Below are 72,089 nucleotides of genomic sequence, written 5' to 3' on the forward strand. Positions count from 1 at the left end.
CCTAGAGGCCCATCAATAACAGAATGTATAACTAAATCCTAAAATATTTCCACAATGGAATACTATGCAGTGATGAGAATGAATGACTTACAACCTCATACAACTGTTGGCTAAAATAAAAGATGCACAACTTGAGAGCTGTGAGTTTCAGTTGTATTTGGAAACCTTACTGAGGACTAGAGCCCATAAAAGAGCCTCTCAGAGAGCTCTGAGGAACTGGGAAGGAACCAGGATTTATGAATTTTTTGGCTGGGAAATACATGTAGTCAAGCATACATCTTGGTAAAAGATGACTGCTCGTCACAAGAAACAGACATCTCAAGTTAATGATTTTAGTGCTTATCTATGTATGGGAAGACGCAAGAATCTGGGGTCACTGAAATTCTTCCTTAGATATGCATGTTAACTGTCTAGGGACCCACATATCTACAACACAGAATGCTTTATCCTGTTTTTCATCCTGAACTCCTTTCAGGGTGGATAGCAGGTCAGTGACTGACTGCAGCGGTTAATGACCTGATCCTTGCTGGCAACATTCTTTGTTTTACACAACTATATGGGTGAATCTCACAAGCAGAATGATACGTTTTTTAAAGAAGACCCTAAGGAGCTACATTATACTATTCCGTTTATAAAAAGTACAAAAAGAGGTAAAACTAATCTCTGCGTTTAGAATTTGGGTTCATGGGTGCAGCGAGGCGGGCAGTGACTGGAAGGGAATGTGTGGGTAGCAGTGGTGGTTCGTGCGGGTCACTTGCTGTTTTGTGAGCTGGGTGTTGGTTGTACAATGGTGTCCACCGTGAAAATTTAGTGAGCTGTATACTTCTGGTATGTGCACTTTTTATATGTATTACACTTCAGTAGATAGTTTTTAAAAACGACACTAACGTACTGTATTTCTCCTATCAGATTGACAAGAATTCAAAAGTTTGACACCATACTTCATGGGAAGGCTCTAGGGAGCCAGGCACTCTCACACATAGCTGGAGGGGGCACAGAAGCTCTGCGCTGCCCACCTCCATATTTTGCCCTATCCATCTCTTCCATCTGACTGTTCCTGAGTGTATCCTTTGTAATAATAAGAAAGCAGTATCCAGTAATAGTACTTTCCTGAGCTCTGTGAGTCATTATAATAAATTATTGAACCTGTCGGGGAGCCATGGAAACCCCTGAATTTGTAGTCCCCGGAAAGAACTGTGAGTAGCCTGGGCAGCTCATTTATGGCTGGCATCTGAAGTGGAGGGAGTCTTGTGGGACTGAGCCCTTGACTGCCGGGACCTGAGCTAACTCCAGGAGCCTGTGTCAGCCTTGAATTGAATTGTCAGACACACAGATTGGAGTCAGAGATTCAGAGAATTGTTGGTGTTGGAAAAGACACCATGCATTTGGAATTGGGGAATGGGAGACCCTCAGTTACGTACACGTTTACCCTTTGATCTATAACAGTAACACTTCAAGGAATCTATTCAAAATATAAAATGTTGCCTTTAAAAGGCAGAATTATTTGTAATTAAAGAAGACTGAAAACATCAAAATGTTCCAGATGTCTGTCCATAGGGGATTGATTGAATAATTTGTGATTCAGTAGTACAAAAGAATGAATAAAATCTCTGTAAACCATTATGGAGTGGCCACCAAGATATATTGTTAAATGAAACGTGTAGGAGTATTTATTATATGTTATCTTTAGTGTGAGAAAGGGAAAGAATATGAATATATGGGTATTTGCTTATAGTTTTTAAATTATTAAAAAATGGAAGAACAAACCAAAAGCTAATAAAAGGGTGGTTTCCAATAAAGAAAAGGGAGAAATAGGTAAAGGCAACAGAAAAGAAAGCAAGATTTCTGGAAATATTATGGTTGTGCAATTTTGACTTAGAAACTAACTATATCTTTATTGAAAGATATGGTTTTTTCAACAAAATTGAAAAAAGTTAACTCAAAAAGAAATTAACCCATAAAATCTGAAGAAAAACTAAAAAAAACTTCAAGTTGGTGGTAGAAGACCTTTATTAGGTTTCTAGCACTGCATAACAGGTTACTACACACTTAGCAACTTAAAACGACTATTTATTATCTCACAGTTTAAGGAGACGTCCAGGTGGGCTCAGCTGGGTTCTCTGCTCATAGGGGCTCACAATGACAAGGTTAAGGTGTTGGTTAGGGGACTTCCCCGGTGGTCCAGTGGCAAAGAATCTGCCTTCCAATGCAGGGGCCGGGAGTTCAATCCCTGGTCGGGGAACTAAGATAAGCCCACGCGCCACAACCACTGAGCTCGCGTGCCTCAACGAGAGAGCCCGAGTGCCGCAAACTACAGAGTCCACGCACCCTGGAGCCTGCACGCCACAACTAGAGAGAAACCCCTGCGCTGCAACAAAAGAACCTGCACGCCTCAAAGAAGACCCCACGTGCTGCAACTAAGACATGACGCAGCCAAAAAAGTAGTAAAAGAAAATAAGTAAATAAAATATTTTTTAAAAATGTGTTGGCTAGGTTGGTCTCTTATTAGAGGCTCTAGGAAAGAATCTGCTTCCAAGCTCATTCAAGTTGTTAGCAGAATTCAGTTCCTTATGGTTTGGGTATTGGGGTCCCCACTTCCTTGCCAGCTGTCAACCAAGGGCCACTCTCTGTTCTTAGAGGCTGCCTGCATCCTTGTCATAAGGTTTCCTCCATCTTCAAAGTCAACCAAGGAATGTCAAGTCCTCCTCACACTCTGAATCTCTCTGGCTTCCCCTTAAGTCCCCAATCAGCTACACAGACCTCATTGCTTTTCAGGGCACATGTGATTAGGTCAGACTACCTGGATAATATCCCTATTTTGAAGTCAACTGTGCCATATAACATAATCACAGGCGTGATATCATATTCACAGGTTCAGGGATTATGGTGGGACACCTTTGTGACGCCATCTTCCTTCAAATTCTGCCACAACAAAGTAGAGAAAGAATTTAAAATGAGTTTAGAATATAGTATTTTGACTGTATTTCCCTAGTGGGATATGTTCTAAGGATAAAAAGAACCTTATAAAAATTTTAATCTAATTTAGTCATTTTATGTCAGTGGTAATTTGGTATTGTTTGAAATAATTATACCTGTAATGTAGGAAAAAGCAAATAAGTAATTATGCTTATGCTGTGGGACCTGAGATTTTTAGCGATGAAAAAAAAAAGAGATCAAGTAAAAAATTGAGAAGGTTAAGCAAAAGCCTTAAAAGAGTAAGTTGAATTGGAAATGTTAGCATGAATTCATGATTTTTTCCTCTTAAAAAGTCTATTTTCTAACTCTATCCACTCAAAAGGCAAAAAAGAAAAAACAACCCGGAAGTCATGAGCACTTTTGCAGCAACAAATACCCGTAGCAACCAGATGTGGTCTCAAAATACCATTTCTCATTAAGAAATACTAAGGCTCTTTGCAGAAATGGCATATTACTGTTCTGGACTAGAAAATGTATAAAATGGGTCTGGAACGTCTTCTTGAACAGAAAAAGAAAAGAGTTTTCAAAGACTGATAAAGTAGTTGCACAAATATACAAGAGTTGATCTAAAGGGACAATTTGAGCATCAGAAAGAATAATAATTGCAACGGAGTGGAACATATCCAATATATAACAGTCTTTGTGTTTGTAGTTTTTTTTTTAATCTGTTGGTCACCATTGGTGATTGCTAGGTAACCAACTCATTCCTCTGAAAAATTAATATATAAAGGGAATAAATCAAACACTCATTCCACCTTTCCTGTAAGAATTGCATTTCAATGTAACCTAAGGGTAGGTGAGGGAAAGTTCTTGATACAAAAATTCCAGCAAATAAATGCACAAGAAAGAATAGAATTTTATTTTATTTTATTTATTTATTTTTTGCGGTACGCGGGCATCTCAGTGTTGTGGCCTCTCCCGTTGCGGAGCACAGGTTCCGGACGCACAGGCTCAGCGGCCATGGCTCACGGGCCCAGCCGCTCCGCGGCATGTGGGATCTTCCCGGACCAAGGCACGAACCTGCGTCCCCTGCATCGGCAGGCAGAGTCTCAACCACTGCGCCACCAGGGAAGCCCAGAATTTTATTTTTAATTTATATTTATTTATATGTTTTTCATAGTCTGCATGTTTAATCACTTTAAAACCTCTAACATCTCGTGTCCATCAAATAAAACCAACAATGCCGGGCCTGTTTAAATTACAAGAAACAAAAATCACTGTATACCAACCCAGTATGTTACAAAACCAGCTGGGCTGGCCACAAGGGTAGGGAGGATGGGAGAGGAGGGGCACCCCTGGGCAGGTGGCTGGGTGCCAGGAGGGGCTAGGAGACAGAAAGAAAAGGGGGCTCCCAAATGGGAGGGGACTGATTATCCTAATGGGAGGGGTGCAAAAGGCATGTCAGAAGAGACGGACTCGGGGGCAGGACAGGTCAGTGCTTTCTCCACCAGGGCACAGTGTTGGAGGGGGTTCGGTGCCACCACCTGTCCATCCCTGGCACTTGGAGAACCAGTGACCCCTGAGCCCTTGGCATGACGAGCCCCATCTGAAATGGATGACAGCTTGCCCCTTCCACTGTAATCCTCCAGAAAGAATAGAATTTTAAAATCACCATTTTTCATCCTTTCACGAAATAATAGTTGTAGGCGACAATCATCAATGGATACTAAAATCATTAGGGGAAAGGTTGATGGACAAATGATTAATCTTCGTATCACGTAAAAAAAATGGGATGCAATATGCAATAAAAAGTGCAGAGCACCATCTAGAAAGTATTCTTGCATAAATGTTACAATGGGGGATGGATGCTGAGCAAGGGGAAAAGAAAAGACAAAAAATTGGCTATGCTAAACTTGAAGCAATAATTACTGACTTAACTGACTGTCAGTCGAGAAAAAAGGCCCAGTGGAATAGGAGGCAAAGTCAGGAACATTACCAACACTTTTCCACCTGCCTTATGATTTTTACCCTGAGTAGGTTTTCTCTCCACGGTTTATTGTCAGTTTGCTGCAGTGCTAATTTCGAGTTGCCTCTTAGCAATTGGCTTTGGCCAGCAATGGAATGTAAATCCAGAGTACATTGAAAGTATCCTGTCAGATTAAAACGTGAGTCTGAAGACGAGTACACGGCAGGGTGGAGAAAATCATTTTTTTTTTTCCAATGAAAATCTGAACCAGCTGAAAAGGCATAGATGTATTCTATTTTGCACACTTAATTTGTTCAGTTTTAGAGCTCAAGATCCATTAGTGTTGCTAGTTATGTTAAATGCATACCTTTCTGTTCTTATTGACACTGTCATATATATATGTGTATTTATATCTATTTATATATATCACCTCTACATATGGCCCTTTGAAGGAGAGATTATAGTGTACATGGCAGTTCACAGGTTGGGAGTCAAAAGACCTGAATTCTGCTCCTGACTTTGCCCCCAGCTTGCTGATAGTGGTGACTCCACAGTGAGATGGGGATTAAAAGGGTCAAGTCAGAAACTAGCAAGGGAAGAAGTTGAAGGGACCATGACGGCCAATGCCGACAGTCATAAAGACCTCTAAGAAGGCTAAAGAAACACCTGTGAGGCTGGTGCTGGAGGACCAGAGATCTTCCCTCTGGGCCAGTGGAGGGATAGTCAGAGACCAGGATGGCTCCAGAGGAAAATCTCCCCCAAGAGGAGAGGCAGGAGCTGGGAGAATCCTCCCAAGGTCATACCAAGAGTGATGACTAAGAGCGGAGAGTTGGGAGGCATTAAGTTTCCTGTTAACCTTCATATCATGGCCAATTTAACTATCTTTGGTCTGTTTCCGCAGATTGGGTACGAGAGGAACAAAGGCTGTGCCCAGTCAGCCATCTCAATCAAGACAGCTAAAAGTAGGTTTTAGTCAGCTTAAACGCGGAAACCACATGTGCTGTTTGGAGCATCTTTTCTTTATTTCTTTTTATTTTCCCTTGGTTTGTTTGGGGATAGTTTTTTGAAAATACCCGTGAGACTATTTCTATTAAGAAAGTTGGAAAAGAGAAAAGGCATGTTTCTCTTCCTTCAGGCCAGGAGAACAGAGGACCCCTAGTGGCCAATGTTGGAGCTGCAGTAGCCCCAGCCTAAGACCTGGTGGGCCTGGGAGGTGGTGGATCTGGTGCTGGTAAATGAGAGAGGGGCGTTGGGAGAGGCAGGGGGAGAGGGAAGGGACAGAAATGGAGAGGGAGAGAGGGAAGGAGGAAAGCAGGGAGAGAGGAAAAAGCTGCGAGGGAAAGGTTGGGAGGGAGGGAGGGAGAGTGTAAAGAATAGAAAAAGAGAAGAAAAAAGAATGAAGAAATGCCTGTACAGGCTTATAAAACATACGGTATATTCAGTAGCTATTTTTAGTAAATAAATAGTTTTAATAATATTCTCCAAAATGATGCAATAATTTGTTTCTCTACCCAGAAAAATTAGAACATTGAAATATTTTTGATTGATATAAAGAAAAATAATACAGAAAAGTAATATTGCAGAAGAATTGTTCTAATTACTGTTTGAATGATGGCCATATGTCATACATAAGCTATAGACTTAACTGAATTTAAAATATTCCATCACAAGTGGCAGTGTTCTACCATATAATTGTGCTGATGACAAAAGTTTTTTAAAAGATAAATATTACCAGTGAGGATGATCGATAATGAGATATAAATTTAAGGTTGAATTATTACTTTTTTTTAGTCCTGTCAGGGTACCTTTGTTACTTATGACTTATTTGGTGATAACATGTAAAGTCTAAATCTTAAGCCCTTTGTAAAAGGGAGTCCCTGTCGAATGACTTTCCTAATCCCCGCCCCTTATTCCTCCCTTGTGGCGGATCCTGCACTGAGGCGAACCTATTAATGTACAAGGAGACGCTACTAAATGAACGTTTCTGGAGGTGTGATTGTCCTTAGACTAGCATTTGAAACTAGGGCGCTGCTGGTAAAAGTGTACATCTGTGTAACAATTTGAAAAGCAATCTGGCAATATCTATTAAATTAAAATAACTATATGCCCTTTGACCCAGAAATCCAGGAATCTATCCCATAGAAATAAAAGCACCAGTACAGGAGACTATACATATGCAAGAAAGTTTATTACACCATTGTCTATTGTGGTAAAAAGGGTAATGCCCATCCAAAGAGGAAAGGCTGAATGAACTGTTGGGTAGCCCCTCCTATGGATTATATTATTCAACAAGAAAGCATTAAAAGTGATATCAGCTGATCTGGAAGGACTTTCACAATGCATACTGTTAAAAAAAGTAAAGCAATAAGTGAAAATAGATATTTCATAAGAGTATATAAGTGTATAAAACTATGTATTGTAGGAAGTGTATAAAATAATCAGTGGCCAATCCCCCAATGCTTGTATTATTAGGTGATTGTATGACTATGGAGAAGTGTATGGGAAATACACACCAGGCTGCAATTGTTTTTGTTTGTGGACAGGGGTGGACATAGGAAGAGGGCAAGGGTATTTAAAGAGAAACAATAGCAAAATTATAGAAATATATTTATGTTTGCATATATGAAAGAATAAAAAATATAAAATTGATATATGTACATATAACCTATAAAGTATATAGAATATATTAAAACAATGAGGCTGTAGCAGTATAAAGGCAATTGAAAAGGTAGGCTATAAAATTCTATTTATGATATTATGGTAAATATGTAAAAATTAAGTATGTAAATGCAAAGTTCTAGAAGGTGACAAAGATGAAATTTGATTTGATTTTTTATGAGACTGAGAAGGTTTCTTCTTGGATTTGTTACTGAATGCAGTGTCTGTAATTAGGTAGCTTTTCTTTTTTTTAAAGAGAAAGGAAAAACAAAAAACAAAAAACCTCTGTTCTGGATTCTAGAGGGGAAGGATTGCTTCCCTTATATGGTGCAGGGAAGAGAACCTGGGCTTTCCAGCCAGACATTCTTGAACTTGAGTTTTGATTCTATCACTTAGGAGCCCTGTGATCTTAAGATATTTGACTTCCCTAAGCTCTGGTTTCTTCAGCTATGAAATGGGGATAATAATTATATCTATCTCCTTTGTAAAGGGCTTGGTATAGTCCCTGACATGCAGCAAACTTTTAAAACAATGTTAGCTATTTGTGGTAGAGTAATTTATTGAGATATTAATTTGCATTTTCTGTTTACTACTGTGGAATTGTCCAAAAGAAAAAGCTATCTGTGCTGTGCTCTCAGTATTTTCCTTCCACTCTTTCAAAAGGGCAGCCAAGGTTTTGTGCTCCTACTTTCAAGGGAGATTTGCTGTGTTTGGCGGGAGAGGGAGAGGGGAGGGTAGGTGGGAGATAGGCATAAAGAGAGACACTAAGAGTTCTCCAAATTGAGAAGGATATGGAAAGTTGGGGGAACCTTGAGGGGGAGAGACCTCCTCCTCCGCTTCCATTCCCCACCCCCCTTCATCCCCGCCCCTCCTGAAGCCTGGGGAGAAAGCCGAGTCTTAGAGGGATGGAAACACCCAGGAGGCTGAGCACAGGCAGCAGAGCTTCTGGAAGCCTGCAGGCTGGGGCTCTGGGCATCTCAGGGTGAGCATGTGGGCCAAAACCAGAGAAGCTGCCTCAAGCATTTTCCCCTGCCTAAGGTCTAGATCCTTAGACCTTTGTATTATCCTAAGGATAGTGGTGAATGGTATTGGGGTGAGGAGTCCCTATTCTATTTGGCAAGGGTCTGAGTTGGATTTAATATGATTTAAAGAAAATACATAGGCTATATCAAATACCTATCATATTTTTATTCTTTTTCTTATTGGTTGTGTTACTGTATGATACTGGGCAAGCAGGTTATTTAACTCTTATTCTCAGCTTCCTCATCTGTACAACGGGCAATAATAATACATAACTCACAGAGTTGTTGCATGTGAAGATTGGATGGATGTGTGTCTCTTGACAGTGTCCAGAACAGCCCATCACTGGCCATTTTTATTGCCCCTTTTCTCATTCTTTTGAGCATTCCTAGCTCTTGGCCTCTGGACATGATGCTTCAGCATTTGGAGTAATTTTTCCTTCCTCTGCTGTTTGAATCGTACTTTGTCCTTCAAGTCCTAATGTAAGCATTTTTGTCTTCCCTGACCACTGGGCAGCCTTCTTTTCTCTGAACTCCCGAGGCATTTATCTTGCTCAGCCCTTCTTTCACACATCTGATATCTCCTAAGCACCCTCGGGGTGGCTGGTTTACTAAGGGGAAGTAGAGAAAGTCTGCCTTCACGGAGCTCACATAAGAAGATTATCTCCATGTCTTTTTTTTTTTTTATTATTATTCTCCAGAGTTTTCGAGGTTCCATTTACCACGAATAAAGAGTGCACATGGGGCTTCCCTGGTGGCGCAGTGGGGGCTTCCCTGGTGGCGCAGTGGGGGCTTCCCTGGTGGCGCAGAGGTTGAGAGTCCGCCTGCCGATGCAGGGGACACGGGTTCGTGCCCCGATCCGGGAAGATCCCACATGCCGCGGAGCGGCCAGGCCCGTGAGCCATGGCCGCTGAGCCTGTGTGTCCGGAGCCTGTGCTCCGCAACGGGAGAGGCCACAACACCGAGAGGCTCGCGTACCGAAAGAAAAAAAAATTAGCTTCAGTGACGGTCCTGCAGGTGGTAGCTGACTATAAACACAGATTCAATTTGCCCGTGTGCAGGTTGCCTATGTGACTTTAGGACATTTATTAAACCAGAAGTGGGAAATTTAGAGTTGGACTATTCAGATTATGGAAAACTTCTAGTACTCTGATCCTGCAATCCCCAGCCCCTCTTCCTCTCTCAGATGAGATAGTCCTGCCTTGCTTGAAAACTCTAGGATGACCCCATCTGAGGCAGGTAGTTTGCAAAAGGGTTCCAGTTCTCTCTGTGCCCCACACCTAGCACTTCTCATTCCCTCTAGATCCTTAACTATACTCATTCTCAGCATATCCAGAGAACAAGTTGCAAAGTCAAATCCGGAATTCATAAACAGCAAGAAAATTGCAATATTTTGCTAATTTATATTGGCAAAGTCCCAGGAAACAAGTGTAGGAATAAAAGCCGAGGATGCTGATCCAGCGAGGGAGGAATGTAATTTTAGAGTGAGCTGAACGCGTTGATATGTCCATTCAGGGCTGGTGTGAACAGCTGGGACTCGTTTGCTCAGTAGGCTGACTGAAACCTGAACTCAGCCATGACCGATGATGACAGAACTAGAGATAAAGATTCTCCTTGGTTTAATGTAGAAGTAAAGCAAAAACATAGGGTGATAAGAATGTGGGAGTGAATTTCTCACATGTTACCTGCTCATCCACCTCCTAATTATGTTCCCTGCGAGGATTAGAGGACATGTTCTTCACCAAGAAATGCAATGGTGAAAGGGGGACCACCGTCCTTGGAAAGTGCTTCGATGGCTTACTTCTGTAGTGCAGGGATAGAGGTGGGAGATGTTCCATTGGAATAGACTCCTTGATTTCCATAGAGATGTTGGAATGTCCAAGATGGCAAAAGCCTAATAGGAGCATTTAATTGACCAGAGGCAATGTGAATACGGTAAGTACAATAGGCAGCAAGGACAAAGTGATCATCAGAATGAACTGACCCACAGAGATCTTGGGCAGGGGCAATTGTTGATGGGTCCCTAGGTCAGAAATAGATGGGCAGATCATTAAGGTTCTACTTGATCGATATTACAAACACAACCCTGAGTATAGTTAAAAAACAAAACCAAAAAGAACCCCAACTTGGATGGTGTCACCGTGGGAGCCAGAGCCCTCTCCTAACTCTCAGATCTGAGTCAGTTCACAGATCCTGAACTCCTTGAAGGAAGGAGAAGCTGGGTAGCCTTGAGGATGGGCAATTTGGCCAAATTATTAGCAATTTCGAGATCAGTCTTTCTGCATGCCATTCTATAGTGCAGAAAGAAATCATTCTGAGATAGAAGAGACAGTTAAATCAATTTATAACTGATGCAGTATACAAATTTGAACAATACTGATTCTCTTTAATAATCATGATCATTCATTCAGAAGTGACCCCACATGCAGGTATTAGCATTCACTGCCAATGTGCATCATATGGACTGTCACATGAGGGGGAACAAAGGGAGTTCAGACAGATCTGAAACTTCCTTTCCACTGGCTCTTCTTCAGAAAATCCTGTTTTCTTCTCTCTTTTCATATGGCCATGTATTTTCTCTTGGTGGTCCCTGTTCCTCCTCTTCATTACAGAATACACAGACCAGTTGAATACCCTGATTATGGCTTTGTGATCTCCAGACCACAGACTGGATATTTCTCCCCTTACATTCAGTCAGTCCCCTACTCCTCTCCCATATATGTCCTCTCTAACCCCTCTACTACTTCCTTCAATTAGACCAATGGTCCACAAAGTCTTTTGATCACTTGCCATCAATATCTGTAAAAAACCGAGCATGTATCCCAATATTTGTTTATAAATAAAAGTCATGTGAATATGATTTATTATGTACATTATGAAACATACACAGAAATAGAATTCAAAAAAGATGAGATAAATATAAATATTTTTTTCCTCCATTCCAGTGCATTTGGTAGATACCCTGGTGTATGTGCGTGTATCTGGCTTTGAAGATACAAGTTTAGGCCATCAAGATTGCTCATCTAGGCAATGACCCCTAATCATCCATTGGAAGAAATCCCAAGTTCTTTAGCACAGCATTAAGTTCCCTCCTGATTTGGCCCACACCTACCTCATCCCCTACATCCTCCTACATACATAAAAGTTTATGTTCCAGTTGTTCTCAACGACTTCTTACTCCTTACTTATTCTGTGCTGCTCTATGCTTCCATGCCTATGCACCTGCTGTTTCTTGTCCATGAAGTGGACTGTCTCCTCCTGGAGAAACCGTTTATCTTCTCTTTAAAATCTTGCTCTGGCATCATCTTCTTTGTGAATCATTCCTAACCTACACAGAGAGAGTTAATTACTCTTGCCTCCTGTACCATGTCCATGTACACATACCATTTTATTGCCCAGATGTCACATGGTATTGTTTGTATTTACTTTGTTACTTATACTTGAGTGCAATTGATCTCATACTAGAAATTATAGACAATGTCTTATGTATCTAATATGCTTAGCATGTGGCACAGATGAACAAAGTTGCTTGAGGCTGGGTAATGTCATAGCATATTCATATTTTTCATTTTAATGCTTTTCTCCAAGTACTGTGCTTCAGACCTGAGAAATGTAAATATTCATTGACTAAATAAGCAGACAGGTGAATGGATGGATAGGTAGATATATAAGTAAATGGATGAATTAAAAAACAAGGGAAATGTGTAAAAGTTGTTTTAAAATAAGAACAAGAACAGTCATGAAGAAGAGGGAATATGCCTGTTCTATGATGCCCCAGAGGGCAAGACCAAGTTCAAATAATGTAAGTAACAAGGAAGCAGGTTTTTACCTCAACCTAAGCTCTAATCATTAAAGGTCACAGGCTATTTAGAGATAGTAAGCCTCTATCTTTTTTTTTTTTTTTTTTTTTTTTTTTTGGTGTGAGGGGCTGTCAGGACGCACAGGCTCAGTGGCCATGGCTCAGGGGCCCAGCCGCTCCGCGGCGTGTGGTATCTTCCCGGACGGGGGCACGAACCCGTGTCCCCTGCATCGGCAGGCGGACTCTCAACCACTGCGCCACCAAGGAAGCCTTGAAGGATGAAATTTTTGATAGGAGTCTTAGTCCATAGTAGCTAGATGTCCACTTGTCATGCAGCACTTGATGCTTAAACTCCTAAATTCTAAGTGACTTTAAAATTTTGTCCTCAACGGAAAAATGTAGGGCATTTCCTCTCTACACCAATTCGCCAACACGAGAGGTAATTCCCTACTTTGCAAAGTCGTCTAGCATCACGTTGTATTCGCCTTTTCCAACACTGACCTTCCTTGAAATGCCCCTAGACGACGTCATCCAGTGAGTTCAGGGGGCGGTGCGTCCCTGACCACACCCCCTGCTGCCAGAGCCTCGCCCCTCAGCAGTTTTTCCCCTCTTTTCAGGTGCGTCGTGACGTAAGACGTAGGTCACGCAACCTTGGCAACTGGTCCCGGAAGCAAAACCCGAGGGGCGGAGAAGAAGGCGGAAAGGAGGGCCTGCGTCCGGGTAGGCCGGCAGGGGGCGGGGTGGGGCCGGGCATGGTAACGGCTCGGAAGCCGAGGGGGCTGGGTCGGGGGGAGGCGGAGGCACCGGTGTCGGTAGCCGCTGCAGCTGCCGCCGCTGCTCCAGCCTGTTCCGTGTGGCCCACGCGGGCCCCGCTGCGGCCATGATGATCCACGGCTTCCAGAGTAGCCACCAGGACTTCTCCTTTGGGCCCTGGAAGCTGACGGCGTCCAAGACCCACATCATGAAGTCAGCGGATGTGGAGAAGTGAGGCTCCGGGGCTGGGATTCGGGCGCGAGCCGGGGAGCTGGGCCTGGGCGGGAGGCAGGGCGAGCTCGGCGGAGCCCCAGCCCTTCTCTGGGGGGCGGAGGCTCGCGTTCCTCCGGACGGGACCTTTGAATTGACAACACCAGGAAATATTCCTGTCTCCACCTCCTGTCTTTCGTTTCGGGCCGCCAGGCGCTGCCTTCGTGAAATTGTCACTCCGCCTGGATTTGAGCAGAGCATGATTGTTGCGGTGGACTTTCCCCTCCCGTAGGTCTCTACCTGCCGCAGCCTGCGCCACCTTTAGACTATTTCTTTCTGGGTGGCTATGACCTGTTTTCTTAGGGGTTGATAACGGGGATGATATATGTGCTTGGTTTTTAGCATGTCAGGTGCCGTGCCAGGCACGTGAGATACAGAAGATGAAAGACAGCCTCTGCCTCGAGGAATTTACAGTATTGTGAGAGAGAGAGACAATTATAATACAGCATGAATTGATATAGGTGTATATGCAGGGTTATTTGAGATTGTTTAAGGGAACAAGGCATCCGGGAAATTGGGATGCCTGAACTGAATCTTGATAAAGTCGGTGGGATGGGGTGGGGCTTGGGGGCCTGTGTAAAGTCGGAAGGCCAGGGAGAGTGACAGCTGTGATGCGTTTGTGATGCCTGAACTGAATCTTGACAAAGTCGGGGGGTGGGGCGGGGTCCGGGGGCACGTGGCAAGCCGGTGGGTCAGAGAGAGTGGGAGCCATGAAGGACTGTTTCTGTGTGATTGGAGTGTGAGGTATCAGAGGGGGAGTACTGTAGTGAGAAGCCAGAGGCAGGTAGGCCCCTGGGCAGTGGAGATACCACTGATAGAACTTTTATGCCAGGCTCAGGAGTTTTGAATTTTATCTGACTACTACGGGGTGCCATTTTATACAAAGGATCGACATTATCAGATGTACACTCTGAAAGATTTCTCTGGAGGTGATGCGGAGGATGGATTGGTGGGCTGCAGGACTGGGTAAGGAAACCGGTTAGAAGGGGTGAGAGGAGAGGTTTTTAGAAGATTAAGTGCCTGAATTTGATGGCCACTTGATAGGAGGAGGAAGGAAGAAGGAGGAATCTATACCCTTGGCAAGATTTCATTGCCATTGGACAAGGTGAGAAACCCAGGAGGAGGAGCAGATTGGGGGCAGGTGTTGGATAGAGGATGAGTTTAGTTTTGTTGAAATATGAGTTGTGTGTGGGTTATAAAGTGGAGGTGTCTTAGGTGTTTATTTTGGAGCTTAAAAAAGATGACTTGTCCATGGATTTAGGTTTGGGAATCATCAGCTTATAGTTGATACCTGGAGCTTGGGAGTGAATTAAGATCATCTAGAAGTTATCCAGAAGAAAAGGAAAAGGTCATGAGATGGAACCCTAGGGAGCACTGACATTTTAAGATTTAGGCAGAGGGAAGTGACCAGGGAAGAGAAGAGAGTCATGAAAGGATGTTTAGCTTCCTAATTGAAAAAAAAAAAAAAAAAGTAACATTCTTGCAGAGTCACTAAGAAAAATTGAGAAAATACAGAAAAGAAAGGGAAAAAATTCCCTTCATCCCACCACAGACTGAGTTACTCTCTGAGTTCCTCTCCATATAACTTTCTCTGTTACGTATTGCACCATATATATAATTGTGGTATATAAAGCAGTCAGCTTCAAATTGCGGTTACCCATATAATTTACTTACAGACTCCCTAAGAGGTGCTGGATGCATGGAGAGTTCTAAGGGAATCAAATTCCAGATCTTTAGTCTCCTTGTTTATTATTTCTAAAACAGCTCTGCCTGAGTATACTTAGTCCTTTTTCCTTCACAAAAGAAAGGTTTATCTGCTCTCAACCTAAATTTTTCCGTGATGCCTTGCCCTAGGGTATAGAAACCTCTTGGGTGCTATATAAACGAATTAGGGGAAATTTTGGATTAACGAAACTTCCTTTAATAAATTAAGGCATCTTAATCCCATAGAGGCTTCCTGTCTTCCTTGCCTTATAAATGGTCCTACCTATTTGTTAATGGTGAAGCTTGACATTAGAAATGGGGTTAAGATACTCTGTGTTTGGCCTGTGTTTAAGATACTCGGAATTTAGGACATTTGAAGAAGTGTAAGTTAGTGACAGTGATTCTTTTACATATATGACTGGAATATTTCATAGGACTACCAGATTTTTTCCAGATACGTTGGGAAAAATCCAGAGAATCACATCTTATGTTAGCTCATGTTTGGTATGCATTATCCAGTAAAGTCGTTAAAACTTTACTACTTGACTGGTTTATTTTACTTAGCATAATGTCCTCAAGTGTCATCCATGTTGTCACAAATTGCAGAATTTCCTTCTTTTTAAAGGCTGCATAGTATTCCACTGTATGTATAAAACACATTTTCTTTTCTTATTTTTTTGTTTCTTTTTTTTAAACCACATTTTCTCTATCCATTCATATGTCTATGGACATTTGCATGGGAGTGTTGATCTCTCTAGTGTTTAATAATTTCTATTTCCTAATAACAAAAGAATAAACTTCGCTTAAATTTATGATGAAAATTAATGTTATTAGATATCATACTAAAGATGGACAACTTAAAAGGTTAGATCACTGATATGTGCACATATACATAAACACAGAGATAAAATAAACATACAGTGTGCCAGTTATTTTCTTTACTATTGTATCATAAGCATTTTTCTCCATTATATTCTCCCTTTAAGTATTTTTAATGATTCCATAATATTTCATCAGATATACTATTGTTTACATAACCATTTATTTCTTTATAATTAGAGTATTTTCTATTAAAAATAAGATGATTATGAGTATTAATGTGTATAATTTTTTTTTCCTACATTGGGGATTATTTCTATATTACAGATTTCCCAAAGCTGATATTTTGGGTCAAAGAATATAAATTTGATTAAGTTCTTGGTACTTTTTTCTTAATTTTTGCCCCAGGGTGGAATGTAAATTGATACAGTTCTGAAAATCGGGTGAGCAAGTGCTTGTTTCCCTCAGTGGGTACTTTTGCTTTTTTTTAAAGCTTGCAACAAGTAGAGAATTTTACTGGCAAAGGTGTTTTCCTACAAGAAACAGGATCTTTAATTGCTGTCTTTTCTTCATAGCCAAAATTAATATAATTGTTGTGTAAGGACAAAAAGTTCACCAGAGATAGGAAGCTTATGGAAACATGGGACTGTGGTGCATTAAGTCCTCTCCTGGGCAGTCATGGTGGAATTAGAACCCATCTTTATTCTTGAAAGTGGTGGGGCTTTGATGATCCAGGAATGAAGTAGATGTTTATAATCAGAATCAATATTTTTTCCATTTAAGGCTTAAGTATTTTAATTTGTTTATGCAGGGTTTTTGCTTGTTTGTTTTTAATATATATACAAGACTTGATTGATGTGTCTGATTGGAAATAGACTTAAAGCAGTTGGAAAGAGAGTAATTGTGGTCTTGGGATATGCATAGATCCTTTGTTAGTTTTATGTCAGAATATATTCTTTGATATAGCATTATTTTACTTTACCTAACAAGTATAACTATGTAGCTGTTCAAAAATCCAGAAGTCTTAAAAAAGAAAAAAGAAAAAGCCTTCGGTTCTGCTAAAGTAGCTGTCATATAACACTTGCACTAAAATTCTGTGCTTTGTTCAGGATCCGTTAGAACTTCATTCAGAGCATATTTACACTTTTGACTCTATTGCATACTTTATAATTGTAACCATATTGGAAATGTAAGGAAGGAAAAGAGTTCCATATAGTCACTTTGCCCTAATAAGTGAATTGTTAGCATTTTTCATGTTCTCTTTTTATTCATTATGCAATTTTAAGGAGTATGATTGTTTGCTTTTCCATCCTTTGATAGATAAGAAACCAAATAAAAAGGGATGAGGGTGCTTCAGGGGCAGATACCTACATTCTAGAGTAGCTAGAGGTATACAGACTCAATTGAACTTGAGGACATTGTCTTACAAGATTGTTAAATATGATGATCTCTGGTCAGCAAGAAAAGGTAAAATAGCATTTTATATGTTTTGTTTAAAAACAAAGAGAAGTGTACAATACGTTTTGAAAATTTTCCAAAATCAGTATTAACAGAAAAAAATTGGTACATAAGATAACCAGAAAATCACTTCCATGGAACCTCTGTGTTAGTTGTGCTTTCAGGTTGCAAGGAACGGAGACTCCCGTCCACTCCCCACCCCCGTGTTGCCTCAAGTGATGAGAATTTAATAATACACAAGGAAATAACTAAACACAGGAATTAGCTCAGAAAATGAACAGCAGTTCTTGTGGCCCCAACTATAGATGTCTCTAATCTTCTTGTCACTCTTATTTCTCAGTCTCTACTTTGCTCTATCTGCTTCTCTTGCTATTACTTAAAAATTTCACTCTCCCCTCTTCTCTACCTCATGGTTCAGTGTCATGCCATGTCTCTTGGTCTGTGCTTCATTTAACTGTCATTCAGACTTATAAAAAGAGGGATCAGAGTAAGTTTAATTGGCCGTTACTCAATTCAGCATGAGTGTTTCGGGCAGAGTTCTCAGGCTAAAATTCAGGGGTTCCTGCCAGCCCATAGATAATTGCCTTTGGTTGAGAAGCCAAACTTTCATCCCTAAATTGACAGTCCTGGTTGTAACTCAGGGGTTGGGGTCATAAGACATGGTAACCTATACATTGACCTACTTTTTTCAGAAGTAACGAGTAGCCACTTAAAAGTCTTTATAACAGGGGTCACAGACTCAGCTTTTAAAGGACCAAGGAGACTGGTGAACCAGAGAGCCTATGCCCCACTTGAAGGGGGCAACCTCCACTCAGCTCCAGCCAGTTGGTGTCACGTGGAAATACAGATCCAATGTTGCCAAGTGTTTTTTTTTTTTTTTTTGGGAGAAACTAGAAGTCCAGATTTCTCAAAAATCTCTCAATTTTTATTGGCACCTCAATAATTTTGCCAGTTATTTCAAATATTAAAAAATATATTGTGTAGGCTAATCAAAACACATCTGTGGGTTAATAATTTGTGATCCTGGTCTTATAGTATGTCTAATATAACTTTCTTATGTAATGAGGCTAGCTAGATGAGGTCCAGGTCTTTAAAAGCAGTCTAATATAATGGAAATAGGCCTGGTGTTACCACTTAACTGGCTCTGTGATTTGAGTTAGCTGCTTAAACTCTCTGAGCCTTTCTTAGCTCACAGGGTAGTTTTTTTTTGTTTGTTTTGTTTTGTTTTTTTGCGGTACGCGGGCCTCTCACTGTTGTGGCCTCTCCCGTTGCGGAGCTACAGGCTCCGGACACGCAGACTCAACGGCCATGGCTCACGGGCGCAGCCGCTGCGTGGCATGTGGGATCCTCACGGACCGGGACACGAACCCGCGTCCCCTGCATCGGCAGGCGGACTCTCAACCACTGCGCCACCAGGGAAGCCCCACAGGGTAGTTTTGAGGCGCAAATTCAAGTGTCTCAGATGTGATCTCTGATCATCCTACCTAAAACAGTACCTCCCCCATCACCTTGCTTTAATTTTTGTATATCACTTGTTACTAGCTGACATTATATTGTGTATTTATTTGTATATTTATTATCTATCTAATTTAGCCCACTACCTAATACAGTGCCAAAAAGATATACACAGAGAGAATGGATGATGAAACCACTTACAGACTTTACAAATATATCATTTTATTAAATCATGTATTATTTAACTCATTTAGGAGTAGAAGGTATTCTGTGGGGATCAGAAGGAAGCAAAAGTACCAACAGTGATATAAAATAATCCTGCTGACTTTTGGTTATACATAGGTTAGCTGATGAATTGCATATGCCATCTCTCCCTGAAATGATGTTTGGAGACAACGTTTCAAGAATCCAGCATGGCTCTGGCTTTGGGATTGAGTTCAATGCTACAGATGCATTAAGATGTGTGAACAACTACCAAGGAATGCTTAAAGTAGCCTGCGCTGAAGAGTGGCAGGAAAGCAGGTGAGAGTCTGGGTAGTTATGGGTTAAACAAAACAGAAAAGAGTTGAAAAAATATTCAGTTGTGATATGTGTATTTTATTAGAATGGCTAGTACTATTATTAAATCTGATAGTTGAATCATTCTAGAGTTCATTTTTCTCATCCATAAAATGGAGATTAATTACCCTGCTCTTGAATACTTCTTGAATTAAATTGAATTACAATTGAGCTGGGCTATGTAGGGTTTACTTTTTTGAGCTTTCAGTGTTCTTTAGTGAAGAGGCATTACACTGTGTACTTTAATGTTCCTATTTTTGAAGAACAGTGTTTACTTATGATTTGCGTTGAAAATTTGAGGAGTACTGAAATTAAGAAAAATGTATTTTCTTTCATAATCAAATCAGCAGTTATTTACTTTGTGCCTATTATGTACTAGGTTCTTTGAAAAAAAGTATAAGCCTTTAAACCATGTCCTCAGGCAGTGTACAGATTAATTGGAGAGACTACATTATCAGTACATGACAAGTTAAATAACAATAAATGTGCAGAAAAACTAAGACAGATCTTGTGTTAGTGAATTATGACAAGTATATGTATTTAGTAGGATATTTTATATTATCTGTAGAATGTAATTTGGTGTGATAAATGAAGACAGATGATCTGTATTCTATATCACTGACTGACCCTTCTCATTTTGGTGTTTGAGGACGGAGGGTGAGCACTCTAAGGAGGTTATTAAGCCGTATGACTGGACCTATACAACAGATTATAAGGGAACGTTACTTGGAGAATCACTTAAGCTAAAGGTAAATCTTATTTTTTGCTTTTATGAGTCATTGATTGCCTTGGACAGTTTCAGTGTTAGAACTTTCTAGTAATGGGTTATTTTATGCTGCTACTTTACTTTCTATTGTGCGAGGCTTCAGAACCTAATGTAAAGGGATTTTGCTTGTTGATTATCAGCACAAAATAAAAGAAAGCCATAGTGGAACAATTTTTGCTAAAAATGTGGTTGGTAGCAATGGCAGACTGCCTTAATGTTATCATTATCGCTATCAAGAAGCATTAAAATGTGTCTGTTCTTGGTGTAATGTATTAGGTGATTTAGACAGAACCTGCTAACTAGTAGCTTACAGTTTTACAGATGAACAGATATGTGGGCAGATAGAAATTTGGGTCAGACAGCTTGGATTATTGTTTTGCCTACACTATGTGTGAACCTGGTGTGACTTCAGGCAAGTTATTTAATCTGACTGGTTTTGTTTTATCAGTAAATTGGATAAACAGAAATATCTACCTCACAGCAGATATAAGATAAATCTAAGGGAAAATTCCTAATGAATTCTAAATCTCTATATTAATGTTAAGTTGCATCTGTGTAAGCCCTGCTTAGGAAGAGATTCACTTCGTGGTAAATGACCCCAGGACGGTGGAATTGGTAGACCTCATATTGGGAGCTTAGCTACATAGAGCCATGGATACTGCAGGGAACAGACAAAAAAATCCTTCCATTACAGCCTAATGGGGGAGGAAGGTTTTTCTAGTCCATTAATACTTCATAGATTAATATTCTCTCTTTTCACTCCTGATTGAAAAACTTTGCAAAGTGTGTAGGCCTTTTGATATTTCATTTCAAGGAGTGAGGAAACGAGAGCTTGTTTTAACCCAATGCAATAATGATGATGACTTACTTTGTGGGCTGACTTACAAAAGCCTCTGGAAGCTATGAAGTAGCATTAGCTGTGATCAAGGAGCAAGATCCACGGCAGTAGAGACAGGGAGTGAGAGAGTAGTAGGAGGTGAAAGACATGTGCTCAGTACCCTTTATTGGCACGTCAGCCTGTCATGTAATTTGTTCTAAGGTGTTGCTGACAAATGTCAATGTGATCAAACACTCACTAGTGGTAAGGAGCTCAGGCTTTGGCAAACCTGAGTTCAAATCCCAGCACGATCACTTAACAGCTTGGAAAAGCAATTTAATCTTTGCTAAGCCTTAGTTCTCACTTAGGTAAACTAGGGATAATATCAGTTGTGAGGTAGTAAATAAGATAACATGTATTAAGTGTTTATGGCACTGTGTCTGTTAACACAATAAGGTGTTAATAAATGGCAGCTGCTATTATTATGATAATATCATATCTCAAATGTCAAGGCAACTAAGTTAATATTATTGAAATACCAAGAGTAAAAGTAGCTATATTGTCTAAATAGTATTTACCCTTGCTTTATGGTCTAAACAGAGTTGATGAATGTGTTCCTTTATTGCCTTAAAAAATAGAGTGACTATTTTCCAGGTAAAATTGTTAGGACTTTGTTGCTTAATTCTCAAAATAGTCTTGTAGGATAGGCATTTTTATCCTTATTTTGTAGACGAAGAAATGGGTTCAAGATCTTAAATTATGTGTCTCTTAGTAACATAACACCGATGTTAGAGCTTCTTGTTAAGCACATTTGTTATATGTGGAAGATCACTTTCATAGGAACATTTTTTACTTTTAACTTTGTTTTAATACCTAAGGATTTTTTGACCTGTAATATTATTTGAGATTTTAAATTATTTAATCCTTTAGCTCTTCCTTAAAACACTATTCAGAAGCCCTGGTATGTATAGGAGTGTTTGCCTGTGTGGGAGAAGGTATTTTATGTGTACAGTAAGAATATCAGAGAATGAGGCATTAGAATGAAGCCTTTCCTTTGCCCTTAAATTGTTGGTTTTTAGTTGCTGGGGCCTGTTGGGGGGTGTGTGTGTGTGTGTGTGTGTGTGTGTGTGTGTGTGTGTGTTTAATGATTTCTCACTCTTTAGGTTGTTAAACCTATTACTCTGAGTTGTAGCATGGTGTAAGAGGAGAGAGCCAGTCACAGAGTTGTACTGACCTGGCTGGATTCATATCCGGCCTTGTCATTTGTTGTCTGGGCTACCATAGGCACTTCTCTCAGATTGTGGTATGAGAATGTTATGAGAAGACAGGTCAAATGCCTAATATGTACCTGGCCTATAGTAACCTATCAACGTTTGGCTGTTTTCTTATTAAATAAATAAATTGAATATGCAGGAAATATAAGTAGAAGACTGCCTCTTCTATTGATACTGCTTTTTAGGAATAAAACATGCTTAGTGTTCATGCATTTTAAAAAGCTTTTTTTTTTAAAGCACATTGGAACATTTGCCCAACTTAGTGTGTGATTCAGTATCTTGAGCTTTCTTTTTTCCTTTTCTTTTCATTGTGGTAAAAAAATGTGTAACATAAAATCTACTATCGTAGTTATTTCTAAGTGTATTAAATACTGTTAAGTATATTTATGTTGTTGTGCAACTAATCTCCAGAACTTCTTCATCTTGAAAAACTGAAACTCTATACTTACTGAACAGCAACTCCCCATTTCTTCCTTCTCCCAGCACCTGGCAGTTACCTTTCTACTTTGTGTTTCTGTGAATTTGACTATTCTAGATGCCTCATATAAGTGGAATCATACATTATTTGTCTTTTTGTGACTGGCTTATATCACTTAGCATAATGTCCTCAGGGTTTATCCATGTTGTGGCATGTGTCAGACTTCCCATCCTTTTTAGGGCTGAGTAATATTCCATTGTATGTATATACCACATTTTGTTTTTCCATTCATTTGTCAGTGAGCATTTGGGTTGCTTCTACCTCTTGGCTATTGTGAATAGTGCTACCTCTTGGCTATTGTGAATAGTGCTGCTGTGAACATAGGTGTGCAAGTGGAATCATACATTATTTGTCTTTTTGTGACTGGCTTATATCACTTAGCATAATGTCCTCAGGGTTTATCCATGTTGTGGCATGTGTCAGACTTCCCATCCTTTTTAGGGCTGAGTAATATTCCATTGTATGTATATACCACATTTTGTTTTTCCATTCATTTGTCAGTGAGCATTTGGGTTGTTTCTACCTCTTGGCTATTGTGAATAGTGCTACTGTGAACATAGGTGTGCAAATATCTCTTCAAAATTCTGCTTTCATTTTTTTGGGGGGTATATACCCAGAAGTAGAATTGCTGGATCATATGGTAATTTTTTTTTAAATTTTTGGAGGAACCCCTGTACTGTTTTCCATAGCGGCTGTACCATTTTACATTCCCACCAGCAGTGTATGAGAGGTTTTGATTTGCATTTCCCTAATGGCTAGTGATGTTGAACATCACTATGCTTGTTGGCCATTTGTATATCATCTTTAATATCTTGAGCTTTTAAAAGTAACCTTAGGGCAGGAATGTGCTGACATAAACATTGGAGATGAATGGAGTTTATAAGACAAAAGGCAAAAAGAACTGCATATGAGTACTGTATGCTTGTTGATAGTTGTTTTCCTCAGAGGTATGGGTTAACAATTCTGATACTGTTTTAGTTTTGCAAGATGAAAAAGTTTTAGAGATCCATCTTACAACAATGTGAATATAATTTACACTACTGAACTGTACACTTAAATATGGTTAAGACGGTGGATTTCTTGTTATGCCTTTTTTCTTTTTTTGGCCAGCAATTAGAAAAAAAAGTTAAACATGATTGCCATGTAACCCAGCAATTCCACTCCTAAGTATACACTCAAGAGAATTGAAAACTATATATCCACATAAAAATCTGTACATGAATATGCATAGCTGCATTACTCATAATAGCTAAAATGTGAAAACCACCCAGATGTTCATCAGTGGATAAACAGAACTGGTATATCTAGACAGTGGAATATTATTTAGTCCTGAAAAAGGACAGGAAACACTGATACATGCTACAACCTTGGAAACAGTATGCTAAGTGAAAGAAGCCAGACACAAGGGTACATGTATATGATTCCAGAATGATTTGCTGAACAAACAAATCTATAGAAACAGAAATTAGAGTATTGGCTTCCCGGGGCTGGGGGACGTGAGGAATGGAGAGTGACTGCTAATGGGTATGGCAGTTTCTTTTTGGGGTGATGATATGTTCTGGATTAGATAATAGTGGTGACTGCACAATCTTGTGAATATACTAAAAACCACTGAATTGTACACTTTAAAAGGGTAAATTGTAGAGTATGGGAGTTATCTCCATTTTTTTAAAAAAGAAAAATCATTGTAAAACATAGCAGTTTCACTGTATGTTCCTAATGGGGTGTATACACACACACACACACACACACACACACACACACACACACTACTTTCAGCAGTTTTTAAAAAGGGAATTTAACATAGGGTTCTTAGCGTTTGCTGTTAATTAACTATATGATAAATTTAAGAATATTTATGTCAAGTAATTTCCTTATTATAAGCCTCCATCTGATGTGAGAGAGGTTCCACTTGAAAGATGTGACCAGGACTTATTTTTCTTGTAATGTATCAAGAATATTTGTAGTGCTCCGTATGTTTTTTAAGCTTTCTAAAGATTGTGGAATAACTTAGAAAAGTCCATAAAACATGAAGGTAGAGTTTAATGAATTGTAAAACGCAACCACCCAGGAAAAGAAATAGAACATTGTGAGCACCCCCAAGCAGGACCCTTCCCGATCATAGTTCTTTTAAAAAAATATTTCCTAGTATCTTTTGAAATTTTCAACCTTAGCCTTTATTTCCTTGAAACTAGTGTGCATTGTTGTTTTACAGTTTGGGCCTCATATTTTCAACATCTAGAGTCCCCAGTGTCTTATATTGTCTTGTTATTTCTATTGGTTCCGATTTATGGGGTCTAGACTCCTAATATGCTTTCTTATTTTTCTTTGAATCCTGTTTTTCCTCCACAGAGGATTTTTGTTTATTTCTGGTGGGCAGCTGACGGCATTCATAGTCAAGGGCATAGGTTTGCAAACGGTTTCTGTAAAGGACCAGATAGTAAGTATTGCAGGCTTTGAGGACCAGAGTTTATGTTGCAGTTACTCAGCTGTGCTGCTGTAGTCGAAAGCAGACATAGACAATATGCAAACGAATGGGTATAGCTGTTTCTCAGTAAAATTTTATTTATGGACATGGAAATTTGAATTTCATATAATTTTTATGTGACATGAAATATTAAGAAAAAATTTCCCCCAGTCATTTCAAAAATGTAAAAAGGATTCTCAGCTTGCAGTTCATACAAAAATAGGTGGCAGCCCACATTGGCCTGGAAGTCTTAGTTTGCTAACCTCTGGTATGGGGCCAGAGTTTGAGGTTTACTGGGTGTGTAATATAAGAAGCTCTGCAGCCAGCATAGCACTTTGAGATGTTATCCCAAAATTGGGAGCAGGGCAAGGAATTCTCCAAGGCCTCTGCCCTTAGTGAATACTGAGCAATTATGGCGCCAGCAGAGCTCAGCCTCTCCTCTGTCCAGTCATTGCTGATGCCTCAAGGCTAAAACCGGAAAACTGTAGGCTCAATTTCACTTTTCTGGGCTCCAGTCCTCTTCCAGATATCAGTCCAGTCATTCTTTAGTGCTTTGACCGTATAATGCTTTTAAGAAGTTTTTGTTTTTTCATCCAGCTTTTTAAATTGTCTTCAGCCAGAGGGTTTGTCCAGGTTACTTATTTTGACAATACCAGAAGCCAAAAATGTTCCATATGTCTTAAGTGTAGCTGTTTTACCTTTTCTTTTCAGATGCTTGAGTTCAGGGAGGAGATAAGTGGAGTTGAGGAAGAGAAAAGGCAGAGAAATACAAAGTTTTAAACATATTTGTCCTTATAAATGAAGAAGATAGTATATAAATATATTGAATTTCCCTAATCCATGTGTTATCTAATTATTTTTTGTCTTTCTCTTTCAAACATTTTATAAGAACAAGTAACTGGCAAAACTGATGGATTCATGTTCACCAATCACTTGCTGAAGGCATATATGAAATATTAGTGAAGTAGCCATTTACTAATGAGAAAATTCATGTAATGATTAATTTTTTGGAAGTCAGATGTATCTATAAGGAGGATTTTCAAATGTGTTCCTTTGAACTAAAACTAATTAAAAAGTAAGAAATTTAGAAGTTGTGTTTATTTAATAGTAACTAAAGTTTTATGCTCTTAGGGAATCCTAGAGGCACCAACATTGGTCTTAAATAGATCACAAATATGCAAGTGATGCAAGGGACTGATTATATATGCTGCCCTATCCCTATCCCTCACGTTCCTTCCCCACTCTGAATTTCACCTTCACGTGTGGTCTCATGTTGGAATAAAATTGCAGAGGGCTAAAATGTTATCTGTAGGTAAACATGGAAGAACTATGGACATTTTTTTCACCTCTTGGGAATCACATACAAACTGCTAGTTTCTTTCATAGCAACCTTTTCCGCCTCTGCATCACTTAATACTCCCTAAGATCATTTTCCCACAAAATCTATGTACTCTCTTGGACATCCGTATCATATTTTTCTAATTCTTGTCCAGTTTTCTGAAACTACTCTTCATTTCTTAATTCTATGCATGAGTCAAACAAATGACCTAGTCATAGCTACTAAGTAAAGTAAAATAATAGCTACCATTTACTGAATTCTTATGGTTTGACAAGCATTGTTGTGTTTATTTATGATACAACTATGTCAAAGAATTGAAAAGCTGAACATTTTGTAGTGAAATTGAATGTAGTAAAGCATGGTATCACAAATCATACTTTCGTGTTACTATTAGGAGACACTTGGATTTAGTGAGCTACTGACGTGACCTGCCTTGAGATTGTTGGTGCTTTTGTTGGGTTATGTATGTTTGTGTCCGGGGGCTACAAAATAATACTTTGAAAAAATAGCTGGTATCCTCTACAGCCCTTTGGAATGCTACGAGTTTCCCTTAGAATTTCTCTGAAAGTTCTTATTTACCTCAGAATTTAAAACACCTTTGTTTGTAGATTTGGGGATCTAAAATATATACCATCATTCTAATGGGAAAAAAATTTTTTAAGTTCCAAATAAATGTCGTAAAACTAGACTTTTATGGCACAAAACTGCTTTGAACTTCTATGATAGTAGTAGTTCATCACATTGACTTAATTTTCAGATGGTTAATTTTCTCATAGTCGCAATAGAGCACTTGATTTTAATGTGTTCTGTTTAATGATTTTCGTATGAAAGACGATGAATTTTGACTCTTTGTGTTGTGAAGCTATAATATCAGACATCTTTGGTTTTTCAGGGACAAGGCATATATCTCGTTTTTCGTGTCTACTGATAACACCCAAATTTAGAACCGGGTGCTCTGGCTATGCAGAAAATACTGGTAGGAAAGCTGTCTAAATTTTTTTTTATGTGCCCCTTCTTATATTTTTTCTTTTAGGTTGTACCTACAACAGATCATATAGATACAGAGAAATTGAAAGCCAGGGAACAGATTAAGTTTTTTGAAGAAGTTCTCCTGTTTGAGGATGAACTTCACGATCATGGAGTTTCAAGCCTGAGTGTGAAAATTGTGAGTATTGTGAATGTGTTTAAAATTAACTTCTTCCATTTTTACCATTGGTCAGAAATACAAGACTAACTTGAAATCATACCATCTTAACGTGATGTCATGCAAAGTTTCACTTGGGTCTAGAATACATCTTGTTAATATCCATCATAAAATTCACGAAATCTTACATATTTTATATATTGTATTCTGTATATTTTGTATATTGTTAAGACTTTAGCAAATCATTGTTTTGTAGACCTGTCTGGCTACTTTGCTGTTTGTTTATTATTTAATTTAAATGAAAACTGTGACTCAATTTTCACATTTCTGAATTAAAAATGATAATTGAAAGGATCTGCAGACAGCACAGTGGGTGTCATTTTATTTTATTTTTAAAATTATTTTATTTTATTTTTTTATCTTTGGCTGCATTGGGTCTTTGTTGCTGAACACAGGCTTTCTGTAGTTGCGTTGAGCAGGGGCTACTCTTCGTTGCGGTGCGTGGGCTTCTCATTGTGGTGGCTTCTCTTGTTGCAGAGAACGGGCTCTAGGTGTGCGGGCTTCAGTAGTTGTGGTGCACAGGCTTAGTTGCTCCGTGGCAGGTGGGATCTTGTTGGACCAGGGCTCGAACCCGTGTCCCCTGCATTGGCAGATGCATTTCCTAACCACTGCGCCACCTGGGAAGCCCCTGGATGTCATTTTAAAAAGTCACCCATGTGTCAGAATTTCAGTGCCCTGTTAAAATACACTTTAGTCTCCAGCATGGAAGTGGAAAACAGAAATGACAAGTGTTAATTCCCTCTTTTTTTTTTTTGTATTCTTTTCTACCAGTGGAGGACAGACTACTTCCATTAACAGTGTTATTGGTGGAACATGCTAGAAAAGAATAATAAATAGACCCTCTATTTGTTTACTATTAGGTTATAATTGGGTTTCTAACACTTTCCAGAGAAACTTCAACTGAAACTTTTTATTAAATGCCTTATCCTTAAGATCCAGCTAAAATGTCACCTCCTCTGTAAGGCCTTCCACAGCTCCCCTAGGCAGAGTCAAATATCCCTTTACCATACTCCTATATGGTACTTTTTTTTTTTTTTTCCGGTACGCAGGCCTCCCACTGTTGTGGCCTCTCTCGTTGTGGAGCACAGGCTCCGGATGCGCAGGCTTAGCGGCCATGGCTCACGGGCCCAGCCGCTCCGCGGCATGTGGGATCTTCCCGGACCGGGGCACGAACCCGTGTCCCCTGCATCGGCAGGCGGACTGTCAACCACTGCACCACCAGGGAAGCCCTTTTTACTTTTTTTTTTAACCCCTCTATTATAGCACTTATCATAACGACTGCCAAAGACAAGGACCCCAGCATCAAACATTGTTCTTGGAGCATGATTATGGATACTGTGATTTAAATAATAATAAAGAATGAAAACAATAAGTCAAAAGCAGCAATCAGTGTGTTTTAAGCTGAGTTTTTCTGTTGAATCATAGGATTTTGGAATTGTAATGAATTTTTAGAGAATCATTTAGTCTAGCCTCTATAGATGAGGCCCAAAAAGTTAGTTTATCTAAGGTTGTGACACTAATTAGTGACAGAGTTTTCTTTGTACCATCTAACATATATCATTATTCTAGCAATAGATGATTGTTCCTTGTTCACCTATAGCTTTCCCCCAGTTTATCTCTTGTCATTTAGATTTGTTCATTCTCCAGCTCATCCAGTCATGTACCTTTCCACTTGTCTACCTACGGAATTGACTATGTTGAATGTTCATTATGAGTTTGCATATCTGGATGTGCATTTGTATCCGAGTGGGTAGATAGTCTACAGTGTATACAAGTGGGTAGGTATGTAGGGAGCACTTGTTTTTTGCAGCTGAAGGAGTTGGAGAGGGTATGGGCATAAATGTATTATGTGTGTATCAGAGTAAACAGTAAGTCTCAAGCTGAAGCATAACATCATCTTAAAATGCTTTCTTCTTACCTAGTGTAACTCTTAAAAAGTTATGTGATAGGGTTCCATTTTAAGAACGCCTGGAAGGATTTCATTAGAATAGTGAACTTCCTTTCTGGGTTGGTTTCTTTCTCAGAATGTAACAGATATTGCTGTAAATAAAATAAATGCCATAATTTCTGGCTTAGAGGAAATAGGGTATGGACAAATGAAGTTCTTTCCTATAGAAGCAAAGATTAGGCTGGTAAATATGGATGTAGGTGAGAAACCAGGAATGTGGTGCCTGGGAATCAAAGGGAGTAGGACTTCTCAAGGTTAGCATGGAGGTCAGTATGCTGAAAAGAGATCTTAATAAGCTTAGAATGGGATGGTGTCTGCCAGACTAAAACATTTGTTTATTGGTTTTAGCAATTAGGATATTGTTCTTCACTGTGGCAAGATCAAGGTAAGTTACATACTTAGGGGGTAAATAAAAGATGCGGAGGTGGAGACAAAGTGTAGATAAAGACCAAACTTTCCTAAAGCTTACTGATATAGGAGGGGAAATAGATATAGCTAAGAGAGAACATGAGGTTGACAGAGGAATGTGTGTGTTTGTGTTTTTAAATATGGGGAAGACTTTAGCATGTTTAGGTAGAGGAAGGACTCACTTGTAGACTTGTAGAGAAAGGGGTGAAAATGGCTGGAGTGAGGTTTCTGAGGATGAGTGTGGGAGGAAGAGGAAGGCTTTGAGCCTTTGCTGTATGTGAGACTGATTGGAAAAACTCCAGTCTTCTCCTGTGTTTCTCCTTTACTCTGAAACTACTATCCCACTCACACTTCTGACACCAGATGTGTGAGTTTTTTCCCAGCACCAAGCAATTCTGTGACACCAGTTGGATGTCCTACAATTTAATCCAGTTCTGACATTATCTACGTGGAAATAACGTCAGGTCCCACTCAGTCCCATGAGACTGCCCTCCCTCCTTCAGATGCCAATAGCAGGTAGTAGGTCCCAGGCTACCCACAATCTCTATTGGACTTGGCTACAAATTGGAGATTCCCATGACATTCTCCTTTTGGATTTGATTATTTGCTAGAACAGATCATAGAACTCAGGGAAACACTTATGTTTACCAGTTTATTAAAGAAAATATTAAAGAAGGGGTCCCCATCCGGGCTGCACAGCAGGAGGTGAGGGGCGAGTGAGAGAAGCTTCATATGTATTTACAGCCACTCCCCATTGCTCACATTACCACCTGAGCTCCGCCTCCTGTCAGATCAGCGATGGCATTAGATTCTCATAGGAGCGCGAACCCTACTGTGAACTGCGCACGCGAGGGATCTAGGTTGCATGCTCATTATGAGAATCTACTGCCTGATGATCTGAGGTGGAGCTGAGGCAGTGATGCTAGCGCTGGGGAGTGACTGCAAATACAGATTATCATTAGCAGAGAGGTCTGACTGCCCAGAGACCATAATAAATCAATGGCTTGCAGGCTCATATCAAAACCCTATCAGTGAGTGGCGAGTGAGAACAAGCTCAGGGCTCCCACTGATTCTGCATTATGGTGAGTTGTAGAATTATTTCATCATATATTACAATGTAATAATAATAGAAATAAAGTGCATTATAAACGTAATGCACTTGAATCATCCCCAAACCATCCCCCCCGCAGCGGTCCGTGGAAAAACTGTCTTCGACGAAACTGGTCCCTGGTGCCAAAAGGTTGGGGACGGCTGTGTTAAAGAATACGGTTGAAGGGATACATAGGGTGAAGTCTGGGAAGGTCCTAAGCCTAGGAGCATCTGTCCCTGTGGAGTAGAGGTGCATTGTCCTTCCAGTATGTGGGTGTGTTCACCAGCCTGGAAGCTCTTTGAATCGCACGCCATTGGGATTTTATGGAGGCTTCTTCACATAGGCATAATCAATTAGTAATTCCATTTCTAGCCCCTCTCCCTTCTCTGGAGAGTGGAGGTGGGCCTGGAAATTCCAAGCTTATAATCATGGCTTGGCCTTTCTGGGTACCAGCTCCCATCCAGGAGCCCACCCAGAGTCACCTCATTGGAACAAAAGCTGCTTGCTTCTAGTGCTCTTATCGGTTAGGGATTTATAAGGGTTTCAGAAGTCCTATTTCAGAAACCAGGGGTAGAGACCAGTGTATGATTCTCTATTATCTCACAGATACCATGCTAGATAATTATCTATATTATCTGATTTAATCCTCCTGAAAATTCTATGCAGTGAATACTTATTCTTATTTTCAGAAATATTAAGTAACTTGCCCTACATCAGTCATACAATGGATATGTTTGTCTCTCTGCCTTTGTTCATAATCTTCTAGGATCTAGATCATCAGTAGAAGGACTAGCCTTAAGAGAGAGAGATGCTTCTTCCATAGTGATAGGAGGAAGGGAGAACAGGATGCAGTTAAGTCAGCCTCTATGCCAGTGATTCCTAAACCTGGAGTTTTATCAGAATTCCTAGGCACATTAGAGATTTAGTTGTTTTTTTAACACTATAGGACAAAGAATACATACATTGCTTTTATTTGGTGTTTTAACCTTGGCCGGAGGACGGCTAAAAAGTTATTAGAACTGCAAAGTAGTTGATTACGAATGTTTGTTTTTCCAGTTTCCATAATAACTGTAAAACACTTTGAAAAGAAATGCTGTTGAAATGTGGAAGATGCTTAAATAAACAAAATAACGTACTTTAGATTCTTGATATTGTTGGATTGAGCCTTTTAGATTCTCTTAATTTATTTAACTGTTTCAGGTTTTAAAGTGTGTTTTCCACCTTCAAATTTCAACCCAGACAACTTTTATTAAAAAATTATCATAATTTCTTTGTGGTACAGTTCCCTAGTGAGAAAGAGTGGATTTAGAGCTCTGTGCACCATGAGGCCTGGGATATTTTGGATTTACTTCATTGAGTTTATTATGAATTTTGATAACTTTGTGTGAGTGGCATTACCTATATCTAATTAGGAGACATTTGTTTCAGAAATTAATTTTCTTTTGTGTTTCTAAATTAGCTTCTCTCAGCAATGTTTGTTTTTAGGTTAGGATTTTGTGTCTTAACCTACTTCCTTGTTAGGGCTTACAGCTTGTAGGGCTGTGCTCTAACAGAGATTTAAAGAGAAGCTCTTTTTGTGCTAATGTTAGTTTTTAACTTTCAAAGAAAATTAATTTCCTATCTACCAAATACTGGCAGCACTGTGATGTTCTGTAATGGCTTTAACAGCTAGTGGTTAATTCCATGCTGAGTAGAGTCAAGAGTGAACATTGTCTGCCTTCTGCTCCCATGTTTTATTTAGAGTCCAAGTATACTGGGCAGTGACATATCTTTCATCTCTGTGTACAGAGAATTCTACAATGCTTGTACACAGGTAGCTTTTATTGGATGCGTAGTCCCATAGAATTGTCATATTTTACAGACACAGGGCCCAAGAGATTGTTTCTTTACATCCCTTATCTTTGTAGGTGAAAGAGAAGACTTTGGGTGGTTCAGAAACTTGCTCTAAGTTGGTTGTTCTCAACCTTATCGGACCCATTGCTCCATTTTTTTTTTTTTTAACCAAATACTTTAAGCACCCTCTACCTTTTACTATCCTGAAAGAAATTCATAGATAATATAAGCCACCTTCTTTCTAATAAATCAACATAATGTTCTAATTATAAGATAAAAGGGAAATTTAAAAATTGATTTAGAGTAAAATGATAGGAATTTCAATATGTAAATGCATAGTATGACTGTATAAGTAGTCAGATACTTATATTTGCATACTAAATCACTGTGAATGTGACAGCTACAAGTGTAGGCTGACAGATAGGCCAAGTATCAGTCAGTGACTCAGATAACACAATCGGGACTGTCATCAGTGATGTAATTTTTCAAAGTGGTGAACAACTCTTAGTGAAGTGTCAAATAAAACAAAGTATAATCTTTCCTTGATTTACAAGGTAATTGCCTTCCTGGAATTTGAGTGAATTTTATATTTATATGTAAAATGGAATTAGGTTCAAATGTCAGATAATTATAAATCAGGTTTTTTTTCACCCACATAAATGCCAGGTGAGATATTTGACAGTTTTGTGGGATGCAGAATTGGACTTTGTTGTAAAGGATCGTCCTGGGTACTACAGAACATCTGATGTCTCTGGTCGTTAACTGCTAATTGTTAGTATTGGCTGCTCATCTTTGTGACAACGAAAAACACCCTCAAATTTCCAAACGTCTCCTTGGAGAGAACTACTGCCTTAAAATATACAGCTGAATTGTAGAATTGGGACTAGAACTTGGTCCCTTATTCTTAGTCTCCCCATTGTGCCATGCTGAAACGATACTTCAACTTGCTTCACATGTTATGCCCAGTATGACTGTTAATAATTAATTTTGAAATCTGAAGAAATGTTGCAAATAAGTCTTTCCAATAATTACAAACAGCACTCTGTCAGTGCTAATGATGTGCTTCTCAATTTGTTGTGATACCAAGTTATCATAAGTCAGGTTCTTCCTCTAGCTCTTCATTACCGTAAGTCTTGCTTTTAAGTCTGTTGTTGTTAACCTGCAGAATACAGTTTGACTCAGAGCCTTTTCTCCATCAGAGAGCTTCTAGCCCCTATTTCATTCAGCCAATAGTTAATGAGCACCTGCTGTGTGCTAGCAACTTTTTTAGGCAATAGGGACACAGTGATGAACAAAGCAGGTATTCCCACTGTTGTGGAGCCTACAGCCAAGAGGAGGAGAGAGGCCTTAAGCAAGTAAACACATAAATGAATATGGTCACAGGTATGTTCATTCATTTGTAATGGAGAACTATGAGAGAGAATAACAAGAAATCTCTGTGATTATGAAACAGTAGGAAAGGCCTCCTTGTAGAAGTGACATTTATTCTGAGATCTGAAGGACAAGTAAGCGTTAGCCAGGAGAACAGCTCCAGGTCAGGGAACAGGGTATTGAAAGGTCCTAGGGTAGGGGAGGTTGGCCTGTGGCTGGTGACTCTCCGGGCAGTAAAGCTACTTTGGTTACTAGGTTATCCTTGTTATTTCTTCTTTCTTCATTAACATTGCCCTGTGCTTATCTGGAATTACAGGCAGTTCCCTGAATGCATCTTACTATTTCATGCCCCAGTACTTTTTTTCTTTTTTTGGTACGTGCTATTTCCTCTTTCTAGAATTCTTCTTCCCACCCCAGATTTTCTTTTCATGGTCAGCTCAAAGATTGCCTTCTCTGATTTTCTTCAGCAGGCTTAGCTACTTATTTCTTTGAGTGCTTATTGAACCTTGTGTGTACTACCTCTGTTATAGCAGCTACCACATCATTTTGTCTGTCTGACTGTTTCCCTCTTTGATAAACTTCTTGAGAATTGAGATTGTATTTCATTTGTATAAACCCAAGACCTACTATAATAAGAACTTGACACTTAGTAGACAATAGTATTTATTTAGTAAATGGTCAAATGTATTCTTTTTTTTTGTACTAATCCTTCATTATAAAACTTTCAAATATGTTCAAAAGTAGACACAATTCTCTTTTATTTAAAAAAATTTATTGAAGTATAGTTGATGTACAATATTATATAAGTTACAGGTATACAATATAGTGATTCACAATTTTTAAAGGTTATACTCCATTTATAGTTATTATAAAATATTGGCTATATTCCCCATGTTGTACAGTATATCCTTGTAGCTTACTTTATACCTAATAGTTTGTACCTCTTAATACTCTACCCCTGTGTTCCCCCCACCATCCCTTCTCCCCACTGGTAACCACTGGTTTGTTCTCTATCTCTGTGAGTCAGCTTCCTTTTTGTTACATTCACTAGTTTGTTGTATTTTTAAAATTCCACATGTAAGTGATATCATATGGCAGTTGTCTTCTTCTGTCTGATTTATTTCACCATACCATAATGCTATGGAGTGCATACCATAATGCACTCCAAGTCCATCCTTGTTGCTGCAAATGGCAAAATTTCATTCTTTTTTATGGCTGAGTAGTACTCCATTGTATATATATTACCATATCTTCTTTATGCAATCATCTGTTGATGGAAACTTTGGTTGCTTCCATATCTTGGCAATTGTAAACAATGCTGCTATGAACATTGGAGTGCATGTATTTTTTCTTTTTCTTTTTTTTAAAGATTTTTTTGATGTGGACTATATTTAAAGTCTTTATTGACTTTGTTACAATATTGCTTCTGTTTTGTGTTTTGTTTTTTTGGTCGCGAGGCATGTGGGATCTTAGCTCCCCGACCAGGGATCGAATCTGCACCCCCTGCATTGGAAGGCGAAGTCTTAACCACTGGACCACCAGGGAAGTCCCTGGAGTGCATGTATTTTTTCAAATTAGTGTTTTTGGTTTTTTTGGGTATAAACCCAGGAGTGGAATTGCTGGGTCATATAGTAGTTCTATTTTTAGTTTTTTGAGAAACTTCCATACAGTTTTCCACAGTGGCTACACCAATTTACATTCCCAGCAACAGTGTACGAGGGCTCCCTTTTCTCCTCATTCTTGGCAACATTTGTTATTTGTGTTCTTTTTGATGATAGTCATTCTGACAGGTGTGAGGTGGTATCTCACTGTGGTTTTGATTTGCATTTCCCTGATGATTAGACAGAATTCAGTAATGAATTAATATGTACTTGTCACACACCAATTTATGTCAGTCTTTAAAAAAATTTAATTTTTTTATTGATGTAACAATGATTTATAACATTATATAAGTTTTATGTGGACAACATTGTATTTCTGCTTCTGCATACTTTACAACATGCTTATCACCAAAAATTTATTTTTCATTCGTCACCATACAGTTGATTCCCCTTTACCTATTTTGCCCTCCCCCCAACCCCTTCCCCTCTGGTAACCACTACTCTGTTATCTGTATCTATGTGTTTGTTTGGTTTATTCACTTATTTTGTTTTTGTTCGTTTACTTTTTATATTACACATATGAGTGAAATCATGCTGTATTTGTCTTTCTCCATCTGACTTATTTTATGTAGCATAATACCCTCAGTGTGCATCGTGTTATTGCAGATGGCAAGCTTTCATCTATTTTTATGGCTGAGTAGTATTCCATACTCTATATATACCACATCTTCTTTATCCATTCATCTGTTAATGGGCATTTAAGTTGTTTCCATATCTTGGCTATTGTAAATAATGCTACAGTGAACACAAGGGTGCAGATATCTTTTCAGAGTAGTGTTTTCATATTCTTTAAATGATACCCAGACGTGGGATAGCTGGTTAATATGGTAGTTCTATTCTTAATTTTTTGAGGAATCTCCATACTGTCTTGCATAGTTACTGCACCAATTTAAATTCCCATCAATAGTGTACGAGTGTTCCCTTTTCTCCATATCCTTGCCAACAGTTATTTCTTATCTTTTTTATAATACCTATTCTGACAGGTGTGAGGTGATTTCTCATTGTATTGTGGTTTTGATTTGCTTTTCCGTAATAATTAGTGATGTTGAACATCTTTTTATGTGCCTATTGGCCATCTGTATGTCTTCTTGGAAAAATGTCTGTTCATCTCCTCTGCCCATCTTTTACCTGGGTTGTCTGGTTTTTTGGTTGTTGTTGAGTTTTATATACTTTGAATATTATACCCTTTATCAGACATATTATTTACAAATATCTTCTTCCATTCGATGTCTTTGTTTTATTGATGGTTTCCTTTGCTGTGCAGAAGCTTTTTAGTTTGATGTAATCCCATTTGTTTATTTTTACTTTTGTTTCCCTTGCCTGAGGAGGCATATCTAGAAAGATATTACTAAGACCAATGTCAAAGAGCATACTGCGTATGTTTTCTTCTAGGAATTTAATGGTTTCAGGTTTTACATTCAAGTCTTTAATCCATTTTGAGTTAATTTTTGTGATGGTGTGAGATAGGACTGTAGTTTCTTTTCTTTTTTTTTTTTTTTTTTATGTGACTGTCCAGTTTTCCCAGAACCATTTATTGGCAAGACTGTCCTTTCTCCATTGTTTATTTTTTGCTCCTTAGTCATATATTGTCCATATATGTGTAGGTTTATTTCTGGGCTCTTAGTTCTGTTCCATTGATTCATATATCTGTTTTTCTGCCAATACCATGCTGTTTTGATTATTATAGCTTTGAAATATAGTTTGAAAAGAGGGAGTATGATACCTCCAGCTTTGTTCTTTTTTCTCAGGATTGCTTTGGCTATTCAGGGTCTTTTGTGGATCCATATAAATTTTAGAATTTTTTGTTCTATTTCTATGAAAAATGTCCTTGGGCTTTTGATAGGGCTTGCATTGAATCTGTAGATTGCTTTATGTAATAAGGACTTTTTTTTTTTTTTTTTGTGGTACACGGGCCTCTCACTGTTGTGGCCTCTCCCGTTGTGGAGCACAGGCTCCGGATGCGCAGGCTCAGTGGCCATGGCTCATGGGCCTAGCCGCTCTGCGGCATGTGGGATCTTCCCGGACCAGGGCATGAACCCGTGTCCCCTGCATCGGCAAGCGGACTCTCAACCACTGAGCCACCAGCGAAGCCCTGTAATAAGGAAATTTTGACAAGTTGTATTTTATTCTTTTTGTTGTGATTATAAATGGGATTGTTTTCTTAATTTCTCTGCCAGCTCATTATTAGCACATAGAAATGCAACAGATTTTTGTATATTGAACACAGCAACTTTTCTGTGTTCATTTATTATTTCTAATAGTTGTGTGTGTGTGTGTGTGTGTGTGTGTGTGTGTGTGTGTGTATGTAGTCTTTAGAGTTTTCTGTATATAAAATCATGTCAACTGCAGATAGTAACAGTTTTACTTTTTGTCTTTCCAATTTGGATGCCTTTTATTTATTTTTCTTGCCTAATTGCTCTGGCTAGGACTTCCAGTACTATGTTGAATAAGAATGGTGAGAGTGGGTATCCTTGTTTTTTCCTGATCTTAGAGGGATAGCTTTCAATTTTTCACCATTGAGTATGATGTTAACTGTGGGTTTGTCATATATGGCTTTTCTTATGTTGAGGTACATCCCTTTGCTATCCATTTTTTTGAGAGTTTTTTTTTTAACCATAAATGGGGGTTGAATCTTGTCAAATACTTTTTCTGCATCTCTTGAGATGATCATATGGTTTTTTCCTTCATTCTGTTAATATGGTGTATCACATTGATTGATTTGCATATATTGAACCATCCTTGCATCCCTGGAATAAATCCCACTTGATCATGGTGTATGATCCTTTTGTTGTATTGTTGATTTCATTTTGCTAATATTTTGATGAGGATTTTTTCATTTATGTTTATCAGAGTTATTGGCCTGTAATTTTCTTTCTTTGTAGTGTCTTTGTCTGGTTTTGGTATCAGCATGATGTTGGCCTTGAAAAATGAGTTAGGAAGTGTTCCCTTCTTTTCAATTTTTTGGAATAGATTGAGAAGGATAGATATTAAATCTTCTTTGAATTTTTTTTTTTTTTTTTTTTTGCGGTACGCAGGCCTCTCACTGTTGTGGCCTCTCCTGTTGCGGAGCACAGGCTCCGGATGCGCAGGCTCAGCGGCCGTGGCTCCTGGGCCTAGCTGCTCCCCGGCATGGGGGATCTTCCTGGACCAGGGCACGAACCTGTGTCCCCTGCATTGGCAGGCAGACTCTCAACCACTGCACCCCAGGGAAGCCCCTTCTTTGAATATTTGATAGAATTTAGCTGTGAAGTTGTCTGGTCCTGGACTTTTTGTTTTTTGGGAGCTTTTTGATTACTGTTTCCATCTCTGTACTAGTGATTGGTCTATTCACATTTTCTGTTTCTTCATGATTCAGTCTTGGAAGTTTGTATGATTCTAAATATTTGTCTGTTTCTTTTAGGTGTCCTATTTGTTAGTGTATAGCTGTTCATAATATTCTTTTATAATCCTTTGTATTTTTGTGGTATCCATTGTTATTTCTCCTCTTTCGTTCCTGATTTGATTCATCAGGGCCTTCTCTTTCTTTTTCTTAGTGAGTCTAGCTAATGGTTTGTCAATTTTGTTTGTCTTTTCAAAGAACCAGCTCCTAGTTTCATTGATCTTTTCTATTATCTTTTTAGTTTTTATTTCTTTTATTTCTGCTCTGCTCTTTATTACTTCCTTCCGTCTACAGCCATACCACCCTGAATGTGCCCAATCTTGTCTCTATTACTTCCTTCCTTCTACTAACTCTGGGTTTTATTTGTTTTTCTTTTTCTAGCTCCTTTAGGTGTAAGGTTAGATTGCTGAGATTTTTCTTGTTTCTTGAGGTAGGTCTGTATTGCTATAAATTTCCCTCTTAGTACTACTTTTGCTGTATCCTGTAGATCTTGGTATGTTGTATTTTCATTTTTATTTGTCTTCAGGTAATTTTTGATTTCTCCTTTGATTTCTTCATTGATCTAATAGTAATATTTCAGTAGTATGTTGTTCAGTCTATACATATTTGTGATTTTTCCAGTTTTATTCTGGTAGTTGATTTGTAGTTTCATTCTATTATGGTTGGAAAAGATGCTTGATTTGTCTTCTTAAATTTATTGAGACTTGTTTTGTGTCCCAACGTATGTTCTATCCTTGAGAAAATTCCATGTGTACTTGAGAAGAATGTGTATTCTGCTGCACTTGGATGGAGTGTTGTGTACAATTCTATCAAATCCATCTAGTCTAATGTTTTATTTAAGGCCGCTAATAGTAGGGGTGTTAAAGTCCCCTACTATTATTAGTGTTGCTGTCAATTTCTCCCTTTAGGTCTGTTAATTGTTTCATATATTTTGGTACTTATATGTTAGGTACATACATGTTAATCACTGTTATACCTTCTTGATGAATTGTCCACTTTATGGTTAGATACTGTCCATTTTTGTCTCCTGTTGACCTTTTTAGCTTGAAGTCTATTTTGTCTGATATGAGCATGGATACCTCTGCTTTCTTTTGGCTCTGTTTGCATCGACTATCTTCCATTCCTTTACTTTTAGCCTGTATATCTCTTTAGAGCTAAGTGGTGTCTCCTGGAGGCAGCATATAGTTGGGTCTTGTTTTTTAACCCATCTAGCCACTCTCTGTCTTTCAATTGGTGAATTCAATCCATTTACATTTAGTGTGATTATTGATAGATGAGGATTTAGTCCTGCCACTTTATCTTTTGTGTTCTGGTTGCTCTATATTTCTGTTGTTTTTCCCTGTGTTTCTGTTTGCCATTTTGTGTTGGTGATTCTCTATTAAACCTTTCTCAAATTCCTCTTCTTTTTGTTCTGTATCTCTGCTCTATGTTTATGTTTTGTGGTTACCCTGAGGTTTTTATTAAACCTCTCCTAGAGAAAATAGTCCTTTTCCTGCCGATAGCATCTCACCTTCTTTTACCTGTATAAATTCTGTCCTTTTCCTCTTCCCTTTTTATGTTTTTGTTGTCTCAAATTATCCTTTTTCATGTTGTGAGTTTGTTACCAAACTGAGATAGCGATAGTTATTTTTCTGCTTTCTTTAAAAGCTATTCTGATAAACAGTTGCAATTCTCTGGTTCTGTCTTTATCACCTTGCTCAAAGTTTTGTGTATTTTTGCTGTTTTGTTTCTAGTAAAAGAGCTCCTTTTAACATCTCTTATAAGGCAGGTTCATCTAGTGTTGATGAACTTCCTCATCGTTTGTTTGTCTAGGAAAGTATTTCTCCTTTATATCTGAATGACAACTTTGCTGGATAGAGTATTCTTGGGTGACAATTTTTGTCTTTCAATATTTTGAGAATGTCATTCTACTCCCTATTGGCATGTAGGGTTTCTGCTGAGAGATCTGCTGATAGCCTAATGGGAGATCCTTTGTAGTTACTATCCTTTTTTCCATTTCCATTTCCATTCTGTCTTTGTCATTGACTTTCAACAGTTTTAATATTATGTCTTGGAGAAGGTCTTTTGCATTGAGGTGGTTAGGTGTTCTCTGAGCTTCATGGACTTGTATGTCCAGTTACTTCTCCAGGTTTGGGAAGTTCTCTGCTGTTCTTTCTTTAAATAATCTCTCTGCTCCCTTCTCCGTCTCTTCTTTTAAGATATCCATTATCCAGTTCCTAAAAGAATCACAGAGCTCTTGTAGAATTTTCTCATTTTTAAAATATCTTATTTCTCTTTCCTTTTCTACTTGTATCATCTCTAGATTTCTACCATTGAGCTCACTAATACTCTCTTCCATATGCTGTGCTCTATTTCCAGTGTCTTCTAATGCATTCTTCATGTTGTTTATTGAGTTCTTCAGCTCCAGAATTTCTGTTTGGTCTTTTAGAGTTTCAGTCTTCTTGGTAAAGTATTCCTTCTGCTCATTAATTTTATTTCTGAGCTCATTAAACTGCCTTTCTGAGTTTTCTTGTATCTCGTTCAGTTTCTTCATGATAGCTACTTTGAATTCTCTATCAGTTAGATTGAAATATTCTGTGACTTTTAAGTTTGGTTTCTGGAGATTTGTCATTTTCTTTTTGTCGTATAGTATTACTGTGGTTCTTCATGGTGCTTAATGAAATGTTCCTCTGCTTGTGCGTTTGAAGTTAAATGACAGGTTAGAAGTGAGAGTGCTTTCTTTTGTTTTTTGGTAGGTGGTGCTGTAACACAAGTTTTTGGTTTCTCTTATCTGTGTTACCTCTGGTTATTTTTGAGAATTGGCACTTTCCAGCCCCCACTGTCTTTGTAAGAGGTGTGGCTCCATGCCTTCTTTGTCACTTCTTGTGCCTCTGGGGTAGTCACTGCTTTGCTTCTGCCGGAGCTGCTGTGTCATGAGGATGGTAGGCTGTTCCCTTGTGTCTGGGATCCCCTGAGACACAGGCTCTGCTGCGGGAAGAGGAGGATAATTGGAGGGGAGCAGGGTTGTGCAGGCTCCTCCACCATGTTGAGTGTCATAAGGGTTCTGCTACTGTGGATGGGGGGCCAGGGCTGTGGGAGGGACAGGGTCCCAGGCCCCACTGCCACTGCTTCCCAGTTACCTGTGGCCACGGGCGCTCCCACAGTTGGGACACCAAAGTCATGTGTGCTGGTTCTCCTGCTGCTACTGGGTTTTCTGAAGCTGTGGGCTCATCCGTCTCGGTCATAGGGCTGGGATTGCAGGTACCGACTTCACTGTTCCCTTGGTTCCGCCTCCTCCATGAGTTCCAGTCCACCCACCTTTAGATATACAGATGTGTGGAATTCTCCAGTGTCCTGTTGAGTTGGGCAGAGGTATACCTTTGTTGAGTTGTGGGTGTTTTGCGGACTGTAGATTGAAGGGGAGAGACAGAGGTAGCCATGTTTCTGACAGCACTCCCATGAGGGATATTCTTTTGAAAGACCTGAAGACCCCACACCTCATCCATCCCCTCCCTCCCTGCCACCAGGACCCACTCTCCACTAACTCTGACTTTCTTCAGTGGTAATACTTGGAAAATAGAAATACATGGTTGTGACACAGATCAAAGATGTTAAGAATGTGTTATAATGATCTCATAAACCAGACTTTGGCAGTATGAAATAGTACTTAATTGGTTGCACTGAATTAGAGCATACCATTAAAGCCCTCTTGTCTTTATGTAAAGTTAATAAAAGATGAGTAGCAGCAAAGAACTAGGTTGTTCTTTCGTTTTGATATTACTGGTATTGACATTTATTATAAGTACAATTATTTTTTTCACATTATTTAGGTGAGTTTTAAATCTTTTTAACCTCATCATCTTTTGACCTAGAAAAAATATTTTTCTATTGTAGGAAACTGAAACCAGTATGTTACGTAGTATAAACAAGGTTTTGAGCCTTGGTTGGCGCTAGGGCAAAGAACCTCTAGTTCAGAGAGTTTTATATATGGCTAATTCAGCCTTCCTCCGATGCCTTAAAAATGTTTTTTCTTTCAGCAAAGTAATAAAATATTTAATTTTCATAAAATACTTTTTACATTTTTCTTTTCCAGAGAGTAATGCCTTCTAGCTTTTTCTTGCTGTTGCGGTTTTTCTTGAGAATTGATGGGGTGCTTATTAGGATGAATGACACGAGACTTTACCATGAGGTATCTATTCTCATTTAATGAAAGTACTAATTGACATTGAGCTTGTTCATGTTTTTACGTTGTCAGTCTGACAGTTTGAAATTCAGTAGTGCTTTATATTATATGGCTATTTATCTAACCTTTAAGATTGGGTGTGTCACATTCACTGTTGACTGCACAGTTATCGAAACATTAAATCTTCTTTTCCAAAAGTTCTACGAGTTGAACATGTTTTCCAAAAGACACTCCCTGGTAAAGGGGAGTCTGATGCTTTTTAAAAACCTCTTAAACTTAATCTCTTTAAGAAAGCTGTCCCTTAACTCTTACTTTTTTTGTAGTATGTGTTGTTTATGTAATATCCTGATATTAGAAATACCAATCTCATGGCCTCCAGAAATTTGTATTATACAATTATTTTGATCGTTTTTTTAATATTTGTAAGCTCTGTGCTCCATTTCAAGGAACTGTTAACATACGAAGTTTTTAAAAAAATAAGTGAAGAAAGTAGGGGAGAGGCTTAAATTGAGTCATGAAAATTCTTCTTGTAGCTTTATAGCAGCCTATCCTTTTTGAATGAATTTTTAACGTCATATTTGTGATCACATAGAATGACAAATGAAAGAAGAAACCAGCAGTATCAGTCAGGGTAATCGTAGTAATAGTTAACTCTCCTAACAACCCTATGAAATAGATGCTATTATTATCTCTGTTTTACAGCTGAGGCAACTAAGGCAAAGAGAGATTAAGTAACTTGCCCAAGTTATGTAGTTAATAGGTGGCAGAACTGGAATTTAAGCCCAGTAAGATGCGATTGGATTGGTATTTTTCTAAATCCTGCACTTTCTTTTTCTTTTGAAACAACATGGTCACTGTGATGGATCTTTTTCTTTTTAAAAGTGATAGTAAAGTACTAAAAATAAGCTATACTTTACTCCCTCAGAAAAAATGAAATCTAAATTTTTAGAAATGCTTATACTTTAACTCAACAATATTGATTTTTTTTTCAGAATTTATCCTCAAAAGATTCTTACATACAGTAACCCACAAATATTAATCAGGCAGCTGTATAGAGTTGTATATATAAAATATTCATGGCAATGCTATTGTTTATAATAGCTAAAAGGAAAGAAGGAAGGTGCTATAATGCCCCTTGAATGAGCATTGATTAAATGGCCATTTATATCCTGTTGGCCTACAACAAATAGACTGCCAGATATTTCTCCAGCAAAGTTGGAATTATTCGGGATCAGCAGAAAATTGCAATTCAGGTCTGTAACCATGGTGAGCCATGTGCAAGTCCCCACATGGCAAGGGAAGGAGAATGCTTTTATAGAGAGGAAAAGGAAAATGGGAGTGCTACAGTAAACAGAGAATCCATGACTTTCCATTGGTTGAGTCCTTGCCAGGAAATAAGAGGAGTCTTTCTTTTTTCTGTTGGGCTCTGCTATGGTTGCTGGGTATGAGAGCTCCCCATTCTAGTCTCCCAAATCTATTTAATTGAGGTTTCTGTTTATTAATTTTTTACAGTCCATATAGTAGAAAAATATGCAACCATTAAAATTAATGTCAGAAAGTTGTTTAACTGATTTGGAAAGATGCGCATATTAATGTTGACTTTTAAGATGCAAGTATGAATCTATATAAGATTTTATGTAGAGATTTATAAATGTTAAGGTTAGTGTTATCTGTAGAGATTGTGATTGCTGATTTATACTCTATACGTTTATAGTATTTGATTTTTTAAAACAATGAGCATTAATCTGTTTTGTTGATATAAAAGATTGAAACTTTAAGGGAGCATAATCTTATGATTTTTCTTTTATTAAATGTTTTACCAAAAAAACAAATTGTAATAAATTGCTTTCTAAAACCTCACTTTAAAAAGTCTTAAATGGGAAGATTGAAGTACCAAAAAAGTGGCTGTAAATAAACAATTTGATAAGAATTTATTAGAAATGGGAAAGAATAAAACTTGTTTAACCTTTCTTGGGGAGGAACATAAAAGTAGCCACAGTTATGTAGGTAGATGGTAATATAGCTTAAGGAAAAGATGTAGTTCCAAACTTGAAGTAATATTAAAATCTCTTGCATATCTCATTTACAAACATACACATTTTCTTTCAAAGTAAAACCTTTGCTTTTGTTTTTCTTACATGATAATTATTAAATCTGTTTACATATGTGTATCAGATATTAATGTGATTTATAGAGATTGGAATTAATAATTCAGAATTCTTGAATTAGTTATCTCACTGTAGAATTAGATGTTCTTATCAGACTTAATGGTACTTTCACAACCTGTTCTAAAATGTGGGCAGTTCTGTTTAATAGAAGGATTTTGTTAATCAATATAAATAAATTTATTGCAATTTTTTTGATTTTTAAACATAGGCTGACAAGACCTACATGTTACGAGAATATACATCACGAGAGAGCAAAATTGCTAATTTAATGGTACAGTATTTAAATATCAGTTTTTAGAAGTTAAATTTTAATGTTTTATTTTAAGTATGGTATTCCCCCATGCCCCACCCATCCACCAAATCTACATCCCTAAATCCATTCATTTACCTAATAGGGCTCTATAGGAGAATCCTATTGGAGCGTATTTTTTCTGGAACTTATCTCAATTACAGTTAGAGTTGTTAGGTACCTTAACCATCATCCAATCCGATTTCCACATTTTATTTTGGAAAAACTGAGACCCAGAGGTGTGACTCCAAGTCGCACAGCTAGTTGGTGGTGGAGCTGCAATAGGATGTTCTTTCCATGACTTACTTTTGGGGACATAATCTCCCCTGCTTTTTTTTGCTCCCCTGGGACTTGTAAAGGGTTTCTACAAGTCTATAGCATTTGATAATGGGTTGTTTAAAAATTGATACCTTCCTGCTAACTTGATATTTTTTATTCACTCTTAGCGTTTATTTCTGTCTATATATAGAATATACATAGGTTAGAAAAGTTATATAGGGTCTCTTGTAGACCACATATTGGCATCTAACTGAAGGCTAGTGCTTTCAAGGTACAAAAATAACAGGAAAAAGGGATTAGATTAAGATGTATTAAATTCTTAGAACATTTATGGGAGCATTATAAATGATATATCCCTATGATCTTTGAGGAAACCATCTAGTAACAGAGCTGAGTCAGTAACAAGAGATACCTGATATTATTAGGAACACCTGATGATGCGCTCTCTCTCTCTCTCTCTCTCTCTCTCTCTCTCTCTATCTATATATATATATATGGCATCTCATTTTAAAATTGGCATGCTTTAGGAATGCTTGAACGAAAGCATTTTCAAAACTATCAGTGCAGTAATTTAATATATGCTAATATGATTTATGTATTTCCTAGCATGTTTCACCTTCCCTCTTCACGGAACCTAATGAAATATCACAGTATTTGCCGATAAAGGAGGCAGTTTGTGAGAAGCTAATATTTCCAGAAAGAATTGATCCTAACCCTGGAGACTCAAAAGAATGTACACCTGTGGAATAGAATTTATTACAACATATACTGACCGTGGAATCCGACTGGAGACCTTGGGGCTATTTGGAGGGGGTATTTTTATTATGAGAATTAATTGCCTTGTCTATGTGCAGATTTTCTGTAGCCTTAAAGGAAAAATAAATAAATAAAAGAGTGTCGCAGGCAGTTTCCACTCAACTGCTGTTGTACTCTCTGTCTTCAAATTCATATTCCAGAAATTTATATCTTCTGGAGTTAAATTCAGATTTCTAAATTGTCACAAAGTGGGGTCTCACCAGTAGGGGGTGATGTGTGTATCTCTCAGAAGCAGTGGCCATAACCCGTATCTATCATGAAACACTATCTTCTACCACGAGGAAGTTACTTTAAATCAGTGAATCGTAACACCTTGTGACCTTCATACGATTCCTAATTGTTCACATTGATGTAGTGGCTCTTTACCTTGGGTTTTTTGATGTTTATTCACACTTCTGGAGAGTCATGACTTGCCTCCTAGGAAATTGATCTCAAATGATCTGTACCCAGAAATTAAAAAAAAAAATACCCTCCTAAATTTTAATTGGCTTTTGAAGTTTAAAGAAAGTTTCAGACATAGAAACAAATAAACTAGGTTTTTGGAGAACTTAAGGTGTTATGTCCATGGAAACACACAATCATGGTTTGCCACTGACAGGATGTCAGAGCTGTCTCTCCTCCATCTTTAGGTGCTTTTTCTTATGTGTGGTTCTATTTGTACTGACGTTTTTTACTTCCAGCTTCCACGCACCCTCAGAGTGAATAAATCTTTTGGATATTGAATTTGATATTGGTCCTAAAAAGTTTGAAGTGTTAATATGGATTGTTTTAAGCAAAAATTACATCAGCCTCTGAAGCAACCAGATTAATTTTCTGCTTAAAATATTTGAAGGGTAGCTGTGGAGGAGGAAGGGGCTTATTTTAAAATCTGAAAGCCAGTTTTTCCTTTTTTAAATTCATGTTTTTGGGAATTCCCTGGCAGTCCAATGGTTAGGACTCCACGCTTTCACTGCCAAGGGCCTGGGTTCAGTCCCTGGTCAAGGACCTAAGATCCAGCAAGCCGTGCAGCATGGCCAAAAAAAAAAAAGATTCATGTTTTTAACATTACAGGGGATCCAATAAAGTGTAATTAATTAGTACAAGATCTAGGTAGTACAGAAAGTTTACAAAAGTAAATTTGAAATCCATTTGGTTATTTTGATGGTGACCCTTTAAACATTTTATATTCTTTTCTGCCTTTTAAAATGGTGTCCATAAAGTAGCAAGTGGTTATAAAGCACCAAGTAAGAAATTACTTTAAATGGATTTAAAAAAATATTTTATTTAAAGGGCAGGGGAAAAGAATTACCCCCTTTTTTTCTTGTTTGAAACAGCTATTGTACATATTTCCACTTGATACATAAATCATTAAAGAAGAATATTTAATTGTAAGTATTAGCAAAACTCTTCAGGTATTAGCCTGAAGATAAATTTTAGTGAAACAAATACAGTTGGATATTCATCATTACTCAGACTCTGGTGTGTTGTTGTGTATATTGTTTTTTTAGCTAATTTTATTAGCTAAATTTGGTCGCAAATGATTTGGGTATTTGTTTGCTCTCTGCTACATCACCTTCAAGGTATAGGAAATCAGGATTTTGTTGGCTTTGAGAAAATACATGGCATGTTCACTGTATGTTAAGTATACCGGTACTTAATGTTTTCCCTTAGGACAGAGAAGTGTATATATTGTACTCCGCTTTCTGTTTATTTTATTTGCCATGCAGATTTGAACAGAACAGACTCCTTAGTCATACAAATTATTAAAAAATGAAAAACTGTAATAATATTTATTAGTTGAATTAGAGGTTTCTGGGCAGCATCATATTACACATATATTTTTAACTTGATTCAGATGTCTTAGTCCCTGAGTCAGTCTTAAATGACTTATTTTGAGGATCCATTGTTAAAAATTGTAGAATTGACTGTTTTATAGAAGAAGGTGGGAGGTGGATAGGATGAGTGTACTTTTGAAAGCTTCATTAGTTTATTCCTGTGGAGAATGCCAAGAAAACTTACATTTGCCCATTGCTAAACAAGACATATACCATTTTATATTTATTTGTTCCAAGTGTCTTTTTGTAAGAGGAGAATAAACCATAAGTAATTACCCATCTGTGTTTTGCTATTTCATTTACTTTTGTTTTCCTTGAAGCTTAATTAAAAAATGGTTTGGTATACCTTTCTTGTTTGTGCTTTATGTTTTGAACTTGGTCAACATTATAGCCAGATTCTCCAGACAGATTATAAATGAAAATCTAACAGTCCAGAATATAATCCTCTAGTTTAGCTACTGGGCTCTTGTTCTTCCTCTCCCTCTGTCCCCTAGTGTGGGTTGGCCAGAAAGTTCATTTGGGTTTTTCCGTAACATCTTATGGAAAAACCCAAATGAAATTTTTGGCCAACCCAGTACTTCTGTGGATGTTTTAATTAGCCATTGTTTTCTCTATGATAGGTTAATGCTTTCTGCTTTTGAAAATATAAATACTTGCGGTATGTATCATTCCATTTAGTTTTAAGTACTGTGCAATATGGTGCTAGGTACAGGGGTTACAGTAATGAAGAGATTATTCAGTTGGCCCTCCGTATCCTGTTTCTGCATCTGCGGATTCAACCAATCATGGATTGAAATATTGAAAAAAAAAATTCCATGGGGCTTCCCTGGTGGTCCAGTGGTTAAGACTCCGTGCTCCCAATACAAGGGGCACAGGTTCAATCCCTGGTAGGGGAACTAAGATCCTGCATGCCCTGCGGCGTGGCAAAAAAAAAAAAGAAAAGAAAAGAAAAAAAATTCCAAAAAGCAAAACTTGAATTTGCGGTGTACCTGGCAGCTATTTACATAGCATTTACATTGTATTTACACCTATCTACATAGCCTTTACATTGTATTAGGTATTATAAGTAATTTAGAGATGATTTAAAGTATATGGGAGGATGTGTGTAGGTTATATGCAAATACATCATCTTATATAAGGGACTTGAGTATCCTCAGATTTTGGTGGGGGGAGGGGACTGGAGTCAATCCTCTGTGGATACTGAGGGATGACTGTATTATATGTCTTCATGGAGTTAAAGTCTAATGGAGGAGACAAAGTAAAAATAATTACAAATTTTAGTAATTGCAATGACAGAAATAATACTGACTTTAAAGAGAATAACAAAATCACCTTTGGTAGAAGTAGAGTTCTACCTGGAAAAGCATGTATAAAGCCTCAAGAGAATGTCACTCCTAACTTACCCAGGAGAAAAATCTGGGTAATCTATACAATTACAGTTTTTCTTGAGCATATCAGACAGCTGAGGTTGCAAAGCAAAGTAAACTAAATCCCAAAGAGTGATAAGCCCTCCAACAAGAGGTGGAAACTACCAATCATTTCATCTTAGAGCATGAGAGAAACAGGTGGCCACTGTACGTACAAGCAGGTAAGAAAAAAATTAACTAAACTTTTAATAAATTCTGAAAGGCTTAGTATGGGCTAGTTTGTCAGTTTGGAAGAGCTGAGAGTCTCAAATAAGAGGACTTCATATGCTCACACAGTCTTTCCCAGGGGTCTACCCCAGTGCTCACAAGAAACACTGGGGCAGGGAAGGGGACCAGAAAGTCCCTGTCAGTGGTTCAAGCATGCAGGAGGTGATTGGCTGCTGCTGAGGGATAGGTATGAAACCCTGCCCATTTATCCTAGACCCCTCTTTTGAAGGATGCAAAAGACTTAAGCTGCTGGGGGAAGAGCAATAAATATCACCCCCCAGGACCCCAGCAAAATCCATTATTTCTGGGGGAGGAATAAAAGCAAAACGCTTCTGGGAGGAGGAATAGGAAATGCTCTGCCTTCAGGCCACGAAGAACCATTACTGCTGGAGAAGGAGTATAAGCAAGTAACCTCTGACCTTGGAGGAGGAACAGAAAAACCTGGGCCCAGGATACTACATGGATAGCAAAAAGAGAAGTCTACCACTGGGAAATGGGCATGAAATTCACACAACAGTAGAATGCATGTTGTTTTCAAGTGCATCTAGAACGTCCACCAAGATAGAGAATATTCTAGGCCATAAACCCTCAACAAATAAAACACTTGAAATCTTGTGAATTACGTTCTCTGACCATAACAGAATTAAACTAGTAAAAACCAGTAACAGATATCTGGAAAATACCCAAATAACCTCTGATGAGAGAAAGAAGTAAAGGGAGACAAATACCATGATCATAGAATGAAAGACTCAAGATGTTAATATGCCAGTTCTCCCCAGATTGGCCTACAGAATCAATGTAATCCCATTCAAAATCCTAGGCGGCTTTTTCATTAGACATGTTTAAGATGATTCTAACGTGTGGAAATCCAAAGAATCTAGAACAGCCAAAACAATTTTGAAAAAGAATAAAGTTGGAGCACTCAGATTACCTGATTTCAACATTTAGAGCTACAATAGTCAAGACCCCATGACAATTGTTTTAGGATAGACATACAGATGAATGGAACAGAATAGTAAATCAAGAAAGAGACCTAAAAATCTACCTTGAACAAAAATGCCAAGGTAATTCAGTGGAGAAACGTTAGTCCTTTTTTTTTTAACATTTAAAAATATTTTTGTTGAAGTATAGTTGATTTACTATGTTGTGTTAGTTCAAGGTGTACAGCAAAGTGATTCAGTTATATATATATGTATATATATATACACATACATACATATATACTTTTTTAGATTTTTTACCCTTATAGGTTATTACAAAATATTGAGTATAGTTCTCTGTGCTATACAGTAGGTCCTTGTTTATTTTATATGAAATTATAGTCTTTTCAACAAATGCACTGGAACAATTAGACATCCACATGCAAAAAAAAATTTTTTTGAACCTTATTTCACACCATGTACAAAAATTAAATCATAGACCTCAATGTAAAACCTAAAATGATGAAAGTTGTGGAGGTAAAGATCTTAGGTTTAGACTTTACGTTTCTTCAATAAACACAAAAAGCATTAGTGACTTTAGGTTTCTTCAATAAAACACAAAAAGCATTGAACATAAAGAGAAAAAAATGATAAAATGGCCTTCATTAAAATGAAAAACTACTCTTTGAAAGATACTGTTAAGGATATCAGTGGATAACCCACATACTGGAAGAAAATATTTGTAAGATACGTATTTGATAAAGGACTTATATCCAGAATATATAAAGAACTCAATAATAAGACAAATAATCCAATTTTTAAAGTTGTGGATGGTAAATAAGCATATGAAAAGATGCTAAAAAGAAAAAAAAAGAAAAGATGCTAAAAATTCATCAGTTATTAGGCAAATACAAATGAAAACTTCAATGAGATATCACTACACCTATTATAATAGCTAAAATTTTTAAATCTGACAATACCAATTGGCAGTGAAGGTGTGAAACAGCTGCAGTCTCACACACACATTGCCGGAAAACAGTTCGGCAGTTTCATAATAACTTTCACCTACCATTCAACCCGATAATGCTAGAGAAATAAAACGTGTCAACACAAAGGCCTATGTACAAATGTTTGTAACAACTTTATTCATAATTGCTAAAAACTGGAAACAATCCAAATGTCCAGATAAACAAATTATGGGGCATCTTTACTACTCAGCAATCAAATGGAACTAACTACTAATACATGCAACTACATGGGTGAATCTCCAAACCATTATGCTAAGTGAAAGCAGCCAGGCGTGAAAGACTGTGTACTGTATGATCTCATTTGTATAGCTGTATTAGGGCTCTCCAGAGAAATAGAACCAATAGGAGATATATACGTGTATAAAAGATTTATGATATGAAGTTGGCACATGTGATAATGGAGGCTGAAAACTCCCAAGATCTATAGTCAGCGAGCTAGAGACCAAGGAGACCCAATGGGGTAAATTCCAGTCTGAAAGCCAATCCCAAGAAGGGCCCGTGTTTCAGTTCAAGTCCAAAGGTTGGAAAAGACCTTTGTCCCAGCTCAAGGTAGTCAGGAGTGCATTTTTATTCAGCCTTTTTGTTCTATTGAGGCCTTCAACTGATTGGATATGGCCCACCAACATTAGGGGGGACAATTGGCTTTACTCAGTCTACATATTCAAATGTTAATCTCTTCCAGAAACATCCTCATAGACACACCCAGGGTAATGTCTGAACAAATGTCTGGGCACCCTTCTGGCCCATACAAGTCGATGTATAGAATTAACCATCACAATGACATTCTGGAAAAGGCAAACTTACTGGGCAGGAATCAGATCAGTGGTTGCAAGAGAAAGGGAGATTATTGAACACAAAGGGATATGAGGGAACTTTGGGGGAGGTGATGGAATATGCCATATTTTTATGCGGTGGTAGTTACATGACCATATAGGTCTCTCAGAACTCATTGAATTGTACACATAAAATGGGTGAATTTCCTTATATGTAATTATACCTCAATAAACATGAATTTAAAAACAAAAAGAATTTGAGGAGCAATTTAAAAAACAAGAAGAGTTGGTCTGGGAACTATTCTGAGGACATGGCATTTAAACTAAAACCTGAAGGGTAAAAATAATTTAGCCATGTGATTTGTTTGGGAGTGGAAAGAGCTTTCCAAGAGAGGAACAGTATGAGAAGTCTTCGAGGTAGGAAAGACCGGCAAATTCAGGGAAGTGGACAGAGCTGGGTTGCTTGAACACAAAGTGAGGTTAAAGAAACTGGTTAAGGCCAGATCATTTAGCGGTTTATAGTCCATGTTTAAGGAGGATAGATTTTGATGCAGTGAGAAACAATGAGAAGTTAAGTATGGAGGCAAGTGATCTGACATATTTTCCATTCACTTTAGCTGTGATGTGGGGAGGGGTTGAAGGTATGAAGAGGCAAAGCAGAGAATCAATTAAGGAGGCTGTAGCAGTAGGCCAGGTGAGGGGTGATGCCATTTGAACTAGGATTGCAGCAGAGCTTATTAAGAAAACTGGACTCAAAATATACTTTTGGGGCTTCCCTGGTGGCACAGTGGTTGAGAGTCATTGAATTTATCAGAAAACCCACTGAATTCAACTTTAAAAGTATGTATATATATATATATATATATATATACATACTTTTAAAGTTGAATTCAGTGGGTTTTCTGATAAATTCAACATGAGGAATGGAGGAAATGGAGGAATGAAGGGGGACGTTTACGTTTTTTTTTTGACCAAGTAGGGGGATATTGGTGTTATGCAATGTGATGTGGACAGAAAGGAGAGACAAATTTAGAGCAATGAAAGTTGTGTTTGAACACGTGAGGTCTGGAATGCCTTTGAGATGTCCAAGTGGAAACGTTTAATGTGTAGTTTAATGGGTAATGAAATCTAGAGCTCAGTGGGGACTTCCCTGGTGGTCCAGTGGTTAAGAATCCGCCTACCAATGCAGGGGACACGGGTTCAATCCCTGGTCAGGGAACTAAGATCCCACACGCCCTGAGGAAGCCGGCGCACCGCAGCGAAAGACCCCCCGCTTGCTGCAACAAAGATCCCACGTGCCGCAACCAAGACCCAACTCAGCCAAATAAATAGATAAATATCTTTTAAAAAGAGAAAAGTTATCGCTAATGTAGATAACATTTAAAGTCATAGCAATGAATGAGATCGCTTTGAGAATTTTTTAAGGAAATGAAGAAGGCCTTGCAGGGATCCCTGAGCAACCCTTGGACGGCAGAGACGGGAGAAAGAACAGCCAGTGAGTAGATAGAAACCAAGGGAAAGCAGCAGAAGCCAAGGGAAGAGCAGCATATTTAAAGGTAGGCGTTGTCATTTGTGGGGAATGCTGTCAAGGCAGCTAGTAAGGGGACAGGGGTTTCTAATGGCAGCATGGAGGTATAGCTGGTTTTGATACAGTCTGGGGGGAGTAGTGACGTCAGAAGCCAGACTGGACTGTGAAAAGCAAATGTAGAAATGATAGAGCTTTCAGCAAAGCTGCCTTCACAGAAACGGGCTGGTAGCTGTGGTGTTGCTGGGACAGTCACATCTATGGGAATAGTCCAGTAATCAGACTGGTGATTCAGGAGAGGGTACAACCAGTGGAACAATTGGTATTATTGTAAGTGAAGCGATTGAAAGCCTCATGCTTTATACTCGTTTATCAGCCATTTCTCACAATAACTTTGTAAAGAATTATTATTAAGTCTATCAAAATAAGGCTCCAGATAACACTGGCTCCAAAAACCAGAAATCATCTAGTTTCTCTCCTTACTTGCTTAAACACATAGCCTCCCTCAGGCATTTACAGAACATCGGAGGCTTTCCCTAATCTCTCCTAGTTGTCCCTAGGATGTAATAGTGTAATTGATATTCCCGTAAATGTGAGCCCTGTTCTTGCTTTGGGGCTTCACTGAGTTGCGCTGTAACTATTAGGTCAGGCGGTGCTCATGGGAAATCTGCCTCCACTGGTATCATCTCCGGGAAACATGTTTAGGTGTGTGGGGTTTCCTACTCAGGATGTATTTAGGGCACTGGCAGAGAAACACCCGAGTGGCTTTGAAGGCTGGACTAGTGTTAGAGTGACAGGCCTCTGTGTGAAAATGAGACCTGATTCTGTCAGAGACAGAAATAAAAGCTCATTACAGCAAATATCACCCCTGTCTGGTTTGGGTTTTCTGCAAAGCATAGCCTGAGACCAGCACTAAGATGCAGGTAGTTGGGACGTGATCTCAGGAAGAACAAACAAGTGAGAACGTGGAGAAAGGGAGATAGGGAGGCAAGGCAAAAATGTGGTGTAATGAATGAGCGGGTTACCTCTTGCTGGAGACTTCTGAGATGCTTTGTCCCAAGGAACGAGCCTTGAATTGTCCGAGCAGAGGAGGGGGGCCTGGGGCATTTATAATCCCACCCCACTGGACCTGGCTCCAGGGGATAGCTCCCCCCTTAACTGCCACACCCCAGCACACACACACGCACGCACGCACGCGTGCGTGCAAGAAAGGGCTTGGGAAGAGATGTTATCTGCACGCAGGATGTCTACCACAGGTGCAAGTGGATTCAGGTGGGCGAAGGAATATGAAAGGGGGCATCAACAGCCCTCACTAAAAACCCCAAATTCATGTATTGCAAACTTACTCCCCTGTGGTGATGACGAGAAGAGTCTTGTTTTTATTATCCCCAATTCTGTGCACTCCTGAACTGAAATGCTTTCTCTGGCCCCTGTCCACTTAACTGTTCCTTTATCAGCCAGCTGTGTTGTAATTGATCAAGGGGCTACCAGATGGTGAGAATCCCTGAAGAGTGATGATAGGATGTCAAACACTTTCTCTTCAGTTCTCTTTCCTCCTTTAAATGATCTTGCCTCTCCCCAAAGGGACTTTGAAAAAATATATCTAAACTCTCACACCGCCATTAAAATCAAGTGAACACGCGAAACAATCTAGGGCTTGTAGCAAAAGAAAGCTGGTGTCTGTTTCCCTGCTAAACCTGCGTTCTCAACCAGGCACCCATAAGCAATGGCTGAAATTTTGCTCTACGTTAACTCCCCTGGAATTGGAGGCAACCTTTCTTCACATGGGCTAGGAAGAGAGGCTCTATACAATTATATTCTCAAAAAGGTCTAGGACAACAAAAGAGAATAAGAACCGCTATCCTCATTGGCTCACCAAGGCTCCTTTTCTACTTCACTTATTTACTTCATGTGGAGGATTCAAGAAAAGGCAAGAATACGCACTGGATGGAGAGGGGAAGTCTGGCTGCCCGGACAAATCCCCACAGGGTGCCATAACCCTGAGGAGGTCTCCCTAGTCCAGCCTTTTGGCTTTACATATTCGAGGCCTGACTTGCGACCACTCGGAGGTCTGATGTCTTCCTGGGAGCGGCAGGTTATAATGGAGAAAGCTGCTTGGTAAGCAAGAAACCAGGGCAAAAGAATAAAGTTCAGGATTTGCACAGTCAGTGGCCCCAGGTTCTCACAAGTGTGATGGGGATGCACCTGGTTTAGGCAGAATTCATGCACCAGAACCACATCTTACCTGTCCCGTGGTTAAATGGGCTTTGCCAACATTGCCTTAGACTCTTCTTTAGCCTCTAGGATGAATCAGTCTGAGGAATCGGCTTTCCTTCCCTCTCTCCCTCTTTTTCCTTTCCAGATATATTAAGACATTCAATCTTGATATCTTAACATCTTTTAGGCCTTTTTCTTTAAAATCACCAGGAATGTGATTTTAAAGAAAATCCATTGGATAAATCCAACGGTTTCTGTCTTAATTTCATGCATTAAGGATCAGAGGTCTGTCTTGCTTTCTCTTCCCTCGGGGCTACCTCCGTAAAGTGCCCTGAATACAGATTTCTTAGAGACTCTCTAAAAGCTGTTTTCCTTTTAGCTCTTGCTGAGGATGCAATTCGACAAGGCACACATGAAATTTCAACTAAAAGCTGCCTGCTTGTCCGCCCTGGCAAGACAGACGTACAGAGAGGCTCCGCAGGAGTGCATCACACAGCCTGGAGGAGCTGGTTGCCTCTGCATTGCACTGTGGGGAGTGAGAAGAATGCCTAATAGCAATGATGCAGTAGGTTACTTAACACCTACTCTGGTGCTAAACTTATGCATTCATTGAGCACTTACTACGTGTTCCTGCGCTGTGCTGGTGCTGGAGATGCAAAGGCAGATAAGACAGGGTCCATGCCACGTAGGGACCTTTATGTGGATGGAAGAAACAGCATACGAACAACTAGAGCATTTTGTGCTAAGTGTTAAAATAGAGGTAAGAATCAGGTGACTTGGGAGTACTGTGTGCTGGGAGAGAGAAGGGGTCAAGGATGGGAAGAGAGCAGGTGTTTTCCCAGAAGACAAGGTGGGGAACGCAATGAGTTCAGGAACTACTCTCTCTTATGTTTGGGGCCCAGGCATGTCAGAGAAAGGGGAGAAATGAGTTCACAAAGGAAAGTATGTGCTGCTGAGTCAGCCACAGTTTATCTGTAGGTAGTGGGGACTCATGTGCATTAGTTTCCTGGGAACGCTGTAACAAATTACTACAAATCTGATGGCTTAAAACACCAGAAATTTGTTCTCTCACACTTCTGGAGGCCAGAAAGGCACCAATCGAAGTGTTGGCAGGGCTGCGTCCCTCTGGAGGCTCTAGGGGAGAATCCTTTCTTTTCCTCTTCCAGCTTCTGGTGGCCTCTGGCATTCCTTGACTTGTGGCTGTGTCCCTCCAATCTCTGGTCACGTTGCCTTCTCCTCTTCTGTCTGTGTCAAATCTTCTGCCTCCTTCTTCTAGGGATACATATGATTGCATTTAGGGCCCACCTGCATAAACCAGGATAATCTATCTCAAGATTCTTAAAGTAATCACATCTGCATAATCCCCCCATGCCCTGCCACACACAGTTTTTTTTGCCATGTAAGATGACATCCCCAGATTCCAGTGATTCGGACATGGATATCTTGTAGGGGACATTTTTCAGTTTACCACATTGTGGGAGATTTTAAGCAGGGCAACACTTAGGTTTACAAAGATCCTACAGGGAGTGGAGTGACCCAGTCAGAAAGAACCCTCTGAAGACATTTATTAAACCTAACATGAAATAGCATGGTGGAACAGTGGATTGAAGGAAGTTACAGCAAATTCACTGTACCCACCCTGGGTAGCAGTCTTAGTTAGAAGAGGGGCTTAGGAGTTAGCCTGGTTAATGTGGAACTCAGAAACCCAGAGCGAGTTAATTCACCTTTCTAAGCCTCAATTTCCTCATCTGTGAAAGCTGGATTATGATAATAGTATCTACCTTTTGGGGTTGTTGAGAGGAGTAAACTAAATATGATACATTGATTGGCACGAGTAGGACTCAACAAAGCCCATTCTGGTGATGACTAATGTTCTGGAATCAGGTCCCTGAGCAGAGGTGGCTGGAAAACCATCAGATGGAGCACATTTCACCCAGTGGCCTCTGATCAACTTGTTGAACCAGTCCACTAAAAGATAGATATTGTTTACGCGCAGCACTGAAAGAATTCCTGGTCCTTAGTGGGATGGTTTAGCTACATTTAAATGCAGAAATCACCTACAAGTAATATTGTTCTCTTAGACTATCAGAGCCTGCTCATGACTTGACACCGTACAATTGATAAATGCTTAGCAGGAATAGTGCTTGCCTCTCCCGTTGCAGAGCACAGGCTCCGGACGCGCGGGCTCAGCGGCCATGGCTCACGGGTCCAGCCGCTCCGCGGCACGTGGGATCTTCCCGGACCGGGGCACGAACCCGTGTCCCCTGCAACAGAATATTATGCTTGGGGAACAGACTGGAAAGTCAGTTTGGGGAAGCTTAAAGGGGCCTTGAGTGGCAGGTAAGACCTTCAGACTTGATGGTGAAGACAGGGGGAAGCAGGTGCAGGCTTTGGAGTCAGAGGCATGACCTGATGAAAACGGTAACCGAAGGTGATAAAACGTGCATTGGTGGCAGGAGGGATCTGAGGTAGAAGCAAGGAAAAGACAGGGAGGCCACTTAGGAAGCTAGTGCAGTTTCCCACATGTGAGGTGACTGGGACCCGACTGGGAGGGAAGCAGGGGGAATGGAGGGGAGAAGAAAACTTGAAGGAAATCTTCCTTCAAATAAATTAGAGCTGATAAGGGTAGGTTCAAACGACAGGTGGTAGAGTAGTAACAATACGAGGGTAGGATCAAGAGAGATTGGTAGGCAGGCAGAGTGACAACCGTGCAGTGGGAGCCACTGAGATTTTTTGCTTGCCCTCGTGGGGAGGTGTCAGAGCTGGTTTGCTCACCTTGGGAAGGGTGGATCACTGCTGAGGATGACAAAATGAGGTTTGTGCAGAGGGGAAGTTCTGGGAGGCCCTGGAGAGGAGCAGGATCTACCTCTGCTCTCCTGGGAGAATCAGCCGTTTGTGTTAAATTTTAAAAGCAGGAGTTGCCTGGCCGTGATGGGGGCCACCGCCAGCTAGGCAACCGGATGGGAGTGGTCCTAAGCGCAGAGGGGCCGGAGGAGGGTGGTTCTGAGGAGGGGGTGGGAAGAAGGAGTGTGTAGTGTTCTGAGTCCTCTCGAGGGTGGGAGGTCGAGGCCACGGCCGATTCCAGCTGTTGTGCGGGTAGTTAAAGGACACACACTGAACATCACAGCGGAGGGCCCAGAAGACAGAAGGAAGCATGTGTCGCTGTGCTCTGGCGCCGATCCCAGTGCCTGGTCCTCTCACCGGTACCTCCCTGGTCGCTGTGTCAATTGTTTCCGCCCTCGTTTCTTTTCTTCGCAGCAGGCTACTCCATGAGAGGCTGTTTGCACAAAACCCCTCCAAGCCAGCTGCCTCAGATGGAAATTCTGCATACTTCCCTTCCTCCCTCCTTCCTTTTTTCTCTCTCTTTCCCCTACCTCTCCATTTTTCTTTCTTTTTTAAAAAAATGATTGAGGTGAAATCTGCATAACATAAAATTAACAATTTCAAAGTGAACAACTCAGTTGCATTGAGTACATTCACAGTATCGTGTAACCACCTCCGCTATCGAGTTTCCAAACATTTTCATCACTCTAAAGTAAAGCCCCTTACCCAGGAACCAGTTTCTCTATTGGTGTCTATATTTATTATTGAGTAGCGGCACATTCATAAGTTTCATAATTGAAAAGTCAGTGAAAGATAGTGATATGTTCTCTGCCCCATGGTCGCTTAATTCCTTCCCTGGAGGTAAGGAGTAACCTCAGTATCTTTTGTTTATTATTGTTTTTGTTTTTCTTCCCTTCCAGGTATATTTCATGCATATAAAAGCAAATATGCATATATAAATATATATCTTCTTTAATCTACCATTCTTCATTATGTTATAAGTATGATGGAATGCCATCACTTGAGTTAAGATGAATATTTTCACCAGGTCTATATAGGAATTCTGTTATCTGACTCTAAACCCACCATCTTTTCTTAAAATTAAAATTTATTGTGTTTTATCGGATTATACATTTATTGTAGAGTTAATTAAAACTAAGACAAAGGAAAAAAAGCAAATATACATATATATATACACACATATGTCTATCATCTATCTATGTATTTATCATCTATCTATCTTCTCCTACACTGTTTAGACTTGATTTTTTTCTCCTAACAGTATATCTTGGAAAGAGTTTCATTATCAGTATATTAAGACTCCCTCATTTATTTATTTATTTGCGGTATGCGGGCCTCACACTGTTTTGGTCTCTCACGTTGCGGAGCACAGGCTCTGGACGTGCAGGCTCAGCGGCCATGGCTCACGGGCCTAGCCACTCCGCGGCATGTGGGATCTTCCCGGACCGGGGCACGAACCCGTGTCCCCTGCATCGGCAGGCGGACTCTCAACCAGTGCGCCACCAGGGAAGCCCTCTCATTCTCCTTTTAATAGTCTTTTAATGACTATTTTGTATTCTTGTGACTGAATATATCATAATTTATTTAACTATTCCCCCCACTGATGGACTTTTAGGTTGTTTCCAATCTTTTGTTATTATAGACAATGCCAGGATGAATTGCCTTGTACACAGGCCAGTTTGCACATGTGTGCATGTATCCGCAGATAAATTAAGAGTCTAATACTCAGGGTTCAAACTTGGACACGTTTAGGGTGAGATAAGGGTGGACACCTTCTACATTGTACAATAAATAACATTCATGGATTGGGAAACGTACTAGGCATTGTACTAAGCATTTTTTAAGCAGCTTTATTGCAATATAATTCATATCCCATAAAATCCACTCAGAGTACACTTCAATTAGCTTCTAAATTTTAGTATATTCACAGTTTGCGCAACCATCACCACAACTGATTTTAGAACATTTTCACCCTCAAAAGACCTCTGTACCTATTAACTGTCACTCTCTATTCCCTTCTGCCCCGACTCCTGGCAACCACTAATCTACTATCTACTTTTTGTCTCTTTGGATTTGCCCATTCTGGACATTTCATATGAATGAGATCATATAATATGTGATCTTTTTTTAAAAAATTTTATTTTGTTTATCCATTTTTTATACAGCAAGCTCTTATTAGTTATCTGTTTTATACATATTAGTGTATACATGTCAATCCCAATCTCCCAATTCATCCCATTCCCCCCTCCCGCCAGCTTTCCCCCCTCTTGGTGTCCATACATTTGTTCTCTACATCTATGTCTCTATTTCTGCCTTGTAAACGGTTCATTTGTACCATCTTTCTAGATTCCACATATATGCTTTAATAGACGATATTTGTTTTTCTCTTTCTGACTTACTTCACTCTGTATGACAGTTTCTAGGTCCATCCACGTTTCTACAAATGATCCAATTTCGTTTCTTTTTATGGCTGAGTAATATACCATTGTATATATAGACAACATCTTTATCCATTCGTCTGTCAATGGACACTTAGTTTGCTTCCATGACCTGGCTATTGTAAATAGTGCTGCAATGAACATTGGGGTGCATGTGTCTTTTTGAATTGTGGTTTTCTCTGGGTATATGCCCAGTACTGGGATTGCTGGGTCATACGGTAATTTTATTTTTAGTTTTTTAGGGAACCTGCATACTGTTCGCCATAGTGGCTGTATCAATTTACATTCCCACTAGCAGTGCAAGAGGGTTCCCTTTTCTCCACACCCTCTCCAGCACTTGTTGTTTGTAGATTTTCTGATGATGCCCATTCTAACCAGTGTGAGGTGATACCTCATTGTAGTTTTGATTTGCATTTCTCTAATGATTAGTGATGTTGAGTAGTTTTTCATGTACCTCTTGGCCATCTGTATGTCTTCTTTGGAGAAATGTTTATTTAGGTCTTCTGCCCATTGTTTGATTGGGTTTTTTGTTTTTTTAATATTGAGCTGCATGAGCTGTTTTTATATTTTGGAGGTTAATCCTTTGTCTGCTGATTTGTTTGCAAATATTTTCTCCCATTCCGAGGACTGTCTTTTTGTAATATGTGATCTTATATGTCTGGCTTCTTTCACTTAGCATGTTTTCAAGGTTCATCCATTTTGTAGCATGTATCATTATTTCATTCCTTTTTTATTGCAGAATAATATTCCATTGTATGGATATATCACATTTTATTTATTTATTTATTTGGGTTGTTTCCACTTTTTTGTAACTATGAATAATGCTGCTGTGGACATTTGTGTACAAGTTTCTGTGTAAACATATGGTTTCAATTTTCTTGGGGATATGCCTGGGAGTAGAATTGCTAGGTCATGTGGTAACTCTACTTTTAAACTTTTGAGGAATTGCCAAATTGTTTTCCAAGGTGGCTGCCCTATTTTATATTCCTACCAGCTGTGTATGAGGGTTCCAATTTGTCCACATCTTCAATGACACTTGTTATTATTATCTGTCTTTCTCATCATACCTATCCTAGTGGATGTGAAATTTTATCTCATTGTGGTTTTGATTTGCATTTCTCTGATGACTAATGATGTTGAGCATCTTTTCATGTGCTCGTTGGCCATTTGTGTAACTTTGGGGGAGAAATGTCTATACAGAGCCTTTTTCCATTTAAAAAATTGGGTTGTCCTTTTATATTGAGTTGTAATAGTTCTTTACACCTCTTAGATAAAAGTCCCTTATTAGATAGATGATTTGCAAATCCTTTCTCCCACTCTATGGCTTGTTTTTTCCCACTTTCTTGGTGTCCATTGAGCACAAAGGCTATTAATTCTGATCAAGTCCAATTTTTCTCTTTTGTCACTTGTGCTTTAGATGTCAAATCTAAAAAAGGTTTTGCCTAACCCAAGGTCATGAAGATTTATTCCTATATTTTCTTCCAAGGGTTGTATACTTTTGTTGTCAAATGCAAGTTCATGTGCCCAATGCACAGTGAGGCCAAACGAACTAAAACAGAGGAGTATGGAGCAGAGAGAGGTTTACTGTAGGTCAAGCAAGGATAATGGGTGGCTTGTGCTCAAGAAACCTGAACTCCCTGATGGGTTTCAGGGAAGAGTTTTATAGGCAAAATTGGGGTGAGGGCTTGCAGTTTTAGCTCTTAAATTTAAGCTTATGATTCATTTTCACTTAATTTTCATATATGACTTGAGGAAAGGGTTCAAATTCATTCTTTTGTATGTCAATATCTAGTAGTCCTGGCACCTTTTGTTGAAAAGATATGGTGAGCATTTTATACTGATTATCTCATTCACATCCCATAAAACCCTGGGAGCAGGTATTATTATTATCTCTTTTTACAGATGAAGAAATCAAGTCTTAGAAAGATGAAATAACTTGACCATGTGAAACCAAGCAGGACTCTGTGGGGCTGTCCTGGGTACAAATCCTTTCTGTGTCCCCCCATTTCTTGTTTGTAGGAAAAAGACTTCAGCCTCCTAGACCTTCCCTGAATTCCAAAGGGCAGATTCAAACAGTTGTTCATCAGAAAAGTGAGGGAATGCAGAAACAAAGGAGGAGCAATCAAGAAACGATAATGCAGTGATAAAGAAGGATCCTAGTTCCTCCTCAAGGAATACACATAAAATATACCTCTGAGTTCTTCTGCAGGAACTAAGGCCCCCACCCAGGTGGATGATGCTAACTTCAGGCTGAGCACCAGATTCCTGGAGCACTGCTCTCTTACTTCACCACCAACCAATCAGAAGAAAGTCTGCACACAGTGGAAGATAATGAAGATGCTGGCCCCCTCCCCAAATGATTAACTGTGATTAACTTCCACTTTCTCCCTTTAAAAACTTTCATGGTTAAGCAGAATCTTCGAAGTTGGTTCTTGGACATGAGTCCACCTTCTCCCCAGGTTGTCAGCCTCCTGAATAAAGCAACCTTTCCTTTCCAACCAACACTTTTCTCTTGAGCATCGGCTTTCAAGTGGCAAACAGCCAAACCTGAGTTTGGTTACACATGATCACAAAACTAATAAAAGGAGCAACTAGATTTAAACCCATATCCTTCCGACACTAGGGACTACTTTATGCTGTAAAAGAACTTTATAAATTGTAAAGCACTGTAGAAATGTGTTGTTGAAACCCTGAAAGGAATAAACTTTCCAAAGGTGAATGTGTAGAGAGAGAAAACAGAGAGCAGGCAACACCTATTTTATGGTTGGGAAAAAGAAATGAAGGTAGAGAAGAACTAGTTATAGATGGGGATCCATGAGACCAGTGGTTCTCAGACGTACAGATCTCATAGACATGGTTTTCACAGTATGACAACTGATATCTTGACCATTTTACCATAATATCATGTATATAACTCACATAAGCGTCAGGTCAAGGCGCTATGAACAGAGTTGTGGAAGACCACAAATATTTAATCCTGCTAAGAATATTTTAAAAACACCTGCCTTTTTCTATCATTATCACTTCAGAAAATCAACAGTAATTACAGAAAAAAGAACAATTCTTCCCAAGAAGTATGGAGATTATACCACCACATACACATGACACATTGTCATATACTGCATAGTAAATATTTCATAAGCGCTGACATATGTCCTGTGCGTACTGTTTTGTCTTTTTTCATTTCCCTGCTAAAATATCCCTGCTAAAATGGTCAAAAAGTCATCATTTGTAACTTTATCCTCTTTGAAAATAGGAACTGCATATTTCTTCGTTGGCACATAGCACTCAATAAATGTTTTTTAACTGAATAACAGACCAATTAAAAAAATGAATCAGCAACTTTGAGAACAAGGAGGGGGGAGGAAGTTAGTTTTAAGATATTTTAAGATACCTTATATTTTAAGATAATGTTCCTCAAGCATTACATAACTAATTGCATAGTGATATAACTAGTTATATTGGGCTCCAGCGCAGATTCTAATATTCTGCCTCCTTCCCTCTTTCTTATGGGTCCTGCAATTAACTCAAAGTGCTTCCTTCCTCTTTCCAGCAGGAGAGGAGGTTGGTCTCTAAAGTTCTTTGAAATCAGGGATAATGTCTCTTTAGTTTTGTATTTGTACATCAAGCACCTGGCCTTGTGTATGGTATGTAGTAGGTGCTCAATAAATGTGAAAGGACTGAAGGACTCTGTGAGGCTAAGTCAATGGGGGCAGGGAGGCTGCCTTGGAGAAAGTAGAGAGACCTTGGAGGGAAAGGAGACTGACCAGGTTTTCCCTGGGGTAAGATCCCATGCTCCAATCCTGCTGGACGCAGATACCTCACCCGTCTTCCTCAGGCTGAAATTCTGTTAAGAGTTTTGCTGTAGGTGGGGCTGTCTGGGTTATAAGACTTATAATCTCCTGCTTCAGGTAATTTCATCACTGCTTGAACATAAAGCTTGTACACTGATACTTTGATAGCAGGCTTGTTTTTCTCCTAATTTAAAACAGAAAATCCTGTCCTTTTACATCTGAATGCATCTAGCATTTCCTCTCAGGCAACCCAAATCCTTTGACTGGACCACTTACAGGCAAGTGTGCCCCTAAGATTTGCAGGGTCTGGGAAATAGTACAAATGGAAGTCCATATGTCTAAATTTATATATAAACCCACGTCCTCTGCAACGGCAGGCAGACTCCCAACCACTGCGCCACCAGGGAAGCCCCTGTCTAAATATTTTAAAGCTATAAATCAAGCTAAACAATTGTTAAATTATGTTTGATCCTCCTACATTGACAAATACACGTAGAGCTATAGTTTTCTTTTTGTTGTTGATCTTAGTTCCCCAACCAGGGATTGAACCTGTGCCCTTGGCAGTGAAAGCTCCAAGTTCTAACCACTGGACCGCCAGGGAATTCTCTGTAGTTTTCATATGACTGACAATTGGCAAAATATCAAAGATGACTGAATCCAATTATTATTACAAAATTGGAAGGTATTATCATGACAACATAAATTCAATTTTCAAATAAAATTGTCACTTTTTATGTTTTCAAGAATTATTTTTCTAAAATATTCAAAATCAAAAGTTAAAGGGAAGAAATATAATTTATAATTAACAAATGTTAAAAATTAAACCAAGTATTTAAATAAAGTTGAAACTTTTTACTTGACTTTTTGAAAATGCACTAAAATCTTATTAAATATTTTTATCAAAAGCTACTGATGATTCTAGTGTTCAGTGTCAAGTCAGTGTCACGTTTCACATACGTTATGCCTAGACCTACATGTATACATTTAAGAGTAATATGAAGTGTTTAATTTTGCAAAATACTCATCAGCCTCCATGTGATATGTTGCAAATACTGCATTAATTTGTGCGTACCTCTGGGACCTTAAATTAGAGTATGTAGAGAAACAAGAAAATGTATACTTGGTGCTACTGGGAGGTGGTGTATTCTCATACAAGAATCTATTGCATCCAAGGCATCTTAGTGGAGGGATCTGACAAGTGCACTTGTCTTTTTTCTGTTACCGAAGCTCTTGCATTGTTTTGTATCCTACTGGCTCTGAAACAGTCTCTGTGTGCACAGGTAGTGGCACAACCCAGGAGCTTCACAGCATTCAGATGTTGTCACCTTTTGTGTCAAGGACATTGGGCAGGAAACATGAAGAAGCAGTTCCCTGGGACCTGAGCAGTGTTATCCATGAGAGGGGGTGTCGCAGTGCTGAGTGTCAGGTCCCAAGTAACCAAAGAGTCGTGTGTTCTTTAACGCATTTGTGTGTGTTTGTGATTGGCAGGCTCCCCTGCAAGCATGGGCCAAGAGCGGAGTCTATCCCTACCCAGCCCTAAGAGAAATACTGATTTTAGGCATGGGGTGAGATTACAGGTATATGATCTTTCTGATCAAAATCTCATTTTCTGTGAGGAATGCAGAGTGGAGGTGGAGGTGGAGGGCGGCCCAGTGTTCTCACTTTGCTGACAAAAATAGGCTTTCCCGGCTGACTTGGGTAGCCTAGTCATTTAAGTGTTGCCCTTTCTGCCAATCTGGCTGCTACAATTCACTGAATTGCAAAAGACAGACGCAAAGTCTCTCATTCATTCATTCACTCACTCAATGTGGATTTTCTGAGCACCTGTTTTGTGGGTGTTTTTTGGGTTCAGGGAGTCAAGAGCTGAATGACACTGTGAGGTGGGTCTCACAATGTAGAGGAGACAGACTTGACCATGAATAAAGGTAACACTGTGAGGTGAGTACTTACAGGTGTGTTTAAGGTGCTTTGGGAACACAGAGGAAAGAGCAACTGCAACGTCAGTGTGGGTTGGCTTACAGAAGGCTTCAGAGGATATGGCAAAGTAATATTGGCTTCCATTAGTTGCTAACTGAATGCCTGCCATGTTCCAGGCTCTCTACATATACTGTCATGTTTACTTCCCACAATAACTTTCAGAGGTAGTCATTTATGTCCATCTTACAGATGAGAAAATTGAGGACCAGAAAGGTTAAGTAACTCAATACCACACGTCTAGTATGTGGTGGTGTTAGCGTTGTAACTCCCAGATCTTCCTAACTCCACTATGGATGGACTTTCCACTCTGTGCTGATATTTCAAGAGTCTTGAAAGATGTGTAGGAATTTACTTGAATGAAACAAGAGGGTAAAGAGCATCCAGGCAAGAGCACCGGCATTTGCTATTCAAGATTTCAGGTGTAAATTAAAATTATAAAGCATAGCATATTTGCCTTCCATAAAGATGAAATCACATAGGGTGTAATTACAGCCGTTTGACTGACTTGTATAGGGTCCTTTGCAAATCCCTTTGCTTGGTTGACATATAATACTTTCTAACAAGTTCTTGGTAACATCTAAATTCTCTCCATTCAGACACAGATTCCTACTCTTTCATAAATATTCTGTGCGCGCGCGCGCGTGTGTGTGTGTGTGTGTGTGTGTGTGTGTGTGTGTGTGTGTGTGTGTGTGTGTATGGGGGTGCAGGAGGGTGCAGGAAGATTCTCTAGTGGGTATTCCTGGTAACCTCTCTTGGATTTGTTTTTTCTAAGCCTATTTAATCTCCAAGTTAGTTTTCCAGACATTCTCCAGCAAGCAGTTTGAGATGTGAGCCCACGTCCTGTCTCTGGCACCATCCTGGGGGTTACATGTATTCTCCAACATAGAATCATTAGCGCTGGAGTCCAGTTTGAGGTCAGTAAAACAAACCATCCAAGAAACACAAAACGATCTGGTATACCTTTCCCCACACCCTCACCCAAGTTCTACCCGTTTCTCAAGTTTTTGCCCAAATCATTCCTCTCGATGCATTTTCAGTTGGAACTACAGTAGTGTTTTTCTTGTTAACGTTTCCACAAAGCTTGTTATAGATTGAATTTGCTCCAGTTGGCCTCAAGTGATTTTTAAACAGTTGTTTCCAGTATAACTACAATCAGAACGCGGATTCCCCACAGCATTTGTTCACAAGTCTGCAACCACACCAGAGGGAGTGTAGGATACGGGGAGAGGGGGGTCCAGGCTTCACCGTCTTTGTTTCTGCAGTGCCTCGCATGTGCTAGGGACTCCGCGTCTGTCGACTGCACCTACGAGGGCCCCGGGAGGAAGGGGAGCGGGCTAGGGTGTGGAACGCTGCGCCGGACGCAGAACTGAGGTTTATCCACGCTCGGTCGACCTCAAACCCACCTCTTCCTGCCCGCCCCTCCTTCCCGGACCAAAACCAGCCCTTAAACGCGGGCTAGGCGCAGGCTAGAGGCGGGTGCGGGGATCGCCGGGCGCCTGCGCTGGCAGCCGCCAGGTGGGCAGGTACCTGGGCGGGGCGCGCCGTGGTTGGCTGCGGCGGGGGCCGAGCACTCGGAAGAGCCCGCGACTCAGCCAGAGCAACAGGCGGCCTGAAGAAGGTGCTGAGCGGGCAGGACACCGAGGACCGGGGCGGCCTGTCAGAGGTGAGTGCGCCGCGGCGCCTGGCCGCGCCCTCTCCGCCCCGAGGCTGCTGCGCCCCCGCCTCGGTGGAGGGTCGGCGGGGGGCCTGGGAGCGCGCCGGGGCTCGGGGGTCCGGGTGACACCGGAGCCCCGCCCCCAGCTCCGCCGGCGCCTGTTGCTGGCGGGTAGTAAAGGCAAGCAGGACTTCCAGGATTTCGTGGAAAGCAGCTCTGCCCCTGCTCCTTCCCCCTCCTCTCCAGAGCTCCGGACCCCCGCGCTCCCCCCACTCCCCACCTCAGGTACCAGGGCCCAGACACTCTGCACAGGACAGTCGGCACCTGTTTACTTTTTTGTCCTGCACCCTTCAGCCTTCCGCGTCCCATCCCCCCACAAAGGGAGGGCCGAGCTGGAGCAAAACCTAGAAACATCTGCGAAGGGGAGGGCGGATATTCCCGCTCGGCGGCCCCATCCCTGCAGGCCAGGGAAAGGGCTTTAGGGCCGAGCTAGGCTGGGGCCTCTAGGGTAGATCGCCTGCGCCGGGGGCCTGGGTGACCGCCGTTCCTCGCTGCCCACCGCGAGGTGGGGCTGGTGGCCGCGCCCAGGTGCTCCCGGCTGCGTTCCTGCCCAGTTTAGGCTGTGGGGTGTGACACTCGCACCCGACCTTGTGCGCGCTGTTGCTGTAAACTACCCCCAGGAAAATCGTGAACTCCTGGACGGCTGGGACCACATCTTGTTTCTCTGTGCACACACTTCACGTAGACTCTGTAGACGCCCAGGACCTCATGAGGCCGCCTGCACACTTGTTTGTTTTTTTAGAAAGGTTTGGTCGAGCTGAAACTTGGGCATTAATGCCCTATCTTCTAGAGCCACACAGGATGTTTATTTCCTATTTCTAGTGCTTAGAGTTTTGTTATTTTTTTTCTCCGTGAATGATAAAATAAGATTTCTCTTTATTTTTTGGCATATTCCGTGGGCCTCAGATATATATGTGTACAAGATAATATGGCTTCTTTCAAGTTGGAGCCTAATTTTTCCTCTGATTGTCATCACTGTCTCAAGCGGCTATCTCAGCATGCTGCTTTCACTTGCTTTTGTGGTTGTTGATTTTATTCTGACTTTTGTGTGACCCTGATACCTCCACGCCCACCATGAAATCTCGGAACCCTAAAAGTTGCTCTCTGAATCTTCACCTTGAAGAAGCAACACTACAGACATTGAGTGCTTTAGAAATCGGAGTTTAACTTTTTTTGACGTTTCAGAACGGCCTGTGGCTTCTTTTAAATCTGTTGCCTTTATTAATTGGTCAAGGCTCGCTAATAATTTCATGAGTTCCTCGTTTTTTGATATCTGGCTTCTTGTATGAACTCACAAGCCAAACCTCAGACTGGGCCTGAGAAAACTTATGTGGTTGACAGTCATGCTTATCTAAAGCTTTATGTTGCACGGACTGTCAGTAAGGTTTTAGAGCAGCTGGGGTTCAAGAGGGCGATGCTTTCTTTCTGTGGGCTCTTGTGGGGAGAGCAGGGATGATGCAGATATTTTGATTTAGAAAGTCATCATGAAGCGGACAGACACTCGAGTGAATGATGTAGTACAGATTGAAAACATAAAATGCTGAGTTAGTTTTTACCTAAAATAGTGAATGCCTGTGTTGGACACAATGAAGGGCTTTAAAGAGTTGTAAGCTCAGGCATGTAGAATCTGTTTTAGAAAGACTAGGTGCTTCTGTCTGGTTCTAAAACACTGCTGTCAGTTTCCTCTCTCTGAGTGTGAGATTCCTGTTTATATTATTGCGTGGCACTTCCTGAGTCCGCAACTAACCAGGAAGCATTTTGTGTCCAGCTGAATTCACCCTCAGGGTTGTTTTTGGCTCCGTTTTTACTTATTAGGTCAGGGCCTCCTTGAAAATGCTGGTACTGACTTGATTGTCTCACATTTCCCATGGTTTTGAGGCTGACAAGGCTGGAGGATGCTGGTGAAATTTCTGTTGTGTGGGGGATATTGGACTTGGTGGCCTTAAAGTCTCTTCACATTCAGTTATAAAAACAGTCAGACGTCACCAGAAGTGAGTGCTTTAAAAAGCTGTTATCCTCTTAGCTAGTGGGAAGCAGCTGCATAGCACAGGGAGGTCAGCTGGGTGCTTTGCAACCACCTAGAGGGGTGGGATAGGGAGGGTGGGAGGGAGACACGAGAGGGAGGGGATATGGGGTTACACGTATGCATGTAGCTGATTCACTTTGTTATACAGCAGAAACTAACACAACATTGTAAAGCAATTATATTCCAATAAAGACGTTAAAAAATTGTTATTCTTTTAATGCAAAAAATAAAAATATGACTAGTTCTGTTTCTCCTACATAT

At 39.6% G+C, this 72,089-nt stretch overlaps 2 protein-coding genes across 3 annotated transcripts in view; both read left to right on the plus strand.

Annotated features, from left to right (window-relative positions):
- The first annotated feature begins 13,138 nt into the window (after window positions 1-13,138).
- Window positions 13,139-49,283, plus strand: TIPRL (TOR signaling pathway regulator). 2 transcript variants are annotated; one of them, XM_024742459.1, is made up of 7 exons: window positions 13,139-13,342; window positions 19,160-19,339; window positions 20,025-20,124; window positions 27,550-27,681; window positions 43,483-43,578; window positions 45,949-46,011; window positions 46,915-49,283. In XM_024742459.1, the coding sequence occupies exons 1-7, from the start codon at window positions 13,239-13,241 to the stop codon at window positions 47,056-47,058; spliced, it is 819 nt and encodes a 272-aa protein (XP_024598227.1). In that variant the 5' UTR covers window positions 13,139-13,238; the 3' UTR covers window positions 47,059-49,283. The 2 variants fall into 2 exon arrangements, with proteins under 2 accessions (XP_024598227.1, XP_024598228.1); XM_024742460.1 differs by lacking the exon at window positions 13,139-13,342 and adding an exon at window positions 13,357-13,609.
- Window positions 49,284-68,026: 18,743 nt separating this feature from the next.
- The window catches only part of SFT2D2 (SFT2 domain containing 2), a 27,327-nt gene continuing 23,264 nt past the window's right edge, over window positions 68,027-72,089 (plus strand). Inside the window, exons 1-2 of the mRNA XM_024742432.1 lie at window positions 68,027-68,049; window positions 69,604-69,751. Coding sequence (XP_024598200.1) covers window positions 68,027-68,049; window positions 69,604-69,751 — 171 coding nt within the window. The remainder of the gene's footprint in view (window positions 68,050-69,603; window positions 69,752-72,089) is intronic.

This window comes from Neophocaena asiaeorientalis, unplaced genomic scaffold (genome assembly GCF_003031525.2).
Source record: "Neophocaena asiaeorientalis asiaeorientalis breed wild unplaced genomic scaffold, Neophocaena_asiaeorientalis_V1.1 scaffold99, whole genome shotgun sequence".
NCBI lineage: Eukaryota > Metazoa > Chordata > Mammalia > Artiodactyla > Phocoenidae > Neophocaena > Neophocaena asiaeorientalis.

Bases quoted from the DNA above. Each gene is read 5' to 3' on its own strand.
- TIPRL (XM_024742459.1), top strand. From the start codon at position 13,239: ATGATGATCCACGGCTTCCAGAGTAGCCACCAGGACTTCTCCTTTGGG. The intron at 20,125-27,549 runs GTAAATCTTATT...TTTTTCTTTTAG, and splicing joins GAGAATCACTTAAGCTAAAG to GTTGTACCTACAACAGATCA. The intron at 46,012-46,914 runs GTACAGTATTTA...TGTATTTCCTAG, and splicing joins GCAAAATTGCTAATTTAATG to CATGTTTCACCTTCCCTCTT.